This window comes from Andrographis paniculata, unplaced genomic scaffold (assembly GCF_009805555.1).
Source record: "Andrographis paniculata isolate CXL003 unplaced genomic scaffold, ASM980555v1 Contig82END, whole genome shotgun sequence".
NCBI classification, from domain to species: domain Eukaryota; kingdom Viridiplantae; phylum Streptophyta; class Magnoliopsida; order Lamiales; family Acanthaceae; genus Andrographis; species Andrographis paniculata.
In genome coordinates this window covers 4,707,309-4,779,397 of record NW_026137620.1, presented here as the reverse complement: position 1 = coordinate 4,779,397, position 72,089 = coordinate 4,707,309, and the positions used below count along the sequence as shown (strand labels likewise).

Sequence of the window (72,089 nt, the reverse complement as noted above, 5' to 3'; positions counted from 1 at the left end):
ACATGGCTATACAATCTTAAAAAAATTAGCCCACACCTATATTGAAACTAAGGTATCCACCACCTCTTTCACTCCAAGAACAGACAAAACACCCCTTCGATATACTTACCCTTAGGAAGGGTTTATTCTTCAACCTTTCATGTTGTTCCACATGTTCTAATTCATTAAAATTTAAAATCTCATTATTTAGCTCGAACTGAGGAATAGATACCGATGAACTTTCATTTGCATTAGTTTGGCATCTCTTTTACCTTTCCCCTTTGGTACAATTCTTCTGATTTAAAAAATAAAAGCTAGCCAAAAATAAAAATTAATTTTGTAAAATATACTCATGCAACCAAAAATAAATAAATATTTACCGTCCAAACATGCGTATTTTCAATAAAATATAATATAATAAAATTCTTTGAAAAAATTAATATAATAAAAAATAAATTTCTCGAACAAATACTCCATAAACAACATATATGTTGTCCATAAACAACATAGGAAAGAAACATCAAAGATAGCCGTCCATTACTTCCAATCTAAAAATACATATTTAAGTGTGATAAAAAAAATACATTTTATGTCCTTAACTTACAATTTTTACAAACACACACTGCCTATCGCCACTTCTAGTTAGATTGCCATTGTCGCTGCCGGAAACTTTAAAAAATGGGTAAAAACACTACATAAACGATTTTTACAACCCCATGTTCAACCTAAAGAACATCTAATTAAAGTGAAAATTGATTCATACACAGGCGTGTAAGAAACAAAAATAACCTTCTAAATTCCAATACAATATGACTTTGTTATCATTGGACACGGCCGTGTAATAACATGGCATATAAACATGGACGTGTATTTAACCTATATCTCTCGTAATCTGTGTTTTGAATACGGCCGATCCGAAAATACTTGTGAGATCTTTCTCTTGCGAGTCATCTAAAGACTTCTCATCGTCATAATTTTGACATATCACAACAATATGATCTTTATTGAATTCATTATTGTCTACCATATTCTCGTATAAGAATTAATCAATCAAATTTTCTTTTACATTGTTTTCTCATATTAATCAGAATCCTCAAAATCCGACTTATTATAAATTTCATTGTATAATTCTTCATCTTCCATATAATCATGGTCTAACAAACACTTTCCCCCATATCAATTACTGAATCATTTGCACTGTTCATTTTCACAAATAGTATATTTTGTTTACCTACAAAAAATTGCATAATATAACAAAATAATAATAATAATAATAATAATAATAATAATAATAACAATAATAATAATATAGTTTTTACAACTCATACATGCTATGCATATGTACAAATATCATTTTCAAGAGAAGTAAAATAGTTAAATATAGAAAGTACAAAATACAAACAAAAGATGTATGTACAAAAAAAAAATTACTACCTCCGTCGCATAATAAGGATATCATTTAGTTTTTACGTCATTATATTTAATATTTAAAAATATTTTTATATTTGTAAACTTTTACTCTACAAATATAATTATATTTATGATATAAGAAACTAATAGAGATATATTTTTATTTTATTTTATTTTGTACTATATATATTAATATAATAATTAATATTTAAAAATCTATATGTAAAAAGTTAATAGTATTTTCTTTTTGGAACATGGGTAGTATTAGACTTCTCTTTCAATGTAAAATATCAAAAAAAAAAAAAAAAAGGAAATCTAAAAATCATAAAATATAAAAAACATGCAATGTTAGAAGATAGAAGATACATCTTATATTTCTCTTGCAATGTGGAGAAAAAAAAAAAGTATAGGCTACCTCATACTAAAAGACGGAGAAAATAAGCATAAAAATACAAAGAAATATAATTTTACCATGGGCGAGTTGGGGAAGAAAGTTTTTAATCAAAATGTTACAAAACACGACCGTCTATAAATGCAACACAACTGTGTTATAAACATGACATATATAAAATTGAATATACGAATAAAACAACTATGCTTGAAAATAATGGTTTAATATACTTTATTTTTTATTTGAACACGACCATGTTATAATAAAACATAGAAGTGTCTTGATATAGGTAGGCCTAAGTCATGTTCTAGTTAACACGACCGTGTGCGAAGACAGAGAAATATTGACCCTTATTTTGTACATAATCCTATAAATTTCGAACACAACTATGTATTTTGTCAGAGTGCTGCTAACTATTGAAATACGATCAACCATATTTTGACAAATTCGGTCGTATTCGGTCCAGATTAGATGCCACATCAGACTCATTATGTCCACATGAGCATTATTTGTTAATTTTTCAATAGTGAGATCAAAATGATTAAAATTTTCTATAATGAGTTTAAAATCGATGGTTTTTTTATACAAAATTGATATTTTTTTTTTGTTAATTTTGATTATTTTCCTCTTATTGTTCTTTTTTAAAGACATTGCGATGTAAAAAATAAATAAAGTAAAATATATAAAAGTTTTTGTTTTTTTGATAAATTATACAAAATCAAATGTTATGTTCTTTTGTGAATTTTTCACAAGATTTTATTATTTATTTTTATATTTTTTTCTCTTAAAATATTAAATCATAAAAAAGAATTATTTTTCAATTTTTTATATTATAATATAAATTAATTTTATATGTAAAATATTATATCAATACCTATTTATATCATATCAAATAATTATTAAAACTAAAATTTTCATATAAAAAATTCAAATAAAAAATAATTAAATCCACGGACAAACGCACCTAGTTAATAGTACTCCCCTCCGTCCCACCTACCATGTCCATGTTGCCGTTTCAGTTTGTCTCACATCTCATGGAAAATGATTACAAATCTTAATATCATTTTAAATTTTTTATTTTAATTTTTTAAAATTTTAATTAAATTAATTAGTTATGTTAATCTTAATCTATAATAATTTATATTATGAGTTAATTATTTTTACTAACACATTCTTAATTATCTACTAATTATACTTATCTTAAATTCTCGTGTCTACAGTAACCAAGACTTTCAATGTAAGATGGATGGAGAATATATTAGGGTCAGCTTCTTCACTACTTTTACGATTATTTTTTTTTTTCAATTTTTATTATAACAATACTCATTAGCTTTAATAAAAAATATAGCTAGTATAAATTTATTATCTTTCTCAAGAAATAATTACCTTCACCAAAAATAATAAAAATAATTAAATATTATCTAAATTTTTTTGAAAATTTAAAATTTAACCTAAATTATCTATAAATATATATAAAACTCATTAACCTATTATACGTTAAGATCATATTTTAAAATTATTTTTTGCTCTCTACCTTTTCTTATTCAATTTTTATATTAGTAAATTATATGCTTCAAATAATTAAAATTTATATAGATTACTATTTAAAAGTTAAAATATAATATTATACTATAAAAATGTTATTAGACAATAAAAATGTGTACAAATACATAAATTATTTTTATATATCATTATATAATAAAACTATATAAAAACAAATAAATTATTTTGGGTCTTATAAAGTTGTAATGATAATGAATTAAAGGCAATTTATTGTAATGAGTGATATAAAAATAGTTTGAATGTTAAGTTGATACGACGTGAATGAATGATAAAAAAAAAAAAAAAAAAATACTCTCTCCGACTTACAATATATTACACAAATATCATTATTTTTATATTAAAGAATATGAATAATTTATTTTACTATATTCCAATATAATATTAATGGAACAAGTAGTTTGAAAGTTCAAATGAATATAATATGAATAAGAGACTTAAAAAAATAATAATAATTAAGTAGAAATAATAAATATAAGAGATGCTAAGCCCAAACCCAAGGAGATATGGGCCGACTCGTGAATGAAAAGGATTATTGGATGGGATCGTTTTATTTCATTTGATTGGTTGAGTTCAGTGTCAATCTGTCTGGTTTCCATAACTTAGCCGCCACAAGACCAGAGACCCTAAAAACCACCATCAGCTCAGCGATCGACGGTGCGACGCCATGTGGTCTGCTTTGCGAAGCCGAGCTCTGTACTCTTTCAATCACCAGTGGATTAGCCTTGGATCCTCGTCTTCTGTTTCTTCAACATTCTCTCGCCCTTGCGCTTTTTCTGCCCTGGGCAGCAGCGACGGGAATACTAAGGAGCTGTTGAGTTTGTCGGAAGTTCAGAAGATACTCAACGATGTTGGTGCAGATGACGTGAAGGTAATTCCAGCGCCAAGCCGCTGTGAATTTACTGATTATATGGTTATTGCCACTGGCCGATCTCCGTGGCACGTGCGGAACATCTCTCAAGCGCTAATTTACCAGGCAGGTTCGTTCACCTTTCAATTCCATATTTTGTGTAGATTTTGGGCGAGTTCGTGTATTGCCAACATCATATGATCAGGCAGAGTATGCATTGGTGAAGATTGGGCGTTAGTTTTCTACAGAAATGAAATGTGATCAAGATAGCACATAATTTTGAAATCCATCCACTCTGTAGCACTGGGCATTTTTCTTAGCTTCGCTTCGGCAGTTGGAGGTTCACTGTTAAATTTTAATTAATATCGGATACATTAGCTAAATAAATGTGGTTGTTACTGCATTTAGAGATTTTTAGAGATAGGCGAGTCAGCAACTTCTATGTTCCTGTGAGTTTCTGGTGGTAGAGTAGTCCTACCCCTGATTTTTCTATTCGTTGAACCCTCGGGTATCCCCTATTGTTCTTCATTCATTGAATAACCCCACGTATGGCACGAGTGAGGAACGATGCTCATCAGTGAGAGGATGGCTTAGTAGTGATATGATCTCTCACTATAAGAGGAGAGGAGCCTGTCAATATAGAAGCTTGCACGGGGCAGTAGTATGTACTTTGAGAGAGTAAGTGAATGGAGTGCTTTTGTGTGAGCATTTTTGTTAGAATAACACTGCAGGATGCAATCTAAGCTGAGTTTAAGTTTGCTAGAAGAAAATAAAAAGCATGAATGGCTCAATTGCTAAGTAAACTTGTGCCTATCAAAAGCACTGATCAAGAAGTTTATATCCTTCGGTTGGCAGTGTTTAGGCACTAGTAATTTCATTCTACAAAATCTAAATGTCGAATATCTTCCTACTTCCAATTTCACACACAATGATCCAAAGCATGTTTATTCAACTTTGTACCAACTACAAAGCAAGATATAATATCTTGGATATTCTTCATGGTTCCACTGGCTGCATAGACTCTGGTGTATCTGTTCATATACTGGTAGTTTGGAGTATTATATCTGTGAAGTTTGGAAACCACTTTTGTAACACTTCTCAAATGTGCTGAGGTTCTTGTAGTACTGTAATTCATCTTTCAGTATCTAATAGATTGTGTGGTTGTAGGTTTGGGGTTTCAAATGTTTTGAATATTAAATTTATTTTTTTATTATAATGCTATAAAAAATTAAAAAAATATGTGTTTGATTTGATGCCTTTATAGAAAATAATAGCGGGACAGTGGAATTTGGGTTTGAAATCCACAAACAAATGCAATATAACTGATCGACTGATGTTAGATAAAATCCTATTTGGTCTGTCTTTGCCTATGTGGGGGTTGTTGCAATTGAGTTTATACATCTCATCTCCTTATGCTGTACATTTTGATCCATAGTTTTGGTTGCATCCAGATTCCTCAATGTGGACTAAAATTTCTCAAAAGTGACCTATTAAAGTATGTTTATTTGGCTGATTGTCCTCATATAAAACAAATGATTGAATTTGGCAGTATATTTTTGTTCGAATTGTCAGGTTAAGCAAAAGCAGAGAGGAGCAAAGAGGATGTTGCTGCCTACAGTTGTAGGGCAAGAGGGAGGGAAATGGATTGTCATTGACTCCGGTATACTCATTCTTTTCTATAAATTTCTCTTGTTCAAAAATCTGCCCTCTGCTAGATATATACCGCCATATTGTGTTCTGATTTCTTAATCCAAGATCAGTAAGTAGAGTTAAGCATCTCAGTGATTAGAGTTAAGTCAGTTTATAAGCAGCATGTTTCTCAAATAGTGATGTATCTCTTAATGCAAGTTTTCTCTTTTTGTAGGGTGTTAACAATACTCCTTTGAATGTGGTTAGAAGATTTAGGATGTGGAATAATATTTTCAAGGGTTTTTCAGTTCTTTTTATTATTTTGGTTGGCTGTTTGTGACGATAAAATTATGTTGAAGCTAGGTCCATTAGGGATAAGGCCCTGTTTGTTAGCTATTCTTTAATATTTTAACTAATCTAGAGTCTGCTAGGTACGCTGATTGTTCATGCTGTTGACGAGAAGGCAAGAGCTTATTACAACTTTGAAGGGCTGTGGACTACAAACACTACAAATGTGGAACGCACTGAGGTAAATTTGTTATCATCCAATTACATTTTGTAATTCTGAAGTAATCAAATAAAATTAACATGCTTCTACTATCAACAAGTTTGATAGGGCATTTGAATTTTTAAACTTGGAGCATTTGTGTTCTTATGTTTGGAATGTATGCAGGATTTGGAAGAAATATTTGTCAAGGTTCGCCGTAAAAATAATTCCAAGAAAAGACCATCAACTGATGCATAGTGAAGGAACACACATATAGCAGAGGTGAATGAACCTCCTTTTGAGACCAACGACTAATGATTAATCTGTAGCAGATCAAAGACCCTATTCTTGTAATGTTCAAGTGGAGCTTGCGATGTATGGTTCTACATTAGTATCCCGAATCAGGTTAGTTTATTTCATATTTGTTTGTTCGGCTCTTGATTTGATCGATAGGCACAATAAACACTCACTATTTACTTTTAGCCTGTGCTGTGTATTTTGGGCTGTAAAGAAAGCTAATAACCCTCAACAATATAGAAGACAAAAGGACACCAAGAAGAAAAATGGCAGTGAGCTCTAACTTTTCATATATTTCACTCTTTATATCGTATCAGATCAATATATGCTCCTCTTATACACTGTAGTTTAACAAACAACTCAACCAAATCTACCAGAAAGTGACCTTAAAACAGTTAGTCACTCATTAATTTAACAAATTGTACAACTACTTCTGGGAGGATCTGCCTTATGGTAGTTGTGTGGTCACAATGATATATATGCATAATTCAAATAGATATTGGAGCACTCTTAAGTAGTATTAGCATTATTACTTTACATTCCCCCTTTAGGAGGAATCGGGACGGAGATCTCAAATATAACTTGACAATAGTGGATTTGAAAACTACCAGCAGAAAGAGGGTTTGTTAAAGCATGAGCAAGCTGCTAGATGGTTGTAATAAGGCCAAGTTAGAAGTGACTAGGGACAAAGTGACAATTAATATTCCCACATGCTTGGTCATGAACAAGATTCGGATACATAAGCCAAAGAAGCTCAGAGTATATAGTGCTAGCAAGTGCCTTGTATTCAACCTCGACAAATGACTCAGAAACAATGGACTTGCTTCTTTGTTTTTCAAGAGATGAAACACAAACTAAAAACTACATAGTGAGTGACTTTGCCCAAATTCTTAATTATGAATTTCTGATTCAAGAATTCTTTAGCTACAACTGTGTGTGAGTAGGAAAAACAAATGTCATCCACATAGATAATCAAGATAGTATGACAATGATCACGATCAAGGATGAAAAGACAATGATCATGTATGGATTGAGTTGAGCCATTTCCAATGATTTTGATTTTGTAGTGAATTGGCGAAGAGTTTGTTTGAGGCCATATAGAAGAAACTTTTTGATCCAACAGGCTTACCAACATGGATGTCACTTCCTTGTGGTGGGCAGCATATAGAGTTTTTCGTCAAGATGACCATAGATGCATTATTAGCATTAAGTTGATGAACCTCCTACTATTTTATAGAGGCAATGTCAAGATGTAACAATATTACTCTAAATTTCAGGACTCATAATTGTTTATTTTATTTTTTAAATAAAAAAAAAATTGGAGTTTATAAAATAATTTCTCTGTCTTTCTATTACAATAAGAAATAAAGATAATTGATAAAATTTCAGTCTCGTTCCAAACGACTACCACTCTTTATCCTAGACACTCTTATGTATATATGTTAATAAAACCTAATTATAAGCCAAGCCAGTAAGTAAAAAATATTTTTTTGTCAAAAAAAGGAAAAAAATATATATATATATATATATATATATATACACACTGTGGTGAAAACATAAGGGGTGTGTTTGTTTGGAGGTTTGGATTTTGAATTGGGATTTGAATAGTAAAAATTTTGAATTTGAATAGTTGTATGATGTGATATAAATAGGTGTTGATGTGATGTTTTGAACGTAAAATTGATTATAATATAAAAAATAAAAAATAAGTGTTTGATTTGATATTTTTTTGGGGAGGGGAAATGAAATGAATAGTAGAAATTAAATCCAATTCCCCAAACAAACACACCCAAGGTATAATTATTTCATGTATACTATAAAAAAAAGATCGAAAAAACACTATTATGTACTTATACTAATCAATACTTAGTCTATAATTTTGACCAAAAGGATCGAAAACAACTTTCACTAGTGTTATCACAGAGAAATCACCATTGGCGGCCTACTCGTAGTTGGGTTGATCGGATGAAATATGATGGTGGATTTCCCGGAGAACTCAAGAAAACTTCCAGCTGATGTCTAGCGGGTGGTGCCTGAGATGATCAAAATTATGAAACATTTGATGAATAAAATATAGGATAAGGCAAAATATAAAAACTTGGAATTAAAAGAAAGCTAAAATAACTATAATGCAAGAAAATTGTAAATAAAACAAGGTGTAGGCAAAGAAAAAAAAACAGAAAAAAGAAAAAACATAGTAAAAGAGAAGAGAAATAAAAAAGAAATGTAAGACGTTTTGATTCATTCTCTGTTTATTCTTCAAATAGCTCGTGTATTCGACTATAAGAGGGACTCCTCTAATAGTTAGATAGTTAGTTAGGAAAGCGACGAAGCCTTGGGATTGGAAAGGTAAAATTCAATTTCTATTGGAAAAACAAGTATTCATTCAACTTATAATACTGTTGAACAGTGATTTCAATGGCCTTTGCTATCGCTCGACTCTTCCCCTAATCCAACCCGGGAACGGACCGGAGGGAACCGCAGCATGGGGAATGTCCGCGTCTCTTTGCAAGGCTCATTTTGAGTTGTTGGTCATAGGGCGGGCAGCCTTCAAGACTGTGGGAATTAGGAACTCACTTCCATTCTAATGCCCACTGTCTGACCTAACATTAAGGAATTAAGGAATATGAGGAATTCTTAAGAAAGTGTATTTTGAAGTAGCTATGGAATTGCTATTCTTTTGTGTAACCTTCTTCCTTATATTTATCCTTTTTTCGTGTAACCTCCACCTTCAAATTAATTTATCTTAAGTTGCATTGTTAGCAATATCATTATTAGCTTATCATACAATCCCCGTGTTTTCACCTTTAATTGGTCTTTAAATTTCATGATATTTTTGCCTCTTCAATTGAATAGTGTCTCTTCCTGCATAGCCAATCAAAGCGGCTGCTCTTCAGAGATTAGATCCAATCTAGCTCCTCTTGCTCGCGAGGTGGTAGCCCTTTCTTCCGACAAAGGCAGCCTTGGGAATGGTAAGTTCCTTGAAGATCTGATAAATGACATGCTCCCGGAGAATCTATCCCCTAACACAATCTTCCTTCTCGGGGAATTCTTTATTGTTGAGGAGATATTTTTTCTTCACTAACAACCTTTGTAAATATTGCCTCATCCAAGTATGACATAAGCTTCCTAACTTTTCGAAAGAAGATCTTGAAGGTGATATTCCCGGCATTAGAATCCCTTCAACGTTTAGTGGATGACGAGCAAGAAATCACCTTAAATGACAACCTCTTTTTATACCAAAAAGCTGAAAGAAGTAGCTCTTTCCTGTCCCCTAACATCATCTTAGGAAAATAATCATCTAATGGTCTTGTTGGTTACTACGATGCACACTTTCAGATCCTTCCTAGGCACAAAAGGTGTCAAAACATGTGGAGATGTAAACATCTTTTTCAATATGAGAAGGCCTAAATTTATTAGCATCACTAAAAACAGTCCTAGAACTCCATGTCTCTAGAATTGATAGGTATTTGACGATACCGTGTATAGATAGCCATCTAAAGAGCGGAGAATTCATGGTTAGCTAATTTCTCCAAGCACTGACCCAGACAAGGTAGAGGAAAATGGTCCTTATGCGTCGCAGTGTTTAGCCTCCTATAACCAAAGCAAACTCGCCAGCCAATAATGAGCCACATCATGAAAACATCCATTTTATCATTAACTTGCATGGACCCATCTTTTGTAGGCACACTACACTACTTGTATTGGGTTCATCCATTCGCTCTCAAATATCGGGAAAATCATGTCATCATCTGATAATTTCATAACTTGTTTCTTGGGCACTCTTTCTACATATGTTGTTGAACCTTCACTGAGGTTTTGCATGGTCTTCCAGACAGATCATATGTCATACATGCAAGTAGTAAGACTAATACTCTTAATGTCACCAATCTTTTAGGCGGGAGCTGCTTTGTATTTCCTCAAAATCATGATAAGTTGCTTCTTCTATTCTTCATGAAGCGAGCTAGAGATGATTACAGAAAATATTTCAGCTTTGCAGAGATACACATATTTGAGGTGGTCCGGGACCTCTTCTTTAAATAACTTTTGAGTTCCACCTTCATTAAATTGAGATTCACGAGCAGGATTACGAATATCTTCATGAGTCACAATATTGCTGCCATCGGATTATTCCTTTACTTTGAGTAGTTCCTCTAGATGAGATGATCAACTTCATGAGAGTTTCAAAAACTGATTTGCATATCGGATCACAATTGATGGTTGAAACATAATTTACTTCACATAATATTTTAGAGTGCAAGGTCATTGTCCTTGGGATGCATCATCATTTTATTCATACGAAACATCATGTTATCCTTACTAAGTGTTAGTTCGCCTTTTGCGACGATAATATTTGCATATGCAATCGCCAAACATGGTTTACCTAAGAATTCTAATAGACTTATCAGGGAGTTGGATGATGGTTTTGTATGACATTAAGTCAGACACCCTCATCTATTGTACATAATGCAAGCATAATTAATATTAATGTTAGTGCCTAGATTGCATAATGTCTTTTGGGCCCTACAAAAAATGATACAACTCCTAGAATCATCTAATTTTGGGGGAAGTTTTGCTTTTAAAATGCCATTTCATGTCTCGGTCATATGTACTTGTGCAGTGGCTTCCAAAATTGTTTGTCGATTTGAAATGATATTATTGAAGAACTTAGCATAGATTGACATTTTCAACAAAAGTATAGATGATAGGAATGACCATGTAAGGTTAATATAATACGTGTGCAAATTTCAAATTTTTTATCTTCCTCATTTCTTGTGAGTTGTTGAGGATGCAAGATTCATGAGTTCACCAGCAAATCTTTCAGTCTTTACTTCTTATAGAGTTGTCTCTTCATTACATATTTGCAATAGACTGATGACGACGGGTTATGAAATTGAAAACAGGAGAAAGATTTTTACCATGCATGCTACAAAATATACATACATATTTTGGTCGACAATCTATCCACCTTCCAGAATATCAAAATATCCCATGGACTTAGGCAAGCCAGTGATAAAAACCATCGTCTTCATAAGTTGCATTTTAAAATTTGTAATGATTTTCTGGAGAGACTGTCTCATACTTTGCCTCCTGACAGACAATGCAACAGGAAACATAATCGTGAACTATCTCATACATCCGTCCACATAATAGATTTTTGGCTAGTCTGCAGTAGGTATGGTAAATACTAGAATGCCCCATTTTTTTAAAGGCATGGAACTCCTCAATTAAACATGGGATCAAACTAGCACTATCAGAACATGTCTAATTTTCGAAAAAAAGACTATCATCCTCGACTCAATTTCATAATTCTATATGATAAAAATCATAATTTTTTTCATAACATTTTCCATTCTCACTAATTCAGAGGAATAAATTTCACCACTACGAGGTGAAGATGTTAATTTCTTAAGGAATACTATTACTTACCTCATCGTCTCCAGCGGTCGGCATATTTTGCATAGGTCGAAGATGGATTCCATGAAGATGACAAAAACTCAATATTGACTTTTGAAAGAAGTGAAGGTGGAATTAGGCCTCCTTCGGATTGGCTTATGCAGCTTTTGGCTTTTGCTTCTAAAAAACAGTTTGTATCTGTTTGTATTGGCTTTTGTCCAAAAGTAGAAGTTTAAAACTGAAAAATAGTAGCTTCTGAAAATAAGTAGAAACACTTTAAAATTAAAATTATTGTTTTATCCCTAATAATAATAATAACAATAACAATATAATATAATGTAATATAAAATGATTTATATGTTATATTTTAATAAAAATTAAAAAATATAAATAATTATTATTTTTAATTAAATATTATATTTGGATTAAAATTTGAAGTTGAAATGTCAAATTTAAATAGAGTATATAAATTTTTTAATTATACTTAAATTAGTAAATGTAATTTATAAAATTTTAAAATAAATTATAAAATACAAATAATTTAATATTATATAATAATTTTATTTTTAATTGATATATTATTCTTAAATTAAAATTTTTAGAATATAAATAATCAAATTTTACAAGTATATTTTTATATTTTAATTTAAAATCTATAAATATAATTTATAAAATTTAAAATAAATTATGGAAGTGTTAAAAATTACTATTATATTAACAATATGTCATTTTAAGTAATTTTAATAGTAAAAAAAATATTTTCAAACTCTATCACGTTCAAACAATTTTTACAAAAAACTGTTTTTATAATGATTTGTCTAAATACAAAATCAAACAGTTTCTGTTTTTGGCTTCTGCTTGTACCTTTACTTTGGACTTCTATTTATTTTTTAAGTCAATCCAAACTATCTTATTTTAGTAACTTTATAATACATTATTGTAATTTATACAATCAGATTAGCATACTATCACTCGTATGCCAATAGAAATTTGTAAATTTTTTATAAAGGTACGTTAAATGAAATATGAAATTGATAATCAATCTCTTAGCAAGTGATCCGACAATAATAAGATCATCAATATTAATATTAAAATAACCAACGAGAAAATATTTATATTGTTCTTTTTTAATACATATAAAAAATTCACATTAGTAACAAAGAAAAGTAAAATAATAATAATAATAATAATAATAATAATAATAATAATCCTCGAAGTTAAAAAAGTAAAAATTGTTATACACATATCACATACGTTGCATCAACGTATGTGCAAATATGGATGCGTTTTGTACAACTCATGACTATCTCCATCGAAGTCTCTCTTTATCTCTCTATATTTATTATTTACAAGTGCATTTACCTATATAAATATAAATACATCATTGCAATCACATACACTTATATTTACATTATACGAACCATACACACATCACTATATATATTTATACTTACCATTATTATATTATTATTACATAACACGTTATCAACACGAAGGATTGCAATCACATACACTTATATTATACGACCACACACACATCACTATATATATTTATACTTACAATTATTATATTATTATTATATAACACTTTATCAACACGAAGGCTCTTACCTATTTTATTTTTGGTAAATTTTATTTTTATATTATCTATATAATCTATTTTTTAAACTATGAAAAATATTGCAAAATTTTCTTTTAAATCTCTGTCTCTCATCGGCAATAATTTTCTGACTTGATCTCTAGATGTAGAAATGCATTTGGTTTTTATGGGCCTTATTCATACAACTGTTAGTAAAAATGCGGCTACAAGCCAAGATCGGGCTAAGGCTATTATTTTCATTTGTCACTATTTGGACATTCCTTTACAGTCCGAATATTTAACGGTGAAAGATCCACTAGATTTGTGGAATAAATTGAGGGAGAGATTTGGGCACTTGAAATATATCACTCTCCCCAAAGCCCGACATGATTGGCTTATACCTACGGTTGCAGGATTTTAAATATGTTACAGAGTACAACTTTGCTATTTATCATATTACATCACAGTTTAAACTTTGCGGAGAAAATATTATTGAGAATGATAAATTGGAAAGACTCTCTCTACCTTCCATGCTTCTAATGTTGTGCTGCAACAGCAGTATTGTGAGAAAAACATTCAAAAGTACTTACAGCTCATAGCATGTCTTTTATTAGCTGAGCAAAATAATGAGCTATTGATGAAAAATCATCAATCTCGGCCCACTGGTTCCAGTCCCTTCCCTGAAGCGAACGTGACATTTTCTGAACAAGGCCGAGGACGTGGTAAAGGTCGTTGACGTGGTCGCGGTCGATATACCCTTTACAATCGCCGCCGTTTTGACATTTACAGGATGCAGAGTAAACCACAATATGGGGATATAGCCGAAAAGGCTAAACAAGGAAAAATGAAAATTGACATTTTTAATTGGTGTGGCATTGAAGGTCATTGGGCCAATACCTGCAGAACAACCAAACACCTAGCCGATCTTTATCAAGCCTCACTGCAGAAAAATGGGAAGGAGGTCGAGATTAATCACGTTAATAATAATGACGACCCTGATGATGATCTTTAGGATTACGACACAACGCATCTTGATATAACGGATTTTATCATAGATCCAGCAAACCCCCAATGACAGACATATTATGTCATTTTACATATTTTATATTTTGCATTATTTAAATTATCGCATATTACCTTTTTGTAATGCATTTTGTAATACTTATATCTGCCTTTAATAATATTGCGTTTATTTATATTTGAAGGTTAAATGGATTCCAATCAAAATGATGCAAATATGTGTTTCATTGATAGTGCAACGACACATACTATATTGAAACACGAAAAATATTTCTCCCATTTGAAAAATGAAAGAATGAATGTCAATACAATAAGTGGCAGTGCAAAATTAATTGAAGGCTCTGGAGAAGTCATTATATTTCTTCCCACGGGGACAAAAATTGTGATACAGTATGCACTGTTGGCCACTACAGCTTGAAGAAATTTACTGAGCTTTTGTTACATTCGAAAAAATGGTTATCACATAGAAACTATGAGTGATACCGATGGTGAATTTTTATTGATCACCAATATCATTGATAAAAAGAATTGCATCATTGAGAGATTACCCTCACTCTCTACTGGCTTATATTATACCAGATTAGGTGTTGTTGAAACACACTTCACGGTAGATAAAAAGATTACCGATTTTCAAATATGACATGATCGCCTTAGGCATCCCGACAGTATAATGATTAGGCGAATAATTGAGAATTCGTATGGCCATTCATTAAAAGGTCAAAAAGTTTTAAAATCAAACGAGTTAACTTGTGTTGCCTGCACTCAGGAAAAATTGATAACCAGACCATCGCCAGCTAAAGTAGATATTGAATCACCTACATTTTTTGAAAGAATACACAGGGATATATGTGACCAATAGACCCAACATATGGACCATTTAAATATTTTATGGTGCTTATTGATGTATCTAATGTTCCCATGTCTTTTTATAATCTACTCGAATATGACATTTGCGAGATTGCTCCCCAAATTACTAAATTACGGGCACAATTCCCCGATAATCCAGTTAAGACTATACGTATGGATAATGCTAGTGAATATATATCGAATGCATTTGATGATTATTGCATGTCGATTGGAATTAATGTAGAGCACCCAATTGCTCATGTTCATACACAAAATGGCATGGTAGAATCACTTATTAAAATATTGCAATTGATTTCTAGACCATTACTGATGAGGTCTATGTTGCCCGTTTCAGCTTGGGTGTAGGCAATCTTACATGCAGGAACACTTATAAAAATGAGGCCGAAAAGCTATCATAGTTATTCCCCAATGCAGTTAGTATTTGGTCACGAACTAAATATATCTCATCTACGTATTTTTGGGTGTGCTGTTTATGTTCTTATTCCACCCCAAACGTACAAAAATGGGTCCTCAATGTAGATTGGACATTTATGTCGGATATAAATCCCCTTCAATTATAAAATATTTTGAACCTATGACAGGTGTTTTATTCAATGCAAGATTTGCTGATTGTCATTTTGATGAATCATATTTTTCGACATTAAGGGAGATAGACATGAACCGAAAAGGGATATTAATTGGAAAATTCCATTGAATTTTTGTGATCCTCGTACAAAGCATTGTGAACTAGAAGTTCAACGCATTATACATTTTCAAAATATTGCAAATCAGTTACCGGATGCATTCAATGACTCGAGCAAAGTCACTTGATCATATATTCAAGCTGCTAATGCTCCGGCTAAAATAATTGTCCCTGATGGACAAATTGCAAGTGCTAATGAATCAGCGACACACTTAAAGCGTGGTAGACCACTCGGTTGCAAAGACAAACATCATCGAAAGAAAGTAGATTGAATGATGATAATTATGAAAATATCATGAATGACATTGATAAACCTCAATCTAACGAGGAAGTCAAACCTGAAATAATTGCTCCAGAAGAGCATGATCTTGAAGAACATGATGAGATCATTGAAAACTCAATCAACTATTTTACTTCAAGAAAATGTTGGAACCGTAAAGAGACGATTATTGATAATGCCTTCGCATGCAGTTTAGCACTTGATATAATGGAAGAAAATGAGGATCCAGAGCCAAAATCAGTTCATGAATGTCGGCAAAGAAATGACTGGCCAAAATGGGAACATGCGATTCAATCAGAGCTTGACTCATTAAACAAAAGGGATGTCTTCGGACCAATTTTTAAAACAACAGATGATATAAAACCAGTTGGATACAAATGGGTGTTTGTATGAAAAAAAAATTAACATAATGAAATTGTGAGATATAAAGCCCGTCTTGTAGCTCAGGGATTCTCACAAAGACCTGAAGTAGATTTTGATGAAACATACTCTCCAGTTGTTGATGGAATAACATTTAGATACCTTGTGAGCCTAGCAGTGCGAGAAAAGCTTGACATGCGTCTTCTAGATATAGTTACTGCATATCTTTATGGCTCATTGGATACTGATATTTATATGAAAGTTCTTGAGGGATTCAATATGCCTGAAACATACAAATTAAATCCAAGGGAATCATACTCCATCAAATTGAAAAAGTCATTGTATGGACTTAAACAATCAGAGCGAATGTGGTATAACCGTCTCAGTGAATGCTTAATAAAAGAAGGTTATACTACTGATCCAATATGCCCATGCGTCTTTATCAAGAAAAATGGATAAAATTTTGTCATTATTGCAATATATTTTAATGATCTTAATTTAATTGGAACTATATAAAAGATCCAAATTGCAGTTGAATATTTAAAGAAAGAATTTGAGATCAAAAATTTTGGAAAGAAAAAATATTGTATGGGATTACAATTGGATCATGTGAACAATGGAATATTTATCCATTAATCCATGTATACCCAAAAGGTATTAAAACAGTTTTATATGGATAAATCTTACTCCCTGAGTACACCGATGGTGGTCAGATCCCTTGATCTCAATAAAGATCTATTTAGGCCAAAGGAAGAAAATACAGAAATACTGGGCCCCGAGGTACCATATCTCAGCGGTATTGGCGCATTAATGTACCTTTCAAATTGTACAAGGCCAGATATATCATTTTCAGTAAATCTACTGGCCAGGTTTAGCGCATCCCCCACAAAGCGCCATTGGAATGGTATCAAGCACATTTTTTGTTATCTTCAGGGGACTTATGACCTCGGTTTATTTTATTCGAGTGAATCTCGAAATGAATTAATTGGTTATTCTGATGCTGGTTATTTGTCTGATCCACATAAAGCAAAATCTCAAACTTGCTATTTATTTACTTGTGGTGGAACCGCAATCTCTTGGAGATCTACTAAACAGACGATAACAGCTACTTCTTCAAACCATGCTGAAGTTTTAGCAATTTACGAAGCAAGTCGTGAATGCGTTTGGTTGAGGCCTATGACTCACCATATTCAGAAAATTTGTGGTTTGATTACAAATGATATATTATCTCCTACAATATAATGCAACTTGTATAGCTCAATTAGAAAGGGGATATATTAAAGGCGATCGGATAAAACACATATCTCCAAAGTTCTTTTTCATTCACGATCTTCAGAAAAATGGTGAAACTAATGTGCAACAAATTTGATCGTCCGAAAATTTTGCAGATTTATTTACGAAGGCACTACCGACTGCAACATTCAAAAAATTGGTGCAAAGAATTGGAATGCGTTGGATAAAAGATATCAAACAATGTCCAAAACAGGGGGAGCACATTAATACAAGAATGATGTACTTTTTTTCTTTCACTATGATTTTTTTTCCACAGGGTTTTTTCATAGTAAGGTTTTAACGAGACACATTCTTTGTATAAAAGCATCCAAGGGGGAGTGTTATACACATATCACATAGGTTGCATCTATGTATATGCACATATGGATGCGTTTTGTACAACTCATGACTACATGTACTATAATCATAACTCATTGTACTATATATGTGTGTGATAAGTAATGAAATGAATGAACACAAAGAAAATTAATCCACACTCTGTATTGCTCCATCAAAGTCTCTCTCTTTATCTCTCTATATTTATTTTTACTAATGCATTTACCTCTATATATATATATAAATATATCATTGCAATTACATACACTTATATTTATATTATACGACCACACACACATCACTATATATATTTATACTTATCATTATTATATTATTATTATTTTATAGAAATCAATATATTATTCTTTTTATAGTTTGTGTTTGAATTTGAATTTTATTTTTTGAAAATATTATTTTTAATATGATATTTTACTAAAAGAATATTGGATATGGGTCTAAAAGTTAAGATGAAGCTTCAGGTGTGGAGACTCGAAGACGAAGATGGAGCTGGAGCCCCCACACTGTGAAACTGTCCGACAACAAAGCCCAAAGCAACTGTGATCAGTTAAGACCCAATTGCAACCCCAAAAGACAAAGAGAGAACATGCACAATGTGGGATAATTGAGTCAAGACGTGGTTGGAAGGATTAACTAACTTAGTCCCTAGAATTTAGGGGATGGTTGCACTTTCAATTTTATGGTATATTTAGTAGAAACTCACACAACGCAAGCACAAGACAACATCTTATCCAAAATCAAACTTTTTCTTTAATTTTCCTAATAGTTAATACATAGGTTTTTAGTTTTATCTAATTATGATTAATTTTCTTTAACTATGTTAATTTCAGTGTATTTTATGTTATTTTTCGTTTCTATGCATATTTTATTCAATTTTTAATAAATTTTATCCAACTTTGTTAGATTCAGCCCTTAAGGCTCGAAATATTGCAAAGGCTCTATCGTTAGAACTGCTTTCTAATCCGACAACGGACAAATTTTGTTGAGCGATTCCGGGACAAGCATCATTTGATCAATGACGCATCAGTGAGAAAGTTTTGGAACTTCACAAAAATTCATTTTCGGTTTTAATAAAAAATAATTTATTTTTATTGATAATTGTGATTGAAATTTTGATTTGCTTGCATATTAAACAACCATCACAATTTTCTTTGATAGATGAAATATGTGTGTTAGTTTTATGTTGAGTTTGAAGTTTCTTTTTTTTTTTTTTTTTAATGTTAGGAATCGATAATATAATTAACTAATATTTTGCATTAAATTGTTACTTTTTTTTAAAGGATAGAATATATATTTGATATATACATATTGTATTTCTCTAAAATATTAATTGTAATCATGTTGAAAAGGGTTTTGTTTACTTTGTATTTTTGTATGAATATATATATATTTTTTTAGGTATGAATAATTGTGTTGGTAATATAAAAATGATAGTATTTTTTTATTGATTTGTTAACTTTTTGTAAGGAGATAAAATATATATATATTGTGTTAATACATATGTATAATACATATTTTATAATAATATTTATAATTATTCATCTGAAAATATTAATTGAACTGGAGCTTGTCCTGTAACTAGACTCCTTTATCATTTTAGTCTCATAACTGGAGTATGTCGCAAACTAGTCCCGTAAGTAAAAATATTTCGCAATTTTAGTCCTCCAGCGCAAAATATGCCACCATGGCACCCACGTGGCTCGCTAGAGGACATGTGTCCGCCAGGTCAGCGATACTTGACAGACACGTGGATTTTAATTTTAATTTTTTTAAAAAAAATTTATTTTTTCAAAAAACAAAAATTGAAATTTTTATATATTTACAAAAAAAAAAAAAAATAATAAATAATTTTTTTAAAAAACTACATTTTCGAAAATCTACGTATTCGCCAGGTCAGCGACATCTGGCAGACACGTGTCCTCCGGCGAGCCACGTGGGTGCCATGTTGGTATCTCCAGTGCCGAGAGACTAAAATTGCAAAAAATTTCACTTACGGGACTAATTTATGACACACTCCAGTTACAAGAATAAAATAATAAAAAAACCTATTTACGGAACTAAATATGAGTGTAATATCTTCACTATCACAGACTATGAAGCGTCTTGTGGTTAATGGCTACAATGTCGGCTATCTATGTATTGATTGTAGGGGGTTGTATGGTGTGTATATAGAAGTGATTGGATGATCGTTATATTATTATAGATTTATTAGGTCCTTCCTTGAGTTGAGGATTTTCCATCTATTTATTGATGATGGCGTAGTGAGCATATTATTTTGGAGTTGGGATTATTCTAGCTACTCACTTAGACAGATATAGTGAGGCTACATGAGACCGAGGTTATTCCGGCTGCTCACTTCATTATTGGCATGGCATGACACTTATTTTATAAATGGAGGAGATCAACCCTTATTTTAAATATGAGAAGACATATTTTATATTAGTTCTTAAAATTGATTTAATTTTAGACTGCTTTTAAAAAATATTTGGTTCAGGTATGCATGACACCTCCAGGACATGGGACGTCTCGGGATATAGAAAAAAAACTGAATGAGTGAACTTGTTCTTGTGTAGTATATATAAATATCTAGCTAGAAAAACTTCTTTTTAAGGAGTGTATTTTTTTTTTTAAATATTCATAAATCAAATTGTGTTAAATAATAAAATGCTTTTATAGTTAATATTAGCTTTAACACTGTGTTATGGGGTTCGAAATAGAAGGTGATGACCTCATGATGCAATGTGGTGGTAGCATTTCCAATATGAGCAAACTGAGGGTGTTACAAGTTGGTATCAGAGCATATGTTTGATAGATTTTGGCTCTTTGGATTAAAAAGGTTTTGAAAATAATAATGATACTGAAAATATGGTTATTGAATTGGCTTTCTAAGGTTTGGGTATTGTGGGTGCATTCATATCTGTATTTTATATTTTGATTGTATGTTTATTTTAGATATGTTACTGAGTTTGATATTGACTCAAGGAAGTTAGGGGCAGTATGTCGAATTCTTGAGGTGGTAGTTTACGTAGGGCTATTCGAGGCCCAGAGCTATATCTTTCGTCTGATGAGTCACAGAATCTTGTGCCAGAGCATGTACCAATAGAGGCACCTAGTCAGGATTCTTTTGGAAGTTTATGATTGCGATGATGCCTCAACAGAGAAGTTTCATTGATGTTGTGATGCGGAATAACCCACCAATATATCCTAGTTTGGTGGAGCCTGAAGTTCATGAGTTTTGGATTGAGAAGATGGAAAAGGTATTTTGTATTGTTCAAGTTTCACCAAATCAACGAGCTAATATCGGGGCCTAGCAAATTGGTGGTGGTTAGGTGAAGAAACTACGGGTATGGACCATATGGATATGGGATGATTTTAAAGCAAAAGTAAAGGCTAGGTTTGTACCATCGCATGCTCTAAAAATGATGAAACAAGAACTGCTGGACTTGAAGTAGGGCTCGATGTCGGTTGAGGACTATTTAATGAAGTTCAATGAGTCGGAGATGTATGTTTCTTACTACTTTTCCTGTGAGACAGATAAAATTTATCATTTTGTGATGAGTTGCAGTAGAGGATTCAAGAAGTTTTAGTTGTGTTGAATATCAATTCATTGTATTAGGATTACGAGTGTGTTGCTCAATTTTATCAGAAGCAAAAAGTCAGGCAGAAAGATATTGAGAAGAAAATGGATTATCAACATCAATTTCAAGATAAGGAAAAAGTTAAGGTAGAGGGGACAAACCAAAGGGTAAAAATAAAAGTTAAGCTAGTGTAGCGAGTTGGTCTTCTATGTTTGAAGCGTTCATGGTCATCACTGGGGCATAACTTGATGCAGTCGAACGAGTTGCAACTTCTTGAGGGGTGACCGGTGCGGAGGTACTCTTGAAGCTTTCGTCCTCCTCATAGAGTGAGTTTTGCTCTGTGATTTTCGGATGTGCGTCCTCGGAAAATGACAGTACTCTTTTAGCCATGCTTCGTGTCATCACTCCAGCATTCGTTGAAGCACTTACGGTTCTTGATGTAGTAGCAGTGACTCCTGTAGCGGCGGCTAGAGCAGCAGCTTTCATCACAGCGTTGGAAGTCTTGATCTTGTAGGAAGTCATTAGTCGTTGAAAATTCGATGGGAAGAGAGATGAAAGGTAGAGTTGTCCCACTGGGCGTGCCAAAAATCTGTAGATAAAAAAATTGTGTTATATATTTATAAACACAAAATCGTACAAATTATATTTAATTTAAATATATGCGGGTCCTGTTCTCTATTCGGATCCTTTGATTCTCTTCCCGGGTCGATCCATTTTTCCAACTTGGATTTGGGTGGCTTCTTTGATCCGAAGGGATTTTGGTCTTCGGTTTGGCTTTGCCGGCTTTTGGAGGGCTTTGATATCCATGTTGACGATTTTGATCGTCGATTTTGGATTGATGCCTCCTTTGGATGATCGACAGAATTTGATCTTTTACGGGTAGATTTAGTGCTCTATACGCTTTTAACGGCGTGTCCCTTTGACTTTTGGATCGAAGAGGGCCGAGTTTGCACCTTTTATGAAGAACGCGATGAACATCTTGAAGCTTTGGGAGCGACTTTAGAGGCTCTTCCTTGGCTTTGATGGATTTCTCGATGGCTTTGGGAGCTTTGATCCTTCCTCCGGCTCGGACATACAATGAAGAACATTAACTCCATCGATTCGTCAACCAATATTGGATCATTTGTCCAAATCGGTGACTTTTCAACGAAGAACGCTTTGAAGGACACGAAGAACAATGAAGAACATTGCATAGAGTCTAGAGAGACTTACCCTTGCGCGAGTCTTCAAATGAACTTTGATGTGTAATGAATTGGCCAAGGCTCCTATTTATAGGGGAGGGTGGCATTGGCTTCCTTTTCGGATGGTGCCACGTGGCACGTCCTGATTGGCCAATGGAAAAATTTTATAATCTTTCTTTTTCCATCAGATGCCGTTTTCCATTTTTTATGGATTTGATTGTGCACCTTCATTTCTCGCCAAAATCTTTATATTTATTGTCTTTTTTTAGAAGATATTAATTTATATACTTTCTTTATTGACAAAATCTTTATATCATTGGCTTTTTTGGAAGATATTAATTTATATACTTCATTTATTGACAAGAGTAATTTATTTTTATGCCAAATTTATTATGGTTCTATTTATGCACGTAATATTTGTATGATATCTTCCATTTTAAGCAGATTTTTTGCATTAATGGTTGATATTTATTGTACAAAAATTAACATATGTGCATAATTAAATACAATATATTTATATTATTGGAATTTTATTTTCTTAGACATTTTATTTTAGTGCCTAAAAAATGCCCCCTCGAGACTTGTTTAAGCCGACGCAAAATGTTTAAGGCGTGAACGAGTCTCGAAACAAAAGAATTTCTTTTTCTTTTTTTTCTTTTCAAGGCGTTTTTTTTAATGGCATTTTTTTGCCATTTTTTGTTTTAAAAAATGGCGTTTTTTTTTTGCCATTTTTATTTTGCAAAATTTTTTTTTTAAATGGCGTTTTTTGCCCAATTTTTTTTTATTTTTTATTTTATATACACATATCATATATATATATATATGTATATATATTCTTTCCTTGTTTTTTTTTTTTTTAAATTTTATCTTCCTTCACTTTTTTTTTTTAATTTTTTTATTTTCCTTATCTTCTTCCTTCCCTTATGCATGTCTTTCCATGTCTCAATTTTTAGACACTATTTAAACCCCTCACCATGATAGAACTTTGTCATTCCCAACTTCTCACAACTTTGATTTCTCTCATTCTAACGTAGGTTTCTTTCTCTTGTGTTGTTCTCTCTTTTTTTTTTTCTTTTTTTTTTTTATCTTTTGATCTTTGTTTGTGTTTTTGTTTTTGTAGGCGAGATTGTAACACCCCCAGTTGGCTCATACTGGAAATGCTACCGCCACACTATATCATGAGGTCGTCACCTCCTACTTCGGGCCCCACAATACAGTGTTAAGGCTAAATTAACCATAAAAGCGCATTATTATATATACCCAAATCTGATTTATAAATATTTACAAAACATACCCTTTAACAAGAGGTTTTTCCGGTTCAAAATTTACATATAATACAATATACGTAAGTTCACTCACTCAGCCCATCTTTCTATATCTCGAGACGTCCCCTGTCTCGGATGTGCCATGCATACCTGAAACAAATATTTTCTTAAAAGCAGTCCAGAATTAAATTCATTTTAAGAACTAGCGTGAAATATGTCATTTCACACATTTTTAAAATAAAGTCTAATTCCCGTTAATCATAAAATACGTGTCATGTTATGCCAATAGTGAAATGATGCAATACAGATATCAAACTCGACAACAATGCACACTCACATATATATATCCGCCAAAGTGAGCAGCCGGAATAACCTCGGCTCCATAATCATGGGCTCACTACATCTGTCTAAGTGAGCAGCCGGAATACCCTCGCCCCGTAATAACAAGCTCACTAGACCATCATCAATAAATAGCCGGAAAATCCTCGGCTCAAGGAAGGACCTGATAAACCCATAATAATATAACGGTCATCCGGTCACTTTCATATACCCACCATACCACTCCCACAATCAATACATGGATAGCCGAACGTTGTCGCCATTAACCACAAGACGCCCCATAGTCTGTGATAGCGAAGATAGGACCCCCACTGACTAGCCCTATCCCGTGTAATGTAGTAGAATCCGTGCAACCTGGAATCACCCAAGGGAAACCCGAAAACTCTACTCCTCCTCGCGCGCCCTAACAGGATCCCGTTTGGAGTTTGGCATATGATCCTAAACTACCGGTAGACCTCACTAGTGATCAGTCCAATGAGTGGAACACCTAATACGAATGATTAGACCAAATACGCCTCAACTACAATGGGTCTAATCCCTGAATGACCGTGCGACTAAGTCACCCAGTTGTCCGACTACTATCGTCCACTATCGCCAAAGTGTTACGGTACATCGGGGTCGAATATCCTAACCCCAGATGATGCCCTCGCCTAGCACTACCGCACACGGCGACTAAACGATAGATCCATAAAACATATTCGATAAACCGTGCAATATGTGTGCAACATGCCAAATAAGTGAATTTACCGAAAAGGGCTGGTGAGACAGCTCACCTATCCTCCTTTTCATAAATTCACCAACGCGATCAAATACATATATCAAATATCATAAACCGTGAAGTCTCCCACATGCATACGCACACACATATATATATAGATATATACATGCACTGACAAAATGATTCACATAATATCACGTTAACATACTAATCAGAATCGCATGCAACATGCATACCTAATTTCTTAAAATTAGATTTAATTCCCTACTGCTTACCTCTTATCGACACTCTCTAGCTCCCGCAATTTCACCCAAATTTCTTCCAACGTACACCTACCCCATTATTTACTCAAATCAGCTGAGCTATATACTTATACATAAGAGCTACCTGCTTATTCAAAAGCTAATTTCTATAGTTAGCTCATTGGGTTTCAAACTTTTATATTTAGTAGACTACGATATTCTAGCTATAAAACTCTTATACCTCATAATATTTATATCGCCCGATTATTAAATAAAAATACTTAAAGATATGAATAAACAGGCAGGTGCAGTACCGTTTTCAATTCGGCTCGGATCGATACGAAATTCTCAGAATATAATGCTAGGATTACGAATAGGCTATTAGCTAAAGAAATTCGTCGATTAAATAGCCAAATAGCCAGTTATAAATTTTTGAAGAATTTCTAATTTAATATTCCCAATATCGAAATTCATATTAAAATCCATAATTAAATTCTACGTATAACAACAATATCGAAGTCGGAATCAAAATCGGACGGCTAAATCTTTTTCTTTCTTTTTTTCTTCTTTCTCTTCTTTCTTCTCCTTCGCATTTCTTCCTCTGCCTTCGTTCGCACGTGGGTTGGTTTGTTTTATATATATATATATAGTTATATTATTATTATATATTATATATTATATTACATTATATTATTATTATTAACGTTATTATTATTATTATTATAAATATTATCCTTATCATCATCACCATTAATATTATTATTATATATATGTATTATATTTTATAATTATCCTTATCGATATTTATCCGTTTAACAGTCTTTTCAATCATAATCAATATATAAAATAGGAATAAAATTTATTCCAGAATATTAATTTCTTAATTCCAAAATATTATAAAAATATTTATTTGCTATAATAATATTATTTTATACACTCCAAAATCGGGGTATTACAAAGATGGCTTACTTCAAGGATGTCTCATCCACCACTCGAAGGACGCGGAGCTGCTCGCCCTCACTTGGAGGTCCCAAATTTCCCAAAGACGTGGTCTCGGAATGTCGCTGGCGGAAAGCATACCTTGCAATCCTCACTCAATCAACACATGCCAAACGATGTTCTTCCACTTCCAACGTTGGGCGGATCATGGAGGGAGCGTGCGTTTGGAATGGTCTTCCTTCCTTTGATGGCAACTTTTCGTATGTGGCCGGCTATCGGGAATGGGTGGAGGATGTGCTGGATCGATGCGAGATTCCACTAAAGAGATGATGCATTTACGATGCGGTCTATGCTTCCTTATTCTCCTATGACTATTCTCCGGAGATCGTCAAGGCCGTTTGCGAGGCGTGGTGTCCCAGAACCAACACTCTTTTGACTGCCGCCGGTGAAGTGTCGATCTCTCTCCGTGACTTGGCGTCCTTGGCAGGCCTCCCCATACTTGGATCCTTTTACGACGAGGTGGTACCAAGCGCAAAGGAGCTATATGGTAGTAAAGAGGATAGGAAGCTGGTTCCCCGTTCGTGCCGGTACCTGTTGCAGGCCTACCACCTTCTCCGCAGTTGTGACAAAGGTCGACGTAGCGTCAGTACAACCGATTGGATTTCCTTTTGGTGCAAGAAGACTGTCAAATACAAGTGTCCTCAAATCCGTCGCGGCAAGGAGTCTACTCGTTCTTCTCGGCCTGATACGACTTACAATCCTTCCGGAGAGATTGGTGCCCACGAGCCATGGTCGAAGGCGCAAGAGTCATCTTTTACCAAACTCAAAGTTAGACGGGAGCACCTTGAGGAAACTTTTCTCGTAGCGTTCCTTTCTTGTTGGCTTTGCATCTTTGTGCTTCCGCTCAACGATGTTGGTTTGATACGTCCTTCAACTTTCAAGATGGCAAGTGTCCTAGCATCGGGATTTCCAGTAAGCTTGGCCATTCCAGTCTTGACCAGTATTTATAGAGGGCTGAACCAGATCGCGGATTCATCCTGTCCTGGGAAAGTTCAGTCAACAATTCCTATCCACTTTTTGACTGGATGGATAGCTGAGTATTTTCAGACCCACTACGGCGTATGGAAGGGAATCCGTGGTCCGGGGATGGTGAAGCACTCCGGGGCTGTTAGTGCTTATGCGTATAGAGCAGATGTTTCATGCCGAAAAATCTTGCGCGGTGACTACTTTCGTTGAGCTTTCACCATGATCACGAAAGACTTCGACGTATTCGTTGATGACAGGAAGCACGAAGACTACGAGCAAGAATACTTCATCTCCATTCGCTCTTGTTTTCTGACTTTGCGGGATGGATTTCGATGCTTCTTGGAGCCGTATAGTCCCCCACCGTTTTTGCCGTCAATTCGGTTTTTGAAAGACATCCATTGCTGCGCTTTTGAGGAAGGCTATCAACATTGGCACCAAAGCACTTACTTGAAATCTTCAGCCGAAGTTATTCTTCTATGCATTCCTGCAATTCCGATGGGATTTTCTTCCGACGTCTACAAGAAGTGGTGGACTCAAGTTTGCGGATCTTTCTTGGATGAGTATATCCCACCGGTACAAAAGACCACTGATCAGACCAAGCCATCGGATAAAGCTCGAAAGATGCCGCTACTTATTACGGGTGTTCTTGAGAGGAACAATGGAAATTCAAGTACTCCCAATGTCGGTTTTTCAAAGCGGGTGGTACCTTCTGTCTCTGAACGAAGGAGTAGTGAGCATGATGTTCATTGGAAGCGAACTCGTCTAGATCCCCATATCATCAACTCGTCAAGTCCTCATTCGAGCCGAAACCATTCTTCGAGCGATTTTGCGAGAGAGGTAAGTTCTTTTTTTTTTTGACACAATTTTTTTTTATCCCTTTTTCAGTTGGAGCAAAGAATCCCAAGGATGGATGAAAAGATGGCGATCTGAGATTCCATTGTTGAGGTGATTGGAGAAAGCAGAGGTGTTTGCAATGAGCAAGTAAAGGATGCTCCAACCAAGCCCATAGTTGTTCAGTCCGTTGTGCCCACGGTTTCAGAATTTTGTGGCGCGGATTTTGTGAAGACGATCCAGCGCGAATATATAGGAAAAGTATGGTCGGATCTTCGGGGCAAGCTTTTGAGGACACCAGCTCGTTTGCTTTCCTCGATTAAAGACGAGGTTGATGTTGTGCTTCAATCAATGAAAAGCTTTAAGTACTCCGACATTTCTTATATTGAAGACCTAGTCAAGGCCCTTTTTTATGACGCTGCATCTTTTAACGAGGCATGTTCTGACTCGATCGATGCCGTATCCTTGGCGGCCCGTAACCAACAGATTTCCGAGATCAAAGATCGCTTGTCGCGCCTTGAGACGAGGCATATTGAAGAGTGCGAAGCTATCAAGGAGTTAGAGGGGTGTGTGGAGAATTTTGACGTGAAGCTTCACTCTTTACAAGAGCAAAAAAAGAGAATGTTTCCCTTATTAAGCGACGTCAAGAAGTTAATGAAATTATCATCATTGAAATTGCTGAAGTCAAGGATGAACTCGCTGCCATAGAAAATGTCCCCGCGCAAACTGAACTTGAAGGTATATCTCAAGATGCCTATGTACCCGGTAAATGGATCAAGTCATAACGTAGTTCAAAGCAACTTGAATTTGCTTTAATTATTATTTTGCAGTTTATTCTCATGCTAAGGAGTCTTGATTTGATTTGAAGGTCTCACGCATACTATCTTTTGAGGAACCTCCCGTTGATTGGCCTTATCCGGAGTCCGTCTTGAGATGTCAACTTGTATGCACCATTTGTGTAGACCTGAGTGACGACATAGGGTCCATCCCACTTGGATAAAAATTTATATCCCGAATGAAAGTTGATCACAATGGGCCTTCTCACAGCAAGAACCAAGTCCCCGATTTGAAAGGATCGTGATTTTACTTTTTTATTGTAAGCTCGAGACAATCGTGCTTGATAACACTCCAGTCTTTGTTGAGCTTGTAGTATTTATCGTCGAGAGCCTTTAGCTCTTCAAGTCTTAATCGGACATTTTCTTCGGTCGTCAATTCTTCCTGAATAGCAATCCTTAGTGAAGGAATTTGTCTTTCCAATGGAAGGACAGCTTCGACCCCATATACAAGTGAGTATGGTGTCGCTTGTGTTAGAGTGCGGAATGTAGTACGATAGGCCCACAAAGCTTCACCAATGCGGTCATGCCAATCTCTTTTTGATTTGGAGACAACCTTTTTTAGCAAGTTACAAAGTGTTTTATTGAACTCCTCTGTGAGTCCATTTGCCGGTGCATAATACATCGAGGACTTCTTTTGTTGGAAGCCAAACTTTTCGCAAAGTTTGTCGATGTGAGTATTGGCGAAAGATCTTCCATTATCAGTGATGATACACTGAGGAACCCCATAACGGTAAATGATGTTGACTCGTATGAAGTCAGCTACCGTTTTTTTTTTTTACTTCTTTCAAAGGAACTGCTTCTGCCCATTTGGAGAAGTAGTCTGTTGCGGCCAAAATATAGAGATGTCCAGCGGACAACTTTGTGAGTGGTCCTACGACGTCTATGCTCCAGGTATCGAATGGCCATGAAACAATAGTTGGGTGCAATGGTTCCGGTGGTTGATTGATAAAGTTAGCATGAAATTGACACGGTTGGCATCTCCGTGCAAAATCTATACAGTCTTTAACCATGGTTGGCCAATAATACCCCATTATTTTTATTGGAAAGTGTAACTTTGGGCCAGCTTGATGAGCTCCACAGATTTCGGCATGAGTTTCCTCCATAGCTTGTTTGGCTTAATGATTGCCAAGGTATCGAAGGAACATGTTGTCGAACGACCGACGATAGAGTATGCCGTTGAAGTAGGCATAGCGTACAGCTCTTCTTCGGATATGTGCTCGTCTGCGCGGGTCACTCGGGAGCTTGTCATATTTTAAGAAATCTAATATTGGTTGCCACCAATCTTCTTCTTCTTCTTCAATTTCAAACACCTCGATGAGGTGATTTACTCATTTATCAACACATTCTCTTTTTTCATACTTGCAGGAATCCACCCAAACTTTGCGTATCGGAGTATACACCTGTTGATCCGGGATGGATAGAATTGATGCCAGTTTAGCCAGAGCGTCAGCTTGCCCATTCCCTTTCCTTGGGACATATTCAATAGATACATCCCCGAGCAACTCAATGAGTGCCTTAGCATACTTTAAGTAAGGCTGATCTGGTTTCTTCACTTCAAACTCTCCAGTGATTTGATTTACAACAAGCTTGGAGTCCTCGTATACTTGAAGTTGGCGTTGCTTGATGTCTACCGCCATTTTTAGGCAGAGGATGAGTGCTTGATACTCAGCCACATTATTTGAACACTTTTCTTTTAAGGCAAAAGAGTATGGAAGGACTTCTCCTTGTGATGTGACAAATATTACTCCGGCTCCAGCTCCATTTTTGTGTGATGAGCCGTCAAAATACATTTTCCACAGTGTGGTGATTACGACAAAAAGTGCGTCTTCATCAAGGAAGTCGTCATAAAACTCCCACTCAGCGGGGATGGGATGATCAGCAAGGAAGTCAGCCAATATTTGTCCTTTTACAGCTTTTTGTGGTGCACAAATGATTTCAAATTGTTGCAACTGCAGGTACCATCTTGCGAGTCGATCAGAAATGACAGGTTTTGAAATGACATATTTTAAGGGATTTGCTTTGGACACCAGCCGGATAGTGTGCGATTTGGAATTAATGCTTCAACTTTTTTATGGCAAAGATGAGCGTCAAGCATATCTTTTCCACCGGTGAATAATTTAGTTCATTTGGTGTCATCATTCTACTGAGGTAATAGAGGGTATTTTCTTTCCCTTTATTGGCTTCCTGTGCTAACAAGGCTCCAACTGAACGTTCTTGTGCAGCAATGTAAAGTGTCAACGGATGTCCAAGAATTGGCACTGTCAGCACTGGTGGTTTCGTCAAGTAGTCTTTGATACTTTGGAATGCCTTCTTGCATGCTTCATCTCAATGGAAAGACACTCATTTCTTCATGATTCGGCTGAAAGGTTGACATCGTCCAGCGAGGTTAGAGATGAATCTTCTTATATGTGCTAATTTCCCTTGTAAGCTTTTTAACTCGTGGATGTTGCGAGGTTCAGGCATTTTTGTAATGGTGTCTATCTTTGCTTGTTCAATCTCAATTCCAAGACTATGGACGATGAATCCGAGGAATTTGTCGGAGGTGACTCAAAAAACGCACTTGAAAGGATTCATTATTAGTTAGTAGCGCCTCAACTTTTCAAAAATCTTTCTTAAGTCCTGCAGGTGATTCTCTTTTCTCTTGGTTTTGACAACCAAGTCATCGACATAGCACTCTATATTTTTGTGTAGCATGTCATCAAAGATTTTTTGCATTGCTCTTTGGTAGGTTGCCCCTGCATTTTTCAATCCGAAAGGCATAACTTTGTAACAGTAGATACTTTTCGGTGTACGAAAGGTGGTTAACTATTCATCTTCAGGTGCCATGCGAATTTGGTTATATCCAGATGATCCATCCATGAAAAAAAGCGCTTCATGTTCTGTCGTTGCATCAATCATCAATTCCGTTATGGGTAAAGGAAAATCATCTTTTGGGCATGCTTCATTTAGGTCCTGGAAATCCACACAAACTCGGATTTGTCCATTCTTCTTCTTTACAGGCACGATGTTAAAAATCCATTGGGGGTATTTGACTTCACATATGAATCCCACTTCAATGAGTTTATTGACTTCATTTTCAATTTGAGGGATGAGTTCAGGACGGAATCTTCGTTGCACTTGCTTCACAGAGCGAGCTCCCTTCCTTACACCTAGATGGTGGACCGCAACTTTCGGTTCTAAACTGGATATTTCTTTATATGACCAAGCGAAGACATCTTGGAAGTCGTTGAGAAGTTGTGTGAAGGCATTCCTATCATCCTCACCCAGCTCTTTGCTGACACAGACGGGTCTTGGGTGATCTTCAATTCCCAAGTTGATTTCTTCTAACTCATCCACTGCAGCTTTGACCCCTTCTTCAAGCGCGGCGGGTCCATTTCCTGCATCTTCTTCAATCATTGTCTCTTCACCCCCTTCAGTGATATAGCAGGATGATGCAACACTTTCTTCATTATCTTCTTTGGGTTTGGTGAAGACAATGGTTTGCCATTTAGCCTTTAAAACTTTACCGCAATGTATTGTCATTTTTGTTTGACGCGTCATGCGGGATGGAATGTGGCTTTTGATTTCTTCATCCATCTCTACATATTTTGTTGATGTGAAATTCATCTTGTTTCTCTCTTTATTTATTTTTGGTCATAACCTTGTGAAGACAGAAGGTTTTAGCCTCTTGAAGACCGATACTATTGTATTCTTACCCTTTTGAGGTGAATTGAAAGACAAGCTCTCGTTTTCGGTGATATAATGGTTTGCGGCCCTTTTGATAGCGATGCGTACAAGAGCTTGTGGCATGTATCCAAGATCAGCCCTCGAACCTTGGGTTGTCTGTGGTGGTAACGTTCCCAGCAGTGACTCCTCATTTGGATTATATCCAGCTTTTGTGAGAAGTTTGCAGGCTTTTGGGCCAAAGCTTTTGTCCTTCTGCAACCGCATAGCCTCTATTTTTTCTTCTTTTATGTTCCTTGTCTGTGAGGGGGAGATTGGGTTGAGTGGGGTCTTTGGAAGAGTCAAATATTTCAGAGGCTCAATTAGTGAGTCTGCAGAACCTGAGGCGGGTGTTTTTTCTTTATCTCTTGACTTTGCCCCCAAGTTTGGTTGTGGTGCTTTGAAATCTTCATGTACCTTGGATTCTTTTGCTTCTGTAGAAAAATATTTGGCGTCCACAAAGTGTGACTCGGCTTTTGTATATGGTTTTGTGTCTCCGAGAACTTTCTTTGTCACTCCATTTTGAGTGTATTTGAAGCATTGGTACCACGTTGATGGAACTACACCATTCTCATGTATCCATGGTCTTCCCAAAAGAACGTTGAAAGATGTCTTTGCATCTATGGCATAGAACAAACGGTTAGTTTCCATTTCATCGATTAACAGTCTCAATCTAATGGTGCCAAGTGCTCTTTGCCCCTCTTGATTGTATCCATGTATTGTCATACGACTATCGAACAATTGATCTACTAGTATTCCCAATGTTTGCAATGTGTATAGAGGAAGGACGTTGACTGCGGCTCCTCCGTCTAAGAATATCCGGCTAATCCTTTGCTCATGGATATAACCCACGACCAGTAATGGACGATTATGGGGTTTGGATCCTAACATCAAATCTTCATCAGTGAAAGTTATCATGGCACATTCTTCACTTGATTTTTCTCTGATCGCCTTGCCATCTTTTTCGGTAGTGAGGCAATATGATTCTTCGTCTTTTATGTCAGCTTCGAGAGACCGAAACATGATTGAAGTGACATTAAAAGCAGCAGAATCATCTTCAAGGGTGATATTTCCTTCATGAACCAACTCCATGACTTTGTCTTTAAAGATGAAACAGTTATGGATTGGATGTCCTACGACACGATGGTATTTGCAGTATTTTGGGTCATCAACCTTTCCAGCTTCCTCCGGTCTTTTTGAATTTGGAAGTTCAATGAGGTTTTTTCTGAGTAGATCGTCAAAGATGCCCGAGACGTCAGAATCTAGGAAAGGATAAGTTTTGGATTGCAACTCTTTAAGGGTGGGCCTTGGAGGTCTGTCTGTCTGAGTTGACTGTCTTTTCCTTGTAACTTCCTTTTCTTTACTTTGGATCTTCACTGATGCTTTGGTCATCGCTTTTATGGCCAAGGCTTATTTTCCGAAAGACATGATAGGGGTGTTGTTACCCTTCTTTGCGGCATCATATCTTTCGTATCATTTTGCTTTTGAAGATTCTTGAATTGGTGGTCCGTGCATCCCGCTTGAAGCCATACTTAACTCCATGTCATGAGCACGGGTAGCAAGTTCTTCGAAAGTGCGGGATAGGATCCCTTGCAGGATGTATTTCAACCCCCAATGCATTCCTTGGATGCACATCTCTATACCGGAGGCCTCGGACAACCGATCTTTGCAGTTCAAGCTCAGACTCCTCCAACGGTTGATATAGTCGATTGCTGGTTCATCTTTCCATTGACGAGTATTGGTGAGTTCTGTCATACTGACGGTTCTTTTTGTACTGTAGAACCGATTCAAGAACTCGTACTCCAACTACTCCCAACTGTCAATGGAACCAGCCTCCAGGTCGATATACCAGTCGAAGGCGTTGCCTTTTAATGACCGTACGAACTGCTTCACCAAGAGATCGCCGTATGTCCCAGCGTTGTTGCATGTTTCCATGAAGTGTGCCATATGTTGCTTTGGGTTGCCTTTGCCATCAAATTGTTGGAACTTCGGCGGTTGGTATCCCAACGGCATCTTGAGGGTTCTGGCTTCCGCTTCGTCTTGGGCCTCTGAAGCGTTATGGCTGGTTGGTTCTGGCTTGTCTAGTTTTGCAAGTAGCTTTGCGATGACATTGTCTTGTTGCTGCATGTGTTGAGACATCCCTTCAACAACTTTGGCCAGTGCAGCGAGTTGGTCTTCTATGTTTGAAGCGTTCATGGTCATCACCGGGGCATAACTTGATGCAGTCGAACGAGTTGCAACTTCTTGAGGGGTGACTGGTGCGGAGGTACTTTTGAAGTTTTCGTCCTCCTTAGAGTGAGTTTTGCTCTGTGATTTTCGGATGTGCGTCCTCAGAAAATGACAGTGCTCTTTTAGCCATGCTTTGTGTCATCACTCTAGCATTCGTTGAAGCACTTACGGTTCTTGATGTAGTAGCAGTGACTCCTGTAGCGGCGGCTAGAGCAGCAGCTTTCATCACAGCGTTGGAAGTCTTGATCTTGTAGGAAGTCATTAGTCGTTGAAAATTCGACGGGAAGAGAGATGAAAGGTAGAGTTGTCCCACTGGGCGTGCCAAAAATCTGTAGACAAAAAAATTGTGTTATATATTTATAAACACAAAATCGTACAAATTATATTTAATTTAAATATATGTGGGTCCTACTCTCTATTCGGCTCCTTTGATTCTCTTCCTGGGTCGATCCATTTTTCCAACTTGGATTTGGGTGGCTTCTTTGATCCGAAGGGATTTTGGTCTTCGGTTTGGCTTTGCCGACTTTTGGAGGGCTTTGATATCCGTGTTGACGATTTTGATCGTTGATTTTGGATTGATGCCTCCTTTGGATGATCTAACGGAATTTGATCTTTTAGGGGGTAGATTTGGTGCACCATAATGATTTTGGCGGCGTGTCCCTTTGACTTTTGGATCGAAGAGGGCCGAGTTTGCGCCTTTTATGAAGAACACGATAAACATCTTGAAGCTTTGGGAGTGACTTTGGAGGCTCTTCCTTAGCTTTGATGGATTCCTCGATGGCTTTAAGAGCTTTGATCCTTCCTCCGGCTCGGATATACGATGAAGAACGTTAACTCCATCTATTCGTCAACCAATATTGGATCATTTGTCCAAATCGGTGACTTTTCGACGAAGAACGCTTCGAAGGACATGAAGAACAATGAAGAACATTGCAGAGAGTCTAGAGAGACTTACCCTTGCGCGAGTCTTCAAATAAACTTCGGTGTGTAATGAATTGGCCAAGGCTCCTATTTATAGGGGAATGTGGCATTGGCTTCCTTTTCGGATGGTGCCACGTGGCACGTCCTGATTGGCCAATGGAAAGATTTTATAATCTTTCATTTTCCATAAGATGTCATTTTCCATTCTTGACGGATTTGATTGCGTACCTTCATTTCTCGTCAAAATCTTTATATCATTGTCTTTTTTGGAAGATATTAATTTATATACTTCCTTTATTGACAAGATTAATTTATTTTGATGCCAAATTTATTATGGCTCTATTTATGCACGTAATATTTGTATGATATCTTCCATTTTAAGAAGATTTTTTGCATTAATGGTTGATATTTATTGTACAAAAATTAACATATATGCATAATTAAATACCATATATTTATATTATTGGAATTTTATTTTCTTCCAAAATATATGATATTTAATTTAATTTGGACATTTAATTTTTAATGCCTACAGGTATAAAAATCAAATATCCTTTTCTAAGGATAGTAAGAAGCTGAGCATTTCTTCCCTACCATCCGAGGCCGTACGTCGTGATGCTGAATACTTGTGTATATCTATGCGTGATATGGCGAAGCAATAGGGGGCTGCCACTACAGTTTCGGCGAAATCTTCAGGGGGAGACAACGGCAGAATATTGCTTCGTATCAAAGAGTTCAACAAGGAAATTCGCCAACACATTAACCAAGATGAGGGAAGTTACTTTTATATTCTTTTACTAAAAGATATATTTGTGATAGATTTTGATTCATTTGCTCACTTGTCTCCTCCTTTTGTAGACTTGCTTAAGGAGTTTGAGGATGTCTTTCCGGATAATATACCGCCTGGATTACCACTGTTGCGAGGCATAAAAAATTGTGTTGATTTTGTACCGGGTGCATCAATTCCTAATAGACAAGCTTATAGGTGTAACCCGAAAGAAAGTGAAGAAATTCAGAGACCAGTCCAAGGGCTTCTTGATAAGGGATGGGTTAGAGAGTCTTTATCTCCTTGTGTTGTCCCTGTTCTTCTTGTTCCTAAAAAGAATAACTCATGGCGTATGTGTGTTGATTGCAGGGCTGTCAATGCGATTACCGTAAAATACCGGCATCTAATCCCTCGTTGGATGATATGCTTGACGAATTACATGGAGCACAGGTGTTCACACAAAGATTGATTTAAAAAGTGGCTACCACCAAATTCGTATGCAGCCGGGAGATGAGTGGAAAACAGCTTTTAAAACCAAGTTTGGATTATACGAGTGGCTAGTCATGCCATTCGGGTTGACAAATGCGTCCAGCACTTTCATGCGATTGATGAACCATGTGTTGAGAGAATTTATTGGAAATTTTGTTGTGGTATACTTTGATGACATACTTGTCTATAGTATGTGTTTGGAGGATTATCTTGGGCATGTTAGGCAAGTTTTTGATGCATTAAGAAATGCTAAATTGTATGGTACATTAAAGAAATGCATATTCTGCACTAATTAAATTATTTTCCTTGGTTTTTTTGTAGGTGAAGATGGTCTTAAGGTTGATGAAGCTAAGGTTGCGGCGATTCAAGAATGGGAAAAATGCACTAGTGTGGCTGAAGTTTGGAGATTTCTTAGAATGTGCGGATTCTTTAGGTGTTTTGTCCCACATTTTAGTATGATAGAAGCCCCACTAACCTCCCTTTTGAAGAAGAATGTTCCGTTTAAGTGGGAGGCAAGTCATATGGCCGCTTTTGAGAAGCTTCTGGACAGCTTGATACATACTCCAGTTTTGGCATTACCAAAATTTGAGCGGGCTTTTGAAGTACAGTGTGATGCTAGTGGAGTTGGCATAGGTTCCGTGTTGTTGCAAGAAGGACGCCCAATTGTATACTATAGTGATAAGTTCCACAGGGCAGCTCTTAACTATTCGACATACGACAATGAATTATATGCGGTTGTGCAAGCCTTGAGAGTTTAGCAACATTACTTGCTGTCAAAGGAGTTGGTAATTCACACGGATCATAAGACCCTTAAGCATTTGCGTGGGCAACGACTTAATAAGCGTCATGCTCGGTGTGTAAGCTTTATTGAACAATTTCCGTATGTTATTAAGTATAAACAAGGGAAGAAGAACGTAGTTGCTGATGCACTCTCTCGGAGGTATGTTTTACTTAATCATACTCGTGCACATTTGGTTGGATTTGCCCATATCCGTGAGTTATATGAGCATGATGTAGATTTTGGTGATATATTTAGGAGATGTGAAAAGCATGGTTTTAATGATTATTATATGCATGATGACTATTTGTTTCGTGGTGATAAGTTGTGCATTCCCATATGTAGCATTAGGGATGTTTTGATTGAGGAGAATCATGGTAGTCTTGGACATTTTGGAAGACATGCTACTTTTGATGTTCTTAGTGTTCATTTTCATTGGCCACGTATGCGTAAACATGTTGATTCTTTTGTGGATAAGTGTCTTGCTTGTAGAGTGAAAAATAGTACTTTGAAGCCACATGGTATGTATACCCCTCTTCCCACTCCGGAGGGACCTTGGTTGGACATTTCTATGGATTTTATTCTTGGTTTACCTCGGACACCACATGCTAAAGATTCAATCTTTGTAGTGGTTGACAGGTTTTCCAAAATGGCGCACTTTATACCTTGTGCGAAGATAACAGATGCGAGTCATGTGGTGAAGTTGTTCTTCCGGGAGATTGTGAGATTGCATGGGGTTCCAAAAATCATTGTTTCGGATCGGGATGTGAAGTTTTTATCATATTTCTAAAAGAGTCTTTGCCATGAAATTGGGACGCGCTTACTTTTCTCTACCACATGTCACCCCCAAACGGATGACCAAACGGAAGTTGTGAATCACACGTTAGGTAATTTGTTACGTGCTATAGTAAATTATAGTGAGCGGACATGGGATGAATGCATTCCCTATGTTGAGTTTTCTTATAATAGACATGTTAGCTCTACTACTCATTTGTCTCCATTTGAGGTTGTCTATGGTTTTAACCCCTTAACTCCTACGGATTTACTGCCACTACCTAGTAGTGAGCATTTGAATTTTAGTGGCAGGGATCGTGCTACATCAATTAAGGAGTTGCATGCCAAAGTACGGGAGAATATTGATAAGGCGGCCGTGGCATATGCACGATATGTTAATCGAGGAAGGAAGCGTGTGATATTTGAACCTGGAGATTGGGTGTGGGTGCACATGCATAAAGAATGTTTCCCGGGCCTGCGGCGTGGGAAACTTTCCCCTCATGGAGCTGGACCATATCGTGTATTGGAGCAAATTAACGACAATGCTTACCACATTGCACTTCCGGAAGAGTTTGGCGTGAACGCGACCTTCAATGTTGCCGACTTGAGTCTATTTGATCATGCCGATGATATTTCTACTGTGGTGGAGCCTAGCCTTGAGAACAAGGAAGCCGAAGGGGGAGAGGATGACATGGTATCGGGTGACCCGAACCCGAATATCGGCGGACCAATCGTGACCCATACCCGATCAAAGGCATTACTTTGTTTAGAGGTTGTGAGCCGTTGATTTTTAGATTAGATGTATGGCCCAGATTATATTATGCTTTCTTAGCATATATTCCTTATATTCTACTTGTAAAACATTCATTCCATACATTTCAGAGAAAGTAATTACCACTTTGAATAAGTTTCCTTCTTTTCGGAGAGATTCCACCCATCCGTTGAAGTGATTCCAATCAACCAAGAAGGTTAATTTTTTAGCCTTCGGAATGCAGTTTACGTGAAAGACGGAAAAAGCATTCACAAGCCTCAAAGAGTTCATGTGGATTCATGAAGGTGTTTGCTCGAGAGGAGTATTTATCGATTGATTCCAAATTATCCGCCGGTTCGTTTATTCGATTTCGTAGTTGATTCTTCTCTTGAATTGAGATTAGATGTCATGGATTTGATCCTATCCATTTCACACTGTATTCACGAGGTGATCATATCGGATTGTGATCCACGTTTTCAATCTCGATTTTAGAAAAAATTGCAGGAAGCCTTTAGTACTCAGCTGCATATGAGTACTACATTCCATCTGATGACTGATAATCAATCAGAAAAAAAAAATGTATTATAGAAGATATGTTAAGAGCTTGTCCAATAGAATTTCAAGGAAGTTAGGAGGATCGTTTGGACTTAGTGGAAATCTCATAAAATAATAGCCATCAAACAAGTATTGGAATATCTCATTTTGAAGCTTTTCATGGCCGAAAATGTTTGACTTCTCTAAGTTGGGGTGATATGAATGATTAAGTGATATTAGGTCCAAAAATGATCAAAAAATTAAAAAATAGGTTTTGAGTTATTGTAGAGAAGATGAAAGTAGCTCAAGATCGTCAAAAGAGTTATATAAAGCTCGATGTGAGGGTCAATTTCAAAGTAGAGATTTGTCCTATTGAAAGTATCTCCAATTAAATGTATTAGAATGTTTTGGATTAAAAGAAAATTGAGTCCGCGTTATGTTGGACCCTATGAAACTATCGATCGAGTTGGTGATTGGCTTATCGGTTGGCGCTTCCAAATTTTATGGAACGTATTCATAATATGCTCAATGTATCACAACTTCGTAGATATGTTGCAGATCCTTCTCATATTTTATTTCGGGATGAGCTAAAGCTGAATGAGGATCTTTCATATGAAGAGAGACCTTTTTGGATCATGGACACAAATATTCGAACCATGAAGAAGCGAGATATTCGTATGGTGAAAATCATGTGGTCCCGACATGGAGCAAAAAAGGCTACGTGGAAAGTAGAACAATAAATATTCAAAACATATCCACAGTTGTAATTAAGTAGCGTTGTTATATGTTTGAGTTTAGATTTCGGGGACAAAATCTTTTAAAGGGGGGTGAATTGTAATACCCCGATTTCAGAGTATATAAAATAGTATTATTATATCAAATAAATATTTTTTTAATATTAATGAGATCAAGAAATTAGTATTATAGAATAAATTTTATTCATATATTGTATATTGATCATGATTGAAATACTTTTAAGAAGATAAATAATAATAATAATAATAATAATAATATAAAATAATAATAATAATAAAAAGAATTAGTCGTTTGATTTCAATTGTGATTTTGGTATGTATTTTTTTTTCTATAAGTAGAGTTTAATTATAATTTTTAATATTAATTTGGATATTGAGATATTAAATTAGAAATTATTTGAAAATTCATAAATGACTATTTAGCTATTTAATCGACGAATTTTTTTAACTAATAGTATTATCGTAATCCTAAGATCGTATTATGAGCATTTTGTAGATCTAAGTCGAATTAAAAACGCCAGTGTATTGCACCGGACGGTTTGTTCATATCTTTAATCATTTTTATTTAATAATCGAACGATATAAATATTATGAGGTATAAGAGTTTTATAAATAGAATACAATATTTTACTAAATATAAAAGTTTGAGACCCAACGAGTTAATTAATGAAATTGATTTTGAATAAGCAGGTAGCTCCTATGAATAAACATGTAATTTATCTAATTTAAGAAAATAATGAAGCATGTGTAAGTTGGAGAGGATTTGAGTGAAATTGTAAAAGTCAGGGAGTGTCGAGAAAGTGGTAAGCAGTAGAGAATTAAATCTAATTTTTAGAAATTACGTATGCATTTTGCATGTATTTACGATTATAATGTTAATGTGCTATTATGTGGATAATTTGTCAGTGCATGTATATATTTATATATGTCTGTACGTATGCATGTGTGAGACTTCATTCTATGATATTTGATATACATATTTGATCGTGTTGGTGAATTTTTGAAAAAAAGGATAGGTGAGCTGTCTCACTAGTCTTTTTTGATAAATTCACTTATTTCACATATTGTACACATATTGCACAATTTATCAAATATGTTTAATGTATATATCGAGTTGTCGTATGTGGTAGTGCTAGGCAATGGTATCATCTAGGACTAGGATATCTGACCCCCAATGTACCATAACACTTTGGCAATAGTAGACGATAGTAGTCGGATAGCTGAATGACTTAGTCACACGGTCATTAACGGATTAGACTCATTGTAGTTGAGACATAATTGGTCTAATCATTCATGTTAGGTGTTATTCCACTCATTGGGTTGGCTACTGGTGAGGTCTACTGGTAGTTTAGAATCATATGCCGAACTCCAAACGTGATCTCGTTAGGGCGTGCGAGGGGGAGTAGAGTTTTCGGGTTTCCCTTAGGTGATTTCAGGTTGCATGGATTCTACTGCATTACACGTGATAGGGTTAGACAGAAGGGTCATATATTCGCTACCACAGACTATGGGGCGTCTTTTGGTTAACGGCGATAATGTCGGCTATCCATATACTAATTGTGGGGGTCACATGGTGGGTATATGGAAGTGACGGGATGACCATTATATTAGTATGGGTTTATCAGGTCCTTCCTTGAGCCAAGAGTTCTCCGACTATTTATTAATGATAGTTTAGTGAGCTTATAGTTATGGAGCTAAGGTTATTCTGGTTGCTCACTTAGACAGATATAGTGAAATTATATGAGGCCAATGTTATTCCGACTGCTTACTATATCTATATATGTATATGCATGATTTGTCGAGTTTGAAAGTATTATCTCATTACTTCACTATTGGTATGACATGACACTTATTTTAACAATGAGGGAGATTAAACTTCATTTTTAAGTATGACATGACATATTTTATGTTAGTTTTTAAAATAGATTTAATTTTAGACAGTTTTTAAGAAAAATATTCATTTCAAATATGCAGAGCACCCCCGAGACAGGGGATGTTTTGGGATATAGAAAGACGAGCTAAGTGAGTAAACTTGTTCTTCTGCAGTATATGTAAATCTCTAACTAGAAACCTCATGTTTATGAATATATTTTAAATCGGATTGTATTAAATAATAAAATATTTTTATAATTAATTTTAATTTTAACACTGTATTGAAGAGCTTGAAGTTGGAGGTGACGACCTTATGACAGTATGACAATAGCTTTTCTAATACGAGCCAATTGAGAATGTTATTCATTCAAAAAGCAAAGTGAACAAATCATATATTTTCATTACATCCATTTTAACAAATAATAAGAAAATACCACTAATTTTTTCTAGTTATTCATTATTTTATTTATTAATTCTTTAATAAATTTTCTTTTCACCTACCGCTAATTCACTTTTATATTAAAATTATATTAGTTTTTAATCTCTATATCGGCATGTAATGTAAAGTTGGCAAAAACCAATCGCACGACATGATAATCCAACACAAGTTAACACAAAATAATTGGATTTAACTCAAGAATTTTAACCCAATTATATATATGAATTGACATAACCCGACACGATAATACACATGTCGGGTTAGGGTTGAGACTCTCAACTCGAATCCAACACGATTACCCGATTATAATATATTAATATAAATTGATATATTTATTATATATGTAAAATAATTAATTTAATAATTAACCCACATATTAATTTAAATTAAATTCAATTTAAAATAATTCAACATAATTAATTGTTCACATTACATTAGAATTAACACAAACTTAACATAACACGATATCATGTAAAACATAATTAAATTTGAATGAAAAATTTTGATCTAATTATTTATACAGGCTAACATGAATCCAAGCCTGGCATTTGCCCAGGCCCTTTTTCTCTAGGGCCACAGGAGCCCCCAATTAATTATATATATATATATATATATATACTCTTATATACTTAGTATATATATACTATTATTATTGTTAAATGTTTTAAAGAATAAATAAAATTAATTTTTAAATAAAATATTTATTTCATATTATTTTTTAAATAAATTATGTTTATATTAATTTTTTAATTATTTATTTATATATTTTAGTGTGTTTATTTAATTGCATAATTTTATATATTTTTGTTGTGAATTATGTAAAATTATGAAGATATGATAGAGAATAATGTTGTCTTTTTTATATTTTTATTTTTATGGTTATATATTAAAATTTGTATGTTCTATTATACTTTTTGGTGATTTTTTTAAAAGCTGTGTATTATATAATGAGTTTATTATTTTACCAAAAAAATTTCAGTACATTTTTTCAAAACAACTAATATATTACTTGAGGGGTTTTGATTTTGAGTTTTGATTTTGAATAGTAAAATTTGGAATTGAAATAGATGATGTGATATTTTGAATATAAAATTAGATTTTAGTATAATAAATTAAATAAAAATTGAATGCTTGATTTGATTTTTTTACGGGAAAATAAAGTTAAAATAGTAAACTCAAAAATAAAATCTTACGAGTAAACAAAACTAATTATTTTTTATTATTTACATAATTTGTTATACCTTATGGAAAAAATATTTTCAAACCAAACAAAAGAAAACACCCTAAATAATACTTTTGTTTGAAAATTTCTTTTAAAGATTTTGACTATTGATAAAAAATTCTTTAAAAAATATTAAATCATAGTATTTTTTTTTTGGATTTTTTATATTATACTAAAAAACGCCACATTAATTTTATTTATATTTTGATCTTTCAATATATAAAAATTAATTTTATTTTAACATTTACATTAAATATGTGTAAAATTATTTTTATTATTATGCTAATATAAAAATATGTATTTAGGGACTCACTATTTCAATTTTGTCCCGGGCCTTGAAAAAATTAGGAGCGGGCCAGGTGAATTCAACACGATAATAAACAAATCAACACGAATCCGACATGATAATAAATATGTCGGATTAAGATTGAGTTATTTAACTCCTTTAAAATATTTAACTCGATACGAAATCGACACGACTCGACCAATTTTCAGCTCTAATATAATATAATGTCACGAAACTCCAAAATTATCAATTATAATAAAATAAAAAAAAAATTAATTTACATAGCTAGGAGGGTATGCAAAAATAATTAATAAATAGGGAAAAAATCAATTTTGGTCACAATATAAAAAATTCATCAATTTTAGTCCAAATATAAACAATTTCAATCAATTTTGGTTCTATTATAAACAATTTCAATCAATTTTGGTCTCACTGTTAAAAATTAACAGAAATTGCTGACGTGAACATAACGGAGGTAACGTGGCAGTTGACCTTGAAAGTACACGGCCATGTTGTTACATGGTCATGTATATTTCAGTGTATAATTATACATGGTCATGTTGTTACACGACCATGTACAATTATACACGACCATGTTGTTACATGACCATGTATATTTCAGTGTATAATTATACATGACCATGTTGTTACACGGCCATGTATAATTCTACACGGCCGTGTACCTTTCAGTTTCGGTCTAAATTTTATTTTTTTGTTATATTTTTTATTTTTGAATTTAGAATATTTGATATAGTTAAAATGGAAAAAAATCAATAATAATCATAATATAATTAAAATGTATTAATTTTAGTTCAAATATAAATAATTATCGAGTATGTTCTGTTGGAAGATTTTGTTTAAAATTCTACTATTTAGCAAAAAAAAAAAAAAAATTCTCTTACAAACGTACAATTATTGTATTGAAATAATAAATTAATTTTTAATATTACTACAATATAAAAAATTATAAAATAGTTGTGTAATTAGATGTTTGTAACAGAAAAATTTTTTATGAATAATAAAATTTTAGACATAACATTTCAAAAAAATATATCTTATAAATTTTTATATCAATTTTAATTATATTATAATTACTATTGATTTTATCTATTTTAACTATATCAACTATTTTAAATTCAAAATATTTTTTTAAAAAAATATAACAAAAAAAAAATAATTTTTAACTAAAATAAAAATGTACATGACCGTGTAACAATATGACCATGTATAATTATACACTGAAATATACATGACCATTTAACAACATGACCGTGTATAATTGTATATGGCCATGTACTTTCCGTCGTGTCCACGTCAACAATTTCCGTTAGTTTTTTAAAGGTGGGACCAAAATTGATTGAAATTGTTTATAATGGGACCAAAATTGATTGAAATTGTTTATATTGGGACTAAAATTGACGAATTTTTATATTGGGACCAATATTTATAAATTTTGGTTATATTGAGACCAAAATTGATTTTTTTCCTAATAAATAATACTCAACTCTAAAGGTCTCATTTACCTCTTTTATGTTATTGTACTTAACATTAAAAATATCTTTATATTTTTGCTATTTTTCTTTAATTTGTACTATTTCTATCACCTCAATTTTCTTTTTAACCGTATTTTTTTTAGCAAAAAGTTGATATTTTATATATTTTTATTATAAAAAAATAATAATTATTCTTCTTTATTAAAATTCATAATGAAACATTTGAACACTTAACTAGATGATGAATAGAGTAAAATTCAAAGTTAAAAATTCACAAACAAACACAATCCGTCGTGATTACAAAATAAAATTAAATAACAAAATGAAAAGAAGATAGGAAAGAGGTTTCTGTGACTTGAATCTAACATACGCCATGGCGTACCCACTTGTAAAAAGCAAAAGTATTTGATATTCCAAAGCCATCTCCCCTGTGCAATGGTCCCCAATTTTGACCTGTGTCATCTAAGTTTGCTCATTTAATTAACGAATTAATTAGCTATGAAACACTAATCGTAATTAACTAACTAATGACCCCCACTCCACCCCACCCCACCCCACCCTGAACCTGATAATGACCCATCAAAAATCTTCTTCCACCCTGATAACAGGTTCATGAATTTTGGGACTCATTATTACACATGAATGAGGTACTTTGTAAATTTTTTATGCTTGTAGGAAGCTGGGTTGGGCTGGGCTCGCATGGTTGTAAGAAGTAAAAGAACAGCAGCTAAAGCAAAAAGCAAGCGGGAAAGAAAGAAAATGAAGAATGAACAGAATTGATCAGAGCGATTGTGAGTTAGTGTTAAGCATAGAACCAAGTACGATACTTTCTCTTATGGGTTCCTTCTTCTCTTTCTTCCTCTCTCTCCTCTCTGCAATTTCGAGTTCTTTCTTCCTTCGACCTCTGCTGCTGCACATTCCGCTTTCCCACTTCACAATCCACCTCGCACGTAAACAATGATTGAGCCCTTTCTTTATATTTTCCTTTCATTGTAGAAATTTTGTTTCTATTACCTCTTGGTTTAGGGCATTTGTTACATTTTTCGTGTATTTTAAATAATTGGAGGCCTGATCCTGAGTTTCTCTTGATCTGCTCAACCCCTCTGCAGATCCACGCTAGTTGAGTGCCCATAACTATAAAGCATACGAGGGTTTCGTTGCTAAGCTTCGGGGACTAGTGTGAAATGGTGATCTTCGGGACTGTTGTTCCTGCTGCACCACTTGGAGATGAAGTTGCGGCGCGGTTTGGCGATTTTCCTTGTTGTACTCTTTAGTGTGATTTTTATCTGTTTTAACTTTGGCATTTTGTAGAAGTGGGTTTGAATTTTTGCGTGAATTTTAAGTGTTTATTTGTGGTTTTGGTGCAGTGGAAGGGAATCCATATGAAGGAACTAGGCGAATGCGTATATAGATTTCATTCTTCTTCTGTGAGTTAGTGGAAATATAAGCAGCAGGCCATCCATCCATCCATCAGTTGTTTAATTTTCTACTGGAAAAAAAAAAAAAAAGAAAAAACCCAGTTGAGCAGACTTGTTGGATTTCCATGATGTACAGCTGTGAATTTGGGGTTTTGAAGGAGTTTGATCGAGACTGACTGCTGCTATTGCTAGTTGGTGAATTGAATTCATTGGAGAAATGCCAGTGTCCCCTGCGAATAGAGTTAGAGGGGCCGGGGGGCTGAGGGTGGACAATCATAAGAGAGGGCAGAGTTTCGAGAGCGCCATTCTGTTTCGCGAGAGGGATGATGATCATGATCTTGCCCTATTCAATGAGGTTCAGAATCGGGAGCTGGATGCTTTCTTGCTCCACTCCAACAATGATGACTTTGACGATGTTTTCTGTAAATTCTCTGACCCTATCATTTATTAATTTAGCTAGCTTTGAGTTTGTTCAGTATGTGAGGTGTGTTTTGATGATCGACATGGTTTCTTTATAATGCATTGCATTGCATTCATTGCGTTTTCGGGGCTGACAATATTTGTTGTTTATTATTTATGTCGGCAGCGACAAAATTAAGATACTTCTCTGACTACAAGCTAGGAATCTCCATTCCTGCTCGTGGAGAGAGCAGCGATCTGCTCAAGGCAGAAAAAGATAAAAATGATTACGATTGGTAGGTTTAGGTTTGTTGTCTTTTCTTTTTGAGTTTCAGTTTGTCGTCCCTTATCTTTTTGTTTTTGTTTGCAAATGTAGACTAGCTTGAATTGTGATCAATCTTATATATTTGTCTGTAAAGCAAACAGTATTATTAATTTAAAGTTTGATTAAGAAATGAATTCGTAATGAATTACTAGCAGGAGGTCCTGCGTTATGATTTGTATTGCCTATGCGAATTTTCCTTTAAACTAATAAACGGTTGTGTTATTAACTTCAGGTTGATTACTCCTCCTGATACTCCGCTCTTTCCTTCATTGGATGATGAGGCACCGCCAGTTTCTCTTGTCCCTAGGGGTAGACTGAGGGGTCAGCCCATTGCCATGTCGCGATCATCTACGGTAAGTTCTTAAATGCCAAAGCCGCCAAGATTCGATGGTTTCCTGTTTGCCAATGTTTTGAATTATTCCTCTACTTTAGATGGAGAAGGGCAACCCAAGTGCCAGAAGTAGTGCCAGTCCTCACCGTTTTAGTCCTCCTCCTCCTCGCTCTGGTAATAGTCCGTTGCAGCATAGAAGTAGGCAGTTTTCTGCTACACATGCTAGCCCACCTCCTACTTTGCGACATTATTCTCCATCAAGACGACTGTCTCCCCCACCGAGTAAACCGTCACCTGCTGGAAGGTTTGGCACACCATCACCTAGGAGAACAAACTCTTGTTCATCTGATACGTCTGGACCATCGAGGGCCAGAGGAACCTCCCCGATCAAGACAGCTCGGGGCAGCTCTGCCTCGCCAAAAATCAAAGCCTGGCAATCTAACATTTCAGGCTTTTTATCAGAAGCTCCTCCTAATCTTCGAACATCACTGGCTGATAGGCCAGCATCATACGTGAGAGGGTCCTCGCCAACATCAAGAAATAGCTCTAGATCAGACCGACAATCTATTTCTCCAACTGCTACCAGAAGCATGGGCTCATCTCAGAGTCTAGAGAAGGGGCAATTTAGTTCCTACAGCAAAAGCTCAATTGTGTCATCTGGTAATGATGATAGAGACTCACAACAATCCAATTGTATCACCAGTTTAGATCACTCTGTCTCACAAAACACGGATACTTTTCCAAATAATAGAGCTATGGGCTTCTCAAAAAAACCAAATAAGATATTGTCAAATTCAGCTCCAAAACGATCCCTCGACTTGGTACTTCGACAAATGGTATTCATTTTTACTTTATTGTCTAATATGAGTTGCCTGATAGATAGAGTGATTATAGCAAGATCCTAAACTTTTTCTATGTTTGGCTTTCAAGATTTTTTGTCCTTAGATATATATATATATATGTGTGTGTGTGTATATTGTTGATGCATTGATGACTTGGAAAGTTACTAGCTTCCTTGACAATTTGTGTATGCATGGCGTTATAGATACCTGTTCTCAATAATTTTGTAGCTGATAATTGTGGAGCCCAAAAGAAATTAAACTACTTTTACCCAATCTGACTTTAGAGGGATTAACTCATTTTGTTGGTGAAACTTTACACTTTGCTTTGTTTTTAAAAATGAAAATATCACTGTGTATTGTTGCAAGGTTCACAAGCTTTCAATACTATATATTTTGTTGATATATAACTTTGATCTGATCTGATCTGTTTCTTTATTTTATTTTATTGTACTTTATTTTTTCACACATTGAACTTTATATTACAATGAGATGACGTGGTATGGTGAGGGAATGGAAATAATACACAACATAAGCATGCATATAAATGTAAGTGTCTGATTGTTTGTAAGATGATAATTGAATATATTATTGGAGAGACAGTTTCTACAAGAGTTCTAATTCTCACGGGCAGTTGTTTTTAGTTGGGTCGGTGTAAACTGATGTACAACTCCACTGGTTGTGGTGTTTGTTTCTTCTACTAGTTTTATTAAACCTGTATTTTGCTTCTTCTGCTTGTTTTATTAGCCTGTAATTACTAATTATAGTTGATAAAGCTTTTGTCTGTCTCTATAAAAAGACACCCTCATGCACATCACTTCTATGCACCTATCCCAATTATAATACAAGCTGTGACGTGACATACTTATTTTGCTGTTCTCATTGTGTTTTAAATGTTATAATTTGATTTGCCCTGATTAGAAGCTTAATACTATTCGCTTTATTATTTGCCACTTGATGCATTTTTGAATAGTTGAGGCATGCTCTTAAAGATTCTCCTGGTTGATCATGGTCCAAAGTTTTAATATCTAGATGTAATGTGCAATCATCATATCGTAAGGAGAGAGTGAGTTGCCGAGTAGTTCTTTATCATTCCGTGCATAACCTGTGAAACAATTACTAATGCTACAGAACTTAAATTGTATATAACCTTATGGCTTGCTCTGTTCATACATTTTGATTTACCAATTTACAGGATCGGAAGAGTCCTCAGAATATGTTTAGGCCCCTACTGTCCAGTGTCCCTAGCTCAACATTCTATGTAGGGAAAGCGAATGTGCATCAATGTCCGGTGGCATCCCGAAATTCTTCTATTACAACCAGCAGCAATGGAAGTTCTTTTCAAGGAATGAGTGGAGCACCTGATATGGAAGAAAGCATTCAAAACCCGGACGATGTGGCCTGTGATTTTATGGCTGGGCAATATTCAGCCGTACATGAAGAAGCATTAACAGAAGCTGCAGACGACACATCTGGTTGTCACGGTGAAAATGATGTCAGTGTAGCTCCTTTTCAGTCTGGTGTTGCTGAAAGCCATCTTGAAATTGCTGTCTTGGATAGAAAGTACGGTTCTTCAGATATGAATGAGTCTCAAGATATGGAAGTATGCTCTGGATGCAATCTTGGGTTTCATCCGAGTGAATTATCTATGGAAGGAGATCAATGGCTCTGCCATGAGTGCAAGCATTCGGAAGTGAATTCAGAAGTAAGGCCTGTCATGACATCTGAGAATGATACAGAGGATTTCTTCCAGATTCTGGAGTGTGGGTTGCGTAAGGATTCACAACAATCTGACTTGATTACAGGTTCAGTACAAATTAACTGTTGCGGTGAAAGGGGCCCTAAGTTGAACAACGATCTCGAGAGCATTGCCGGCATTCCGGGTGGCCTATTAAAGGCCATTGTTTCACCAGATAAAGATACAGATACAGATACGGGAGTGTCATTGATGTTCAAGGGATCTAACGTTGCCAAAAGATATATCGTCCACAGCAAGAGTTTCACTGCTAGTAACACCAGTTATGATGATTTTTCTTATGTGAGGGGTAGTTCAACTAGCATGAGAAGCTCCATTGGCCATAGTAGTGCATCATTATCATCTTCAATTGATCTAGGGTCCTCTAGGCAATCTGACACTCACATTCATTGGCAATCAATCGGGCAAAAGTCAGATACAGAAAACTACAGATACGTCACTTCTTCAAAGCACCGGCGTTCTGTCTCATCTTTGTCCTGTGCTTCAGGTAATCCATACCAGGTCTCTAGCGTGGCACCAAGTTGTCCCGTGGATTCTTTGGAACTAGTAGCCTCAAGCGAAGACAAAGATTTTTTAGGAGTAACTTGTGATCAATCACTGGCTCCGGAATGTACAGAAGTGGAAAGTACATGCACTGTTGTAGAGAGCAACATAATCCCTAGAAATGCAGCAGAACTATCAAGCCAATTGATGGATGATTCTTCTGGACGTACCTCAGTGGTTTCAGAAGAACAGGAATCACATGAGAGTGGGGGCAACATAGCAGACAAAAGTTGTAATTTTTTGGATGGAGAAACATTGTCAGTGTCGCAAACTTGTGGTGAAAGGGAAGATGGCACACAGAGTTCATGTGTTAGCAGTCAGAACACTGTTCCCCATCGAAGCTCTTTGGATGCTATCTCAGAAATGGAAGTCTGGAATTTTGATAATGTTTCTGCTGATGTGCCGGCTACTGTTGGTTCACCAAACATAAACAAGTGTAGAGGTAAATTGACGGAGCTTTGTGTTTCAGTGATGTGTGATGATGCTGTGACAACTGCTGTCGGAAAATACGGCATGTCTGTTCCGATAAACAACATTACAGGTATGTGAGTTTTGTTTGGTGCAAATGGTAGATGCATTGGCAATGTGGATTTATTTTTGTGATATCATCATCATCTCAAGTAATTAACTATCTTTGTTTGTTTCTCTTCTAACTTGACTTGTTCTTCTTGTATTTGAATTGTGGTGGAAGATGAGAGGTGTGGAACTAAGTCTAGAAGCCTGACACTGGAAGAAGCAACAGATACAATCCTTTTCTGCAGCTCCATTGTCCACAATATTGCATATGAAGCAGCAGATATAGCAACGACCCCGACAACAACATTTGTTGATAAAACAAACTCCGACAGAAGAGATGTGCGTTTAAGAACACTTGGGAAGCGGAACTCTAGATCCCAGAAAACAAGATTGGAAACAAAGTTGATGGGCGAAGCCGATGAAAATTCAAGCCCTCCTCCACAAATTGTGAGGTGTCGAAGTAAGCTTGGCAGCAGCAGCAGTGTGTATCCTCCAAAGCTGGAATCCAAATGTAACTGCAGAATCATGTAATGTTAGCCTGTTCTGGTCTGGGCCAGCCGTTCACTCTCTCACTCTTCTTCTTTTCTAATCCATTTGTAAAGTTGTACTTGTTAAGGAAGGCAATTTGATGAGGATGGCTTGCCTTGTCGCTCCCTCCCTACCTCCCTCTGCCGTATTTTTGTAAGTTCAGTTCCCCTCCCCTCCCCACCCCTCCCTTCATCGGTTCCTACCCTACCCAGACTTGATAAAATAGATAGAACATCATTTATTCTTTCTTTTGCATCTAATTCAAATACACGCCTTCCTTGCTTTAGTAATTGCTGCAGTCTGCTATCTATTTCCATTCAGTCTCCGCGATGCTTTGGTTTTTCCTGATTAGATAGAGATATAGATGAACTGCAATGCAATGCAATGTGGTGGTCTGCACATGGGCAAATTTTCAGGGTAGGACTAAACAGCTTTAATTGAGGAGAAGAGCTGCCATCGTAACTAAACATGTTCGTTCGGCCCCCCGTTTTCTTCGTTATCAGAGAGAGGAGGTAAAGTTGCAAGGGAATTGAATGTATGTATATAATATATGAATATATGGTGGCGGCGGTTAGGGCAGCGCATGGTATTATTGAATAGCACATTGTTTGATATTCATGAGCGCAACACACTGTTTGGTATTCATGAGCGCATAGGGAAATATTGTCTATCATATCTTTCAAATTATTATTTTTAAACACTCTTTTCAATCCAAGTAGAATGACATGGCAAATCGGCATCAAATGATGTAACAATTATTTGAAAATTTTTTAAAAAATCAAAAATTTCAAAAATTTCTTTCTTTTTATTTGCAATTTGGTATATTTGAAAATAAACACAATTAAATACCAATCGTTATATCCTTTTCCAACCCCAAAATTCATCCCGCTTCTCTCGAGAACACACAAAACACGCTCTCTCTACGTAGAAAAAGACTAAGAACATAACAGCTCACTCAATAGTCAATAATCAATCAATTTCTGTTTCCATTTGCATTTCCGGCGGCAATGAAAGCAAATCAGCCGAAGCTCAAAACTCCGTCGTGATCTCACCTCTTCTCTTGCGGATTCTTCCGCCATTGCACTCAAACTGTGCTCAGCCCTACCACTTAATTCCACTCACTCGCCGCCTCAGCCACAGCCGCCGTCTTCTTCTTCGTCTTCCTCCTCGAGCACATCTCAGAGTTTCAATCAGTGGCGATTTCGTCTCTCCGGCTCGCCTGTTTCACATGATAATAACAATACTGAGTCGCCCGCACCTAGACCCTACTCGGTATTCAAAATTCAACCCTCTTATTGGGAATTTTAGGGTTCTTGAGAGAAGATGGGTGAATTTTGTGATTGGGAAAGGATAGATGATCTGTCGGTGTTTAATTGTGTGTTTATTTTATTAGGAGTAAAAATCATTTTTTGTCCCATTTAATATCAAAATTATCAATTTTGGTTTCATTAAAAAAAAATTATTAATTTTAGTTTCGTTCAAATGAAAATTTATCAATTTTAGTCTCAAAATGGTTGACTGGGACTGAACACGGCCGTGTGTTGGATGACTCAGAAGGTGACGCCCTTGACTGGGACTGAACACGGCCGTGTTGAATGACTCAGAAGGTGACTGGGCGTCCCAGGCAGCTAACACGGCCGTGTTGAGACCAACACGGCCGTGTTGATTACCCTGTACTTCTGAATACGACCATGTTCTGCCCATGTTCTGAACACAGTCATGCCCATGTTCTCAATCAGCCATGTTTCTACACAGTCATGTTCTAGGCCATGTTCACGACCATGTTTTCAATATAATCATACTGTAGGTCATATTTATTATTATTTTTACTTTTTGGTTAAAATTATTTGATATATACTCCATTCGTCTCACATAATTTGTCTCTATTTTCTATTTTTGTCCGTCCCACAGTCATTTCTATTTTTGGAAATATAATTATGCATTTTAATCGCATTTTAAATTTTAAATTTTATAATTTTCTTAATTTTAATTAAATTATTTACTTATCTTAATCTTAATCTATAATTATTTTTACTAATACATTTTTAATTACATACTAATTATACTTTATCTAAATTCCCGTGTTTACAGTAATACACTCATATTACATAGGACGAAGGGAGTATATATTTATAATTTAACAAAAATAATTTTACAATTATTTTATAATATAAAAAATAATCAATTTTTAATATTTTTAAAATATATAAAAATAATAATATATTAATATATATTTTTTAATGATACTTCCTCCGTCCCATTTACCATGTCCACGTTGTCGTTTATATTCGTCCCACATCCCATGTCACTTTCCTTTTTTTGGAAAATAATTACACACTATTTTTTAATTTAATTTTAATTTTAATTAAACTAATGAGTTATTTTAATATTAATTTATAATTATTTATATTATATGATAATTATTTATATTATATGATAATTATTTTTACTAATACATTCTTAATTATCTACTAATTATACTTATCTTAAATTTCAGTGACCCAGATATCCACCTGGGATGGAGGGAGTATTATTTTAGAATATTATTATTTTAAAAATATTAAAAATTGATTATTTTTTATATTATAAAATAATTGTAAAAAATATTTTTGTTAAATTATAAATATATATATCAAATAATTTTAACAAAAAGTGAAAAAAATAATAAATATTACCTACAATATGATTATATTGAAAACATGGTCGTGAACATGGCCTAAAGTATGGCTGTGTTGAGAACATGGGTTGGAACATGGCCTAGAACATGAGAACATGGGCAGGAACATGGCTGTGTTCAAAACACGGGCAGGAAAACGGCCGAGTGCAGGGTCATCAACACGGCTGTGTTGGCTGCTTGGGACGCCCAGTCACCTTCTGAGTCATCCAACACGGCCGTGTTCAGTCCCAGTCAACCATTTTGGGACTAAAATTGATAAATTTTCATTTGAATGGGAGTAAAATTGATAATTTTTTTAATGGAACTAAAATTGATAATTTTGATATTAAATGAGACCAAAAATGATTTTTTCTCTTTTATTGGGTACAATTGGACTAAATTGGAATAAAAAAAATAATAATCTTTTTTATAATTTTAAATAATTGCTATATCATTTGCCACATTGTCCCACAGGTCCGCCTCAACCATATATACGTTCGCAACGGTGAGCTTATGTATACGCACATGAGATTTTTCGGCGCTGTAGTACAAAAATAAAGCCTTTGAAAGACTTAATATCCTGCTTTGAAAAATCAAAAAAAATATTTAAAAATAATAATTTGAGAGAACAATTTTCGCAATGTTCCTTTTACATTAGTATAATACATAACATAAAAATTAAGAACATAAAATTAAAAACATATAATACATTCTTATAGAGCGTATAATATTTTTGTAGAATACAGTTTAAATATAAATGGTGCAAAATTGCCCATAAACTCAGCCTCATTCCCCAGGAATTTACATATATATAAATATTAAATATTGCACACTAATGTTGAGAGAAGTTGTGCATTAGCTTCATAAAGCCCATTTGAAATTCCAAATTTACTCTTCCAGTCTTCTTACGCTGTTTAAATCACGTCCTCTCTTTTTCCATAGTCTTATTTATGACCAAGAAGAGATAAAAAACAAGAAGACAATCGATTTCAAGGATTCGTTAGTTGAGACTGTGATCCAGTTTGAGGTATGTGTTCATCGCTTGAATTTTCAATTTTTGACTAGTACAGAAACGAGGAGGACTTCCATTTTCCCAGTAATGCAAACCCTTCGATTGCCGTCATTGACAATTTTCCTCCCTCCACTACTTTCTAACCTTCCTCCATACCATAGAGGCAATTTTGCCTCTAATCCTAACATCCAGCCACATCTATTTATACTAATTGTTGTGCTCAATATATATAGGTTTGTATGTGTAAGCCCACTATTTGATGAGTCATAAAAAGACAATTCATGGTTATCTTCTCAGTAACAAAGAAGAATCAAGTTATTTGAAGTTGAGACCCGATCGGGCTTGACCTATTTATTTGAAGTTGAATCCAATTGAATATTATGTCTGAATTCGGGTCATGTTTGAGGGTAATATAATAATATATCAACTATATATATGAAAAAATAATTTCGAACATATAAATATATTAAAAATATTTTTTTGAGTTTAATGTATTCATTATTTTATTATAATATTTTTCTAATAAAATACATAAATTTTAATATACGTTGGGTCCAGTACATGTGTAATTTTAAATTAAAATTTAAGAATTGTAAAAAAAAAATGGATTTTTCGGATCCATCAAATCTTACCGGGTATAGTCTTTGTCGGATCAAGTATAATCGGATCCAATTTGAATCTCGGATCTAACAATATATATTTAGGATGAATATCAGTTCAGACTGAATCGACTCATTGTCATCCCGGTAATTTTATAATTCAAATAAAATTATAATAAATAATAATTTTAAACAATGAATTTATTAATTTATTTAAAAAAATATTGTACCATAAAAAATAATATAAATTTAATTAAATATATAATTCAAATAATAATTAATTTTAAAATTATTTAATTTTTCTATATAAACATAATACTATTATTTCTTTTATAAGATGATACAAAAGTAAAAATTAAAATTTCAAGAATAAGATTTAAAAGTAATAGGGGTACCCGTTAAAAAACAATCTCTTATTTGTAGGATTTTGGACGTCTTTTTTAAATCTCATCATTTTCAATTTCACCCTCAATTTTTTAACCAAACATGAATTTAATTTAATCGGATTTTAAAATCCAAATACCATAAAATCTCATTAAATCCTTAAAGATTCTCCTTTACTTGTAAAATTTCATCCTCCGTCGATTTCACCAAAAATGGATCAACGGATCTTCATCCCAAAAATGCACCGCCTGGATTTGGTTGAAATATGCACCTAATTAAACAATGATTTTTATAAGAGGAGAGAATCAATAGACACAAAATGCTATAGATGTAGAGAGAGTCACCAGAGAGAAAAAAAATAAAAGATATAAACTCGACTATGAATTTGAGACGTTGATAGAAAATATGGTGTGGGGAAGAATTGTGCATAACAATTATATTATATTAAAATTTAACTATGTGAAGTTAAATTATGAGAAAGGAAACTGTGCAAATTTTAAAAAACACAATGGAGAATTACATAATTTTTAAACCACAATGGGAAATGGTGTCGACTTTTTAAACCGAGTGTCTTATGTGTAATTTTGTCATATAAAACATAACATATATATTTTTTTTATAGGGTATGTGCTATATGTACTTTTGATTTGTGCTATTTGTATTTTTTTTATTAGTGTTATTTGGGAAAATCCGTATAGTGTTGATTTTTTCAAATAAGCATTGTAACTGAAGCAGGGTGGATAAGGGCACCTTCTTGTTTCAATACGTCAATTGAATAAATTATACAATTGTTACACTCGTCTCGATATGTTTAGAATTGATGCCTACATGAACAAAATCTCAGGTAATAAAATGGATCGGGGCTTGAATTGATAGTGACCCAAGGCCTAGTGGTCAACAAAAAATCAAAGGCCTAGCATATTGCCTAACAACATCAAGTGAGTTTTGAGCAAAAGGATCGACATTGAATGAAGGCCTAATAGCATTTAGCTAGTGTCGATCAAAGTGCATTGGCATCGACCAAGGCCCTACAACATTGAGAAAGGTCAACTATTATTGAGTGAAACCTTGCAGCATTGAGCAATATCCAACTGCATCGAACAAAAGCTAGAAACATCGAGCGAAGGCACATCCGTAGCCACATACAAATGCCAAGTCCAGCAGTTATGACTTTGTATCCCAAAAAAAGCTCTTTATTACAAGTAAATTATGACCCGTTCAAGATATCAACCATTATCTAATTAATTGGATAAGTGGGTTGATTATGACTCTATTTCTCAACTCTTATCTACCATGCTCGGCAAGCTTATGATAGGATCTGAAAAATAATAATATTCTATTTCTCAATTTTTAATATTTTTAAAATAATAATATTCTAAAATAATACTCCCTCCATCCCAGGTGGATATCTGGGTCACTGAAATTTAAGATAAGTATAATTAGTAGATAATTAAGAATGTATTAGTAAAAATAATTATCATATAATATAAATAATTATCATATAATATAAATAATTATAAATTAATATTAAAATAACTCATTAGTTTAATTAAAATTAAAATTAAATTAAAAAATAGTGTGTAATTATTTTCCAAAAAAGGAAAGTGACATGGGATGTGGGACGAATATAAACGACAACGTGGACATGGTAAATGGGACGGAGGAAGTATCATTAAAAAATATATATTAATATATTATTATTTTTATATATTTTAAAAATATTAAAAATTGATTATTTTTTATATTATAAAATAATTGTAAAATTATTTTTGTTAAATTATAAATATATACTCCCTTCGTCCTATGTAATATGAGTGTATTACTGTAAACACGGGAATTTAGATAAAGTATAATTAGTATGTAATTAAAAATGTATTAGTAAAAATAATTATAGATTAAGATTAAGATAAGTAAATAATTTAATTAAAATTAAGAAAATTATAAAATTTAAAATTTAAAATGCGATTAAAATGCATAATTATATTTCCAAAAATAGAAATGACTGTGGGACGGACAAAAATAGAAAATAGAGACAAATTATGTGAGACGAATGGAGTATATATCAAATAATTTTAACCAAAAAGTAAAAATAATAATAAATATGACCTACAATATGATTATATTGAAAACATGGTCGTGAACATGGCCTAGAACATGACTGTGTAGAAACATGGCTGATTGAGAACATGGGCATGACTGTGTTCAGAACATGGGCAGAACATGGTCGTATTCAGAAGTACAGGGTAATCAACACGGCCGTGTTAGCTGCCTGGGACGCCCAGTCACCTTCTGAGTCATTCAACACGGCCGTGTTCAAGCCAACGGCCGTGTTCAGTCCCAGTCAACCATTTTGGGACTAAAATTGATAAATTTTCATTTGAATGGGAGTAAAATTGATAATTTTTTTAATGGAACTAAAATTGATAATTTTGATATTAAATGAGACCAAAAATGATTTTTTCTCTTTTATTGGGTACAATTGGACTAAATTGGAATAAAAAAAATAATAATCTTTTTTATAATTTTAAATAATTGCTATATCATTTGCCACATTGTCCCACAGGTCCGCCTCAACCATATATACGTTCGCAACGGTGAGCTTATGTATACGCACATGAGATTTTTCGGCGCTGTAGTACAAAAATAAAGCCTTTGAAAGACTTAATATCCTGCTTTGAAAAATCAAAAAAAATATTTAAAAATAATAATTTGAGAGAACAATTTTCGCAATGTTCCTTTTACATTAGTATAATACATAACATAAAAATTAAGAACATAAAATTAAAAACATATAATACATTCTTATAGAGCGTATAATATTTTTGTAGAATACAGTTTAAATATAAATGGTGCAAAATTGCCCATAAACTCAGCCTCATTCCCCAGGAATTTACATATATATAAATATTAAATATTGCACACTAATGTTGAGAGAAGTTGTGCATTAGCTTCATAAAGCCCATTTGAAATTCCAAATTTACTCTTCCAGTCTTCTTACGCTGTTTAAATCACGTCCTCTCTTTTTCCATAGTCTTATTTATGACCAAGAAGAGATAAAAAACAAGAAGACAATCGATTTCAAGGATTCGTTAGTTGAGACTGTGATCCAGTTTGAGGTATGTGTTCATCGCTTGAATTTTCAATTTTTGACTAGTACAGAAACGAGGAGGACTTCCATTTTCCCAGTAATGCAAACCCTTCGATTGCCGTCATTGACAATTTTCCTCCCTCCACTACTTTCTAACCTTCCTCCATACCATAGAGGCAATTTTGCCTCTAATCCTAACATCCAGCCACATCTATTTATACTAATTGTTGTGCTCAATATATATAGGTTTGTATGTGTAAGCCCACTATTTGATGAGTCATAAAAAGACAATTCATGGTTATCTTCTCAGTAACAAAGAAGAATCAAGTTATTTGAAGTTGAGACCCGATCGGGCTTGACCTATTTATTTGAAGTTGAATCCAATTGAATATTATGTCTGAATTCGGGTCATGTTTGAGGGTAATATAATAATATATCAACTATATATATGAAAAAATAATTTCGAACATATAAATATATTAAAAATATTTTTTGAGTTTAATGTATTCATTATTTTATTATAATATTTTTCTAATAAAATACATAAATTTTAATATACGTTGGGTCCAGTACATGTGTAATTTTAAATTAAAATTTAAGAATTGTAAAAAAAAAAATGGATTTTTCGGATCCATCAAATCTTACCGGGTATAGTCTTTGTCGGATCAAGTATAATCGGATCCAATTTGAATCTCGGATCTAACAATATATATTTAGGATGAATATCAGTTCAGACTGAATCGACTCATTGTCATCCCGGTAATTTTATAATTCAAATAAAATTATAATAAATAATAATTTTAAACAATGAATTTATTAATTTATTTAAAAAAATATTGTACCATAAAAAATAATATAAATTTAATTAAATATATAATTCAAATAATAATTAATTTTAAAATTATTTAATTTTTCTATATAAACATAATACTATTATTTCTTTTATAAGATGATACAAAAGTAAAAATTAAAATTTCAAGAATAAGATTTAAAAGTAACAGGGGTACCCGTTAAAAAACAATCTCTTATTTGTAGGATTTTGGACGTCTTTTTTAAATCTCATCATTTTCAATTTCACCCTCAATTTTTTAACCAAACATGAATTTAATTTAATCGGATTTTAAAATCCAAATACCATAAAATCTCATTAAATCCTTAAAGATTCTCCTTTACTTGTAAAATTTCATCCTCCGTCGATTTCACCAAAAATGGATCAACGGATCTTCATCCCAAAAATGCACCGCCTGGATTTGGTTGAAATATGCACCTAATTAAACAATGATTTTTATAAGAGGAGAGAATCAATAGACACAAAATGCTATAGATGTAGAGAGAGTCACCAGAGAGAAAAAAAATAAAAGATATAAACTCGACTATGAATTTGAGACGTTGATAGAAAATATGGTGTGGGGAAGAATTGTGCATAACAATTATATTATATTAAAATTTAACTATGTGAAGTTAAATTATGAGAAAGGAAACTGTGCAAATTTTAAAAAACACAATGGAGAATTACATAATTTTTAAACCACAATGGGAAATGGTGTCGACTTTTTAAACCGAGTGTCTTATGTGTAATTTTGTCATATAAAACATAACATATATATTTTTTTTATAGGGTATGTGCTATATGTACTTTTGATTTGTGCTATTTGTATTTTTTTTATTAGTGTTATTTGGGAAAATCCGTATAGTGTTGATTTTTTCAAATAAGCATTGTAACTGAAGCAGGGTGGATAAGGGCACCTTCTTGTTTCAATACGTCAATTGAATAAATTATACAATTGTTACACTCGTCTCGATATGTTTAGAATTGATGCCTACATGAACAAAATCTCAGGTAATAAAATGGATCGGGGCTTGAATTGATAGTGACCCAAGGCCTAGTGGTCAACAAAAAATCAAAGGCCTAGCATATTGCCTAACAACATCAAGTGAGTTTTGAGCAAAAGGATCGACATTGAATGAAGGCCTAATAGCATTTAGCTAGTGTCGATCAAAGTGCATTGGCATCGACCAAGGCCCTACAACATTGAGAAAGGTCAACTATTATTGAGTGAAACCTTGCAGCATTGAGCAATATCCAACTGCATCGAACAAAAGCTAGAAACATCGAGCGAAGGCACATCCGTAGCCACATACAAATGCCAAGTCCAGCAGTTATGACTTTGTATCCCAAAAAAAGCTCTTTATTACAAGTAAATTATGACCCGTTCAAGATATCAACCATTATCTAATTAATTGGATAAGTGGGTTGATTATGACTCTATTTCTCAACTCTTATCTACCATGCTCGGCAAGCTTATGATAGGATCTGAAAAATGGAAAATGGGGATGATATGGAGATTGTTGACTCAAATGTTATCGAGAGTAAGTACTCCTCACGTCTATGCATTTTATTTAACCTTTATATGGATTTTTTTATACACTCAGCTGAAATTTTTAGTTTTTTTTGTTATAATATGAGAACCCGCAGCCGCTATTTTTCGAGTGCACTCTAGGTAAATCATCTGATCGAACCTAATAGCCTGCAAACTAGGCCCGACAACGCGAGTCACACTAAGCGAACCATGTTTAACAGACAAGACCCAGAGGCGTTGGGATTTGAATCCATAATCTCATGGTCACGAGCCCACCCTCATACCATCAGACCATCCATTGCAGTATTTGATTCCATTATATGGGGTTCTACTTGAAGATCACTCAAACATGCAATACCTACTTCATAAAAAAAATAAAAAAAAATTGCATCTATTTCCCCATCTTCTCAAGTATGTATACCATACACATAAAAATCCTACAAAAATTGGAAATAGTGTACTGGAACATAACTAATGGATAACATACCTATATGTACTAGCCTACTAAAAGGTTTTCTAAGGCATGTTCTCTCCAAGAAATCCTTACACAAGCAAAGCCAAATCCAAACTTTAGAAGCAATCCATATCCAAGGTACCATAGCATTTTTTTAGCATAATTTACCTTAATTCCATCATGGAAATAATTGTACAAAACCCGAAATTTCTCATTCTTCCAAAACCGCGTCAAATTTTCTCGTGGTTTCATAAACTCTACATCTAACCTCCTCGGCTATCCTTATTTTAACGTTATTTGACTTGAATGTGCCTACACTGCGAATGAGTTTCAAAATCTCTATTTTTAAACCCTTAAAATTATAAATATACTCATTCTTCTTATATTTTGCCTCAAAGAATAGTAAATATAGTTAGAAATAGTTGTTATTCTCTGGTTCTAAGATTTTTTTTTTTTTTTTACTGTCTTTGGTACTAAATGATAACTCTTTATTTTGTCATATTTTATATCTTATATTTATTTAATTATTTATGTTGAAATTCGGTATTATTAATGTTAATTTATTCCAATAATTGTATTTATTTTATCTTGTGTGTAAAATATTAATTCATTAGTTTTAAGGTGTAATTTATAATTTATTTGGTGTATAAATTAAATTAATGATGTGTTCTTGAATTATATTTTTAGTCATTATTTATGTGCTATTTAAGTATTTAATTTGATTTAGTAAGTATATTTATTTAAATAAATATTATAAGGTGTTTATTATTTATGCCGTGAAATAATGCTTGAAAACTGGTTTGAGAGTTCAAAACTGGTCTTAAAAAACGAAAAATAGTTTCAGAAGCAAAAAACAGTCAACGCCAACGGGTCCAAGTCAACGGTCAACGTTGGTGTGGTAAAAAAGGGACGGCTGCGCAGAATATGTGAGCGACGGCTGCATTTATTCAGCGCGGAAGGCCATGCATGGAGGTGAGTGAAGCGGCGGCTACACAGAAAGTGAACGGCGGCTGCACAAAATTTGAGTGACGGCTGTGCGAAAAGCGAGCGACGGCTGCATGACATTTATGGGCGCGGAAATACCTACACGGTGGTGAGCGAAGCGGCAGCTGCACAGAATTTAAGCGGCGGCTATGCGGAAAACGAGCGAGCGCGGAAAACAACGAGCAAAGTGGAAATACATGCGCGGAAAGAAAGCGGCGGCTGGTTACAGATGCATTAACGCTGCGGAGAAAGCCATCAAGTAGTGACTGCACAGAATTCTGGGCTGCATTTATTTTCATTGTCCAGCATTAAATATGTCTCCTACACCCCCGGCTGTTGTATTTACTGCACAACATTCTTCCAGCTCTCCTAATTAAATTCCTCCACTATTTCTTAGCCAATTTTTGGCTGTTTTGTATAATTTTATTCTAGAACCTTATAGAAAATAAATAGTTATTAGTAAGTTAATAAGTAGTTATTAGTTGCTATTTTTAGAGCTAGTTATTTATTGTTATTTTTAGAGGTAGTTAGTAGCTATTTTTAGAGGTAGTTATTTATGGGCGGTTGTAACCGCCAAACTTCTAAAAGCTTCCTTCCACTATATATATCTCCCCTCATTATATTTTATATACATAAGCATACACACAACCCATCATCCCATACACACCATTTTCTCCATTACTTTTCCTCAATATTTTTTCACTAGTTTAATAATACAAGATTTTCGGTTGTGGCACGAGCAAACTGATTTTCTCCCTCGTTTTGTTTTAATTTCCTCGTACTATTTTAGCTAATAAAATTCCTTATATTTTCCCACATCACCTTCACCGAAAAATTCTATGTTCGATTTGAATTGTTCATACTAGATTTCGACAAGGTTGCGAAAAGGGTGACATAAGGGTTAACTATCCATGCCTATGATCGCGTTGTATTCATTAACAGAGATTAGGCGGTTCGTAGCAACTAAGTACGCGGGAGCCTTGTCAACCTTCTTAGTTGTTGTTCTGAATTTAACCTCGATTAAAGAGACGTATCAGAGGGGTAGAGCCACTAACGAAACGGTTGGAAGAATAATTAATTGGGCATAGGTGCTTGCCTATCGGGTCACAGAAATGTCCGGTGACAGCGGCTTTTCTTTGAAATAATGTTCTTCGCTAGGTGTCGCTGAAGTCTCGTTGTAAATCCCCTAAGGTCAAGTACCAATCAAGTCGAGAATCGACTTAAGCGAGCAAATGCGATCTCGCTCCTTTCTCCGAGTCGCCCCACAATTATACATATATTTTTCACTATCACACCATCGTCATCCCGCTCATTTCATCCATGGAAACCTAGCCATTAAGGAATGCAAAAGTCACACACAAATGCCTCGCTTCATCGTCTTCGAGATATGTATATTTTATTGCTTTTTAGTTAGATTTAAATAAAAAATTTCAACCTATTACTACCGATAAATTACGAGGTGCATCTAATTATAAGTCATGGGCTGTATCTATATGACTTTGGTTTAGAGGACAAGGGCAATCTGACCACCTTGCAAAGAGAGGGTCAGAAATTAATTAAGAACTTCGATCTGAATGGGCAAAAGTTGATGCCCAATTATGTGCCTTACTGTGGAATTCCTTGAATCCAACCATACTTCCTACGTATTAGTCATTTGAGACATGCTATGAAGTTTAGAATAAGACTGCTTTCATTTACAACAATGATATTCAACGCTACTATGATGTAGTCTCCAATCTCTTTTTACTTAAAGATCACACGCTTGATCTTCCCACTTATGTGAGTAAATTGGAAGCTATTCAACATGAGTTTTGTTCCTTAACTTCTACTGGGTCTGCAAATCCAAAGGCTGCTTGGGGAAAATTCTTTGCCGTATTGGCGCTTGTTCACCTTAAGCCTGAACTTGATCATGTTTGAGACCAGATACTAGGAGGTGCCACTGTACCTATGTTGGATGTTGTTCTTGTTCGACTAGTACGACTCTCCTCTAGCAGCAACACCCTTGTGGCTACCCCATCCACTAATACTCCTGATAGTTCAGCCTTGGTGTCTCAAAATCCTAGCTCCGGTAATCGTGATAAAAATCTTGGTGGGCGAGGAAGTTAAGATCATAGTGGACGTCATCCACAATGCAGTTATTGTTACAAGATGGGCCATATATGAGAACATTGCTTCAAATTGCATGGACAACCCCCTCGCTCGACAAATATTGTTGCTACTGATTCTCCTGGAAATTCATATGATAGTATTACCTTACGTGGAGCATATTATGCTGCATTCCTTCAGTATCAAGCATCTCAACAGTCATCTTCCATCAGTACTGCCGACTCACCTGATACCCATACTCCCGTCATTGGCATCTCTATAACTTCTCTTGGTCCATGGGTTCTAGATTCAGGTACAAATGATCATATATCTGGTAATCCCTCCTTATTTTCTACCTTTCATCCATCAAATTCACTAACTCATGTTACTCTTGCTAATGGTGATAAAGCTTACCCTCAAGCTGTTTTTAGAGCTTCTCCGTTACTGCCAAGAAAGGCACCCGTAGCTTGCCGATGGGTTTATGCAGTCAAAGTTGGACTTGATGGTCGCATTGATCAACTTAAAGCTCGACTTGTTGCAAAGGGCTTTACTCAAGTGTATGGAGAGGATTATACAAAATCCTTCTCTCCCGTTGCCAAAATGTCTGCTATTCGCCTTTTGCTTTCAATGGCAAGAATGTGTGGTTGGCACCTTCACCAACTTGACATTAAAAATGCCTTTTTGCATGGTAAGCTTAAAGAAGAGGTATATATGGAGCAACCTCCTGGTTTTGTTACTCAGGGGGAGTCTGGTCTTGTATGTCGCCTTCATTGTTCACTCTATGGCTTGAAACAGTCTCCACGGGTGTATTTGGACATTTCAGTCTTGCGATTAAAGAATTTGGTATGACACAATGTTCGTCTGATCATACCGTATTCTTCAAGCATAATCTAGAAGGGCGATGCGTTTACTTAATTTTTTATGTTGATGATATTGTCATCATTGGAGATGACATGGATGGTATTGCAAAATTAAAGGAGCATTTACACAATCATTTCCAAACCAAAGACTTAGGACCACTGCGGTACTTTTTAGGAATTGAGATTGTCCAATCGAAGAATGATGTTATCCTATCTTAGAGAAAGTATGTTCTTGATATGTTAAAAGAAATATGTATAAATAAATGTAAGGTTGTGGATTCCCCTATGGATCCAAATAAAAAATTGCTTCAAGGACAAGGGGAGCCATTGACTGATATTGATGCTGGACGATATAAAAGGCTTGTTGGAAAACTTAGTTATCTCACTATCACCCGACTAGATATATCATTTGTAGTAAGTGTAGTGAGTCAAGTCATGCAGTCTCCATGTGACTCCCATTGGAACGCACTTATGCGTATTTTGCGGTATATTAGAGGGTCTCATGGAAAAAGATTACTTTATACAAATCATGGTCATTCTAAAATCATAGGATATTCAGATTCTGATTGGGCGGGGTCTCCAATCGATAGGCATTCTACCTTTGGTTATTGTGTGTTTATTGGAGGCAATTTGATATCTTGGAAAAGTAAGAAACAAGATGTGGTTGCGTGCTCTAGTGCTGAGGCTGAATGTTGTGCTATGGTTTTAGCGACATGTGAGTTTCTTTGGATTAAACAATTACTTTGTGAACTCATGTTATGTGATGTGACGAAGATGAAGTTATGGTGTGATAACTAAGCAACACTATACATTGCATCAAATCCAGTATTTCATGAACAAACAAAGCATATCGAAATAGATTGTCATTTCATCAGAGAGAAAGTATTATCTGGATATATAGATACTAAATATGTGCCTTCAGATGATCAAGTTGCAGACATATTTACGAAAGCTCTCAGAGGTCCTAGATCCCAATCTATCTGCAACAAGCTTGGATCGTATGATTTGTACGCTCCAGCTTGAGGGGGAGTATTGGATTTATTAAATTCATATTCATATCCATATCTATATCTATATCCATATCCATATCCATGATTTAGTTAGTTATGATAGAATTTCTAATTTGCTATATATAAATTTATTTTCCCTTCATTTCTCTACAATTTTCATCTTGCTGCATGTTTAGTTAGTTGTTGTAATCGTTGTTTTATTATACTATGTAATTAGTCTTCTGCGGTGAATTAGTGTGATTGTTGTGTGATTAATTATTTAGTTGCTAAGTGATTAATTTGATCTATTGTTGTGTACCAGACGTGTTGGCTTAATAAGAGGAATTTTGTATTTAGTCTGTCTCCCTGCTGCTGCTTTCTTAATTAAGTAATTATTTAGTTAATTAATTACTTAGTTTAATTTAATTTATATTAAAGTAGTAGTAATTTCGTTAATTAGGCCCGAAATAATTCTTATTTTTGTCTCGTTTAGCCACAATAAATAATTTATGCTAATTAATTTATGTGAGATTAAATTATTTTGGCCTAATTTACTGATATTTATTTATTTATTTATTTATTATGTTGCTTAATTTATTTTGTGTAAATTATTTTGTTTATTATATGTTGAATTAAATTATTTTATATTATTATATTTATTATTATTTAAAATAAAATTAGTCATAAAATACGTTATTTTCTCGAGGCAATGCTTAATTTGAGTTTGAAATTGAATCTATTCAATAATTGAATTTTTTTTTTTCTAATATAAGTATAAATTGGGCTTTTAATAAAGTTGCTTGATATCCCATTTGTTTCATACTTAGTCTAATTTTTAAAACTTCTGTTTGTTTAGTTGCGGTTGTTAGCGAAGAGGATGAATTAAATTTCCTTAAAAATGAGATTGACGAACCAATAGTGTGAGGAGGATGTCGATTATCTTTATATGCGACTTGACTTGGCAAAAAAAAAAAAAAAAAAAAAAAAAAACCAACGAAAAATGTCGAAATTAATTTATTATTCCATAGCAACGTCTACCGGGCCGCGTTGTTTATTGTACCATATAATTTATTATGGCGGTTTATTTAAAACGTTGAGTCATCGTATTATTTCTAGAAGCTACTCCAAATACTTAATTTTGAAAATATTTCTGGAGGTATAATTTAGAATCTTTGTAGATGACCAATAATGCATAAATGGGTTAAGGATCTGAAATTTAGCTGAGATTCGTTTACACACCACCGTTGATATTGCCAACAATATTGAGTCATTGTTTAAAAAATATTTGGTTTAATTTCACTAATTGAATTTATTCGAGGACGAATAAAGGTTAAGTGTGGGGAGTTTTTTTTTTTTTTTTTTTTTAAAAAAAATAACTATATAGCAATGGTTGTGCCCAAAGTGGGCTACTTACGTATCTAAAAGGGATCAAGCCATACGTAGTTCTACTGATACAAGTTATACAATCTCAGTAAGGCAAACAGACGAGACAAGCTTAGGTAGTCTAAGTATCAAAAGGCCAAAAGGCATCAACACTATACCAAATACTAAGCTATCAAGTCTAAATATCATCAATCAAAGTCAAGTCAAAATCAAGTAAGAGGGTGAAGCCTGCTACTTGAAACGAAAAGTCGGGAGATCGTCAGCATCCGCTCGAAGGAGGCCTCTAATCGACGAAGGGAAATCTAAAGGGAGAAATGTCCGCTTCATCGGGAGATAAACCGTCAAAGTCGCTAAGTTATCTGCGACGCGGTTCCCCTCTATATATATGAGATATCCTCCAAGTCGCATCCCTAAGCCGCAGCCGAATACACGTAAGGCGTCGCTGGAGAGTCCAGTGACTCGTCTTGGTGGAGATCAGAGAGATGCATGCCGTCGAATCTCTCTCGATCCATAATGGCATCAATCCTTGATCAATCACTATCCCTACTCCAGTCTAAATCGCTGTCAACTCTGTCAAAGTGTTCGTCACCTGCGAAATCGGAGTCTGAAACGCAATGAGTACTACTCCTGCCGAATCTCGGATAATACCTGCCACTCTTGCTGCTCCGGGATTGCCAAGCGAAGCACCATCTATGTTAAGTTTGAACTATCCCGGAAATGGTGTCTCCCGTTAAGCGTGGGGAGTTTGATAACTCTTGATTTTGCCATATTTTATTGCTTATATTTATTTAATTAATTATTTATTTGTGTTGATATTTGGTACTATTTATATTAATTTATTCCAATAATTATATTTATTTATCTTGTATGTAAAATATTAATTTATTAGTTTTTAGATATAATTTATAATTTATTTGATGTATAAATTAAATTAATTTATGTGTTTCTTAAATTATATTTTTTGGCATTATTTATGTGCTATTTAAACATTTAATTTTAGCTAAATTAATTTTATTTAGTAAGTATATTTATTTTAATAAATATTTATAAGGTGTCTATTATTTATTTAGATGAAATAATGTTTGAAAATTGGTCTGGGAGTCCAAAAATGGCCTTAAAAAGCAAAAAAAAAAAATGGTTTCATGAGCAAAAAAACAGCGCCGGTGCGAAAGTCAACAAAAGTTAACGGTGAACGCCAGCGTGTCAAAGTCAATGGTCAATGTTGGTGCGAAAACAAACGACAGCCACGTGGAATCTGTGAGCGGCGGCTGCATTTACTCAGCGTGGAAGACCATACATGGAGGTGAGCGAAGCAATGGCTACACGGAAAGCGAACGGCGGCTGCACGAAAATTTGAGTGACGACTGTGCGGAAAGCGAGCGGAGGCTGTACGACATTTATGGGCACGGAAATTCCTACATGGTGGTGAGCGAAGCGGAGGCTGTATGGAATTCAAGCAGCGGCAGTGCGAAAACGAGCGAGCGTGGAAAGCAACGAGCGAAGCGAAAATCCATGCATGGAAAGCAAACGGCGGTTGGTTAGCAGCTCATTAACTCTGCACGCAAATGACAACTGCACAGAATTCCGGGCTGCATTTATTTTCGATGTCCAGCATTAAATTTGTCTCCTGCACCCTCAGTTGCTGCATTTACTGCAAAATATTCTCCCAACTCCACTAATTAAATTCCTACACTATTTCTTAGCAAATTTTTGGTTGTTTTGTATAATTTTATTCTAGAGCCTTCTAAAAAATAGGTAGTTATTAGTAAGTTAATAAGTAGTAGCTATTTTTAGAGCTAGTTATTTATGGTTATTTTTTGAGGTAGTTAGTAGCTATTTTTAGAGGTAGTTATTTATGGGCGGTTGTAACTGCCAAGCTTCTAGAAGCTTCATTCCCCTATATATATCTCCCATCATCGTATTTTATATGCATAATCAAACACACAACCCATCATCCCATACACTCTATTTTCTCCATTTATTTTCATCCATATTTTTATCTAGTTTAATAGTACGAGATTTTCGGTTTTGTAGCACGAGCAAGCTGATTTTCTCCATCGTTTTCTTTTAATTTACACATACTATTTTAGCTAATATAATTCCTATAATATTTCTCCACCTCACATTTACCCAAATATTCTATATTCGATTTGAATTGTTCAAGCTAGATATCGACAAGGTTGCGGAAGGGCGACAGAAG

At 34.5% G+C, this 72,089-nt stretch overlaps 2 protein-coding genes across 5 annotated transcripts; both read left to right on the top strand.

Moving 5' to 3' along the window:
* Positions 1–3,915: 3,915 nt before the first annotated feature.
* LOC127241169 (protein Iojap-related, mitochondrial) lies at positions 3,916–6,895 on the top strand. The gene is made up of 4 exons (XM_051260092.1): positions 3,916–4,316; positions 5,763–5,850; positions 6,251–6,348; positions 6,493–6,895. The coding sequence occupies exons 1-4, from the start codon at positions 4,008–4,010 to the stop codon at positions 6,562–6,564; spliced, it is 567 nt and encodes a 188-aa protein (XP_051116049.1). The 5' UTR covers positions 3,916–4,007; the 3' UTR covers positions 6,565–6,895.
* Positions 6,896–46,977: 40,082 nt separating this feature from the next.
* Positions 46,978–53,360, top strand: LOC127241365 (uncharacterized). Of its 4 annotated transcripts, none has more exons than XM_051260378.1 (8): positions 46,978–47,330; positions 47,490–47,623; positions 47,748–48,220; positions 48,385–48,493; positions 48,755–48,875; positions 48,955–49,689; positions 50,888–52,532; positions 52,683–53,360. In XM_051260378.1, exons 3-8 carry the CDS (start codon positions 48,016–48,018, stop codon positions 53,036–53,038), a joined length of 3,171 nt encoding a protein of 1,056 aa, XP_051116335.1. In that variant the 5' UTR covers positions 46,978–47,330; positions 47,490–47,623; positions 47,748–48,015; the 3' UTR covers positions 53,039–53,360. The 4 variants fall into 4 exon arrangements, with proteins under 4 accessions (XP_051116335.1, XP_051116333.1, XP_051116336.1 ...); XM_051260376.1 differs by having other exon boundaries at positions 47,490–47,640; XM_051260379.1 differs by having other exon boundaries at positions 46,978–47,171; positions 47,490–48,220.
* Positions 53,361–72,089: the final 18,729 nt, after the last annotated feature.

Coding starts and splice junctions, on each gene's coding strand:
- LOC127241169 (XM_051260092.1), top strand. CDS start 4,008: ATGTGGTCTGCTTTGCGAAGCCGAGCTCTGTACTCTTTCAATCACCAG. Junction 5,851..6,250: donor ATGGATTGTCATTGACTCCG/GTATACTCATTC, acceptor AGAGTCTGCTAG/GTACGCTGATTGTTCATGCT. Junction 6,349..6,492: donor CAAATGTGGAACGCACTGAG/GTAAATTTGTTA, acceptor GAATGTATGCAG/GATTTGGAAGAAATATTTGT.
- LOC127241365 (XM_051260379.1), top strand. CDS start 48,016: ATGCCAGTGTCCCCTGCGAATAGAGTTAGAGGGGCCGGGGGGCTGAGG. Junction 48,876..48,954: donor CCATGTCGCGATCATCTACG/GTAAGTTCTTAA, acceptor CCTCTACTTTAG/ATGGAGAAGGGCAACCCAAG. Junction 52,533..52,682: donor TCCGATAAACAACATTACAG/GTATGTGAGTTT, acceptor TTGTGGTGGAAG/ATGAGAGGTGTGGAACTAAG.